Source organism: Lucilia sericata, unplaced genomic scaffold, assembly GCF_015586225.1.
Source record: "Lucilia sericata isolate MDLA Ls3-8-SP2 unplaced genomic scaffold, ASM1558622v1 Contig000398F_arrow, whole genome shotgun sequence".
Lineage (NCBI taxonomy): Eukaryota > Metazoa > Arthropoda > Insecta > Diptera > Calliphoridae > Lucilia > Lucilia sericata.
Window position 1 is genome coordinate 54,421 of NW_023994416.1, and position 72,089 is coordinate 126,509.

Below are 72,089 nucleotides of genomic sequence, written 5' to 3' on the forward strand. Positions count from 1 at the left end.
TATAGTCTAGTCTATAGTCTAGTCTATAGTCTAGTCTATAGTCTAGTCTATAGTCTAGTCTATAGTCTAGTCTATAGTCTAGCCTATAGTCTAGTCTATAGTCTAGTCTATAGTCTAGTCTATAGTCTAGTCTATAGTCTAGTCTATAGTCTAGTCTATAGTCTAGTCTATAGTCTAGTCTATAGTCTAGTCTATAGTCTAGTCTATAGTCTAGTCTATAGTCTAGTCTGTAGGCTAGTCTATAGTCTAGTCAATAGTGTAGTCTGTAGTGTAGTCTGTAGTGTAGTCTGTAGTCTAGTCTAGTCTATAGTGTAGTCTGTAGTGTAGTCTGTAGTCTAGTCTAGTCTATAGTGTAGTCTATAGTCTAGTCTATAGTCTAGTCTATTGTCTAGTCTATAGTCTAGTCTATAGTCTGGTGTATAGTCTGGTGTATAGTCTGGTGTATAGTCTAGTCTATAGTCTAGTCTATAGTCTAGTCTATAGTCTAGTCTATAGTCTAGTCTATAGTCTAGTCTATAGTCTAGTCTATAGTCTAGTCTATAGTCTAGTCTGTAGTCTAGTCTATAGTCTAGTCTATAGTCTAGTCTGTACTCTAGTCTATAGTCTAGTCTATAGTGTAGTCTATAGTGTAGTCTATAGTCTAGTCTATAGTCTAGTCTATAGTCTAGTCTATAGTCTAGGCTATAGTCTAGTCTATAGTCTAGGCTATAGTCTAGTCTATAGTCTAGTCTATAGTCTAGGCTATAGTCTAGTCTATAGTCTAGTCTATAGTCTAGTCTATTGTCTAGTCTATTGTCTAGTCTATAGTCTAGTCTATAGTCTAGTCTATTGTCTAGTCTATAGTCTAGTCTATAGTCTTGTCAATAGTCTAGTTTATAGTTAAAACTACAATCCAGTGTATGGTCCAGACAGTATAGACTAGTATATAGTCCAATTTATACATCAAACTACAGTCTGGTTTTTAGTTCAGATTTTTTACAGTACCACCCTACTACTACCGGTTCGTAGTACATGCCAATTTCAAAAAATACATTATGATGAGAACATGCATATTTAATTATAGATTTAAATATAAACAATACAAAAATTGTCATAACATTTTACACATTGTTTATTTAAACGATCATCGCCAATTTTATAATTTTTTACAAAACTGATCTTTTCTTAAAATTTATTTCTATTTAAATTAAATGTTTTTTTTTTCAAAACAGTTGTTGGTGATGAAAAGTGTGATGACATCATTACACTGAGTGAAAATACAAAAAGCGCCACTTGAATTAAATAAAAGATTATTTAACAATAGAATTATTTAAATAAACTAATATTTAATAGGTATAACTAGTAATGTTCTTCAAAATGACCTTTAATTAAGGTTTATTTTCTATATCAGAGTAGGAAGTAGAGATTTGTATGTATCGCAGTTTGAATCGGTGCAAGAAGAAAAATTTTACTTTTCAGTTACTAGTGTGAACGACTTTATTTTGAAATCCATTCTTATTCGAATAAATTGTTTTAAATTCATAATAAAATAAATTTATGCATGTAAATAATTTGCAAGTTTTTTCCCCTTTGTTTTGCTAATTGCCATAAATTATTGTGTTGAAATAATTGTAATTAATCAATCAAATCAATTAATAATTATTTATGAGGGTTTCGTTCATTAATCTTGGTAGTGGGTAGTATATTTAAACACTCATACATACATATTTAGGCGCCTTAAATTATTAAATATTAAATTATTTCTAAAACTTTTTGTTTTTATAAGTTTTGTGTTTGCAAACACAAAAAAGAAAGTAAAAGTTTTTTTCATATATTTCTCCTATTGTTTAATACGTTTTAACAAAAAAAAAATAATTGGCATGAAAAACTTTTGTTATATTTTTGATGGACATTAAATTTGTTTATAGTGTTCGTTGTTTGAATAATGATTAACAGTTTTGAAAATAAATTTGAAATTAATAATCCATCTGTGTATGGCATTTTAAGAGTATTGAAATAAAGCTTTTTACTCTTTGGTAAAAGGCAAGAAGAGCTTTCAATTGATGATCTTTTGAACAATGTTGACAAATGATACCTCAAGCTAAAAACGCTTAAATAGATTTTTTTCATAGAAATTTGTTATTGAACTATTATCTGGAGCTATAGAAAAGTTTACAGCCTGGACTATAGTAAAATCTATAGTCTTGTCAATAGACTAATCTATAGTCTAGTCTATAGACGAGTCTGCAGTCTAGTCTATAGACGAGCCTATAGTATATAGTTTAGACTATAGTCTAGTCTATAGTAAATTCTATAGTCCAGTCTATAGTCTTTTATATAGTCTAGTTTATAGTCTATTCTATAGTCTAGTCTATAGTCTTTTCTATAGTCTAGTCTCTAACCTAGTCTATAGTCTAATCTAGTCTATTCTACAGTCTAGTAAATAGTCTAGTCTATAGTCTGTCGTGTAATCTATAGTCTATTCTATAGTGTAGTCTATACTGCAGTTTATAGTCTAGTCTATAGCCTAGTCAATAGTCTAGTTAATAGTCTAGTCTATGGTCTGGTCTACGGTTTAGTCTATAGTCTACTGTCTAGTCTATGGTATAGTCTATGGTCTAGTCTATGGTCTAGTCTATGGTCTAGTCTATGGTCTAGTCTATAGCCTAGTTTAAAGTCTATTCTATAGTCTAGTCTATGGTCTTTTCTATAGTCTATTCTATAGTCTAGTAAATAGTCTAGTCTTTAGCCTAATCTATAGTCTAATCTAGTCCATTAAACAGTCTAGTCATAGTCTAGTCTATAGTCTAGTCTATAGTCTAGTCTATAGTCTAGTCTATAGTCTAGTCTATAGTCTAGTCTAGTCTATCTAGTCTAGTCTATAGTCTAGTCTATAGTCTAGTCTATAGTCTAGTCTATAGTCTAGTCTATAGTCTAGTCTATAGTCTAGTCTATAGTCTAGTCTATAGTCTAGTCTATAGTCTAGTCTATAGTCTAGTCTATAGTCTAGTCTATAGTCTAGTCTATAGTCTAGTCTATAGTCTAGTCTATAGTCTAGTCTATAGTCTAGTCTATAGTCTAGTCTATAGTCTAGTCTATAGTCTAGTCTATAGTCTAGTCTATAGTCTAGTCTATAGTCTAGTCTATAGTCTAGTCTATAGTCTAGTCTATAGTCTAGTCTATAGTCTAGTCTATAGTCTAGTCTATAGTCTAGTCTATAGTCTAGTCTATAGTCTAGTCTATAGTCTAGTCTATAGTCTAGTCTATAGTCTAGTCTATAGTCTAGTCTATAGTCTAGTCTATAGTCTAGTCTATAGTCTAGTCTATAGTCTAGTCTATAGTCTAGTCTATAGTCTAGTCTATAGTCTAGTCTATAGTCTAGTCCTATAGTCTAGTCTATAGTCTAGTCTATAGTCTAGTCTATAGTCTAGTCTATAGTCTAGTCTATAGTCTAGTCTATAGTCTAGTCTATAGTCTAGTCTATAGTCTAGTCTATAGTCTAGTCTATAGTCTAGTCTATAGTCTAGTCTATAGTCTAGTCTATAGTCTAGTCTATAGTCTAGTCTATAGTCTAGTCTATAGTCTAGTCTATAGTCTAGTCTATAGTCTAGTCTATAGTCTAGTCTATAGTCTAGTCTATAGTCTAGTCTATAGTCTAGTCTATAGTCTAGTCTATAGTCTAGTCTATAGTCTAGTCTATAGTCTAGTCTATAGTCCTAGTCTATAGTCTAGTCTATAGTCTAGTCTATAGTCTAGTCTATAGTCTAGTCTATAGTCTAGTCTATAGTCTAGTCTATAGTCTAGTCTATAGTCTAGTCTATAGTCTAGTCTATAGTCTAGTCTATAGTCTAGTCTATAGTCTAGTCTATAGTCTAGTCTATAGTCTAGTCTAGTCTATAGTCTAGTCTATAGTCTAGTCTATAGTCTAGTCTATAGTCTAGTCTATAGTCTAGTCTATAGTCTAGTCTATAGTCTAGTCTATATCTAGTCTATAGTCTAGTCTATAGTCTAGTCTATAGTCTAGTCTATAGCTAGTCTATAGTCTAGTCTATAGTCTAGTCTATAGTCTAGTCTATAGTCTAGTCTATAGTCTAGTCTATAGTCTGTCTATAGTCTAGTCTATAGTCTAGTCTATAGTCTAGTCTATAGTCTAGTCTATAGTCTAGTCTATAGTCTAGTCTATAGTCTAGTCTATAGTCTAGTCTATAGTCTAGTCTATAGTCTAGTCTATAGTCTAGTCTATAGTCTAGTCTATAGTCTAGTCTATAGTCTAGTCTATAGTCTAGTCTATAGTCTAGTCTATAGTCTAGTCTATAGTCTAGTCTATAGTCTAGTCTATAGTCTAGTCTATAGTCTAGTCTATAGTCTAGTCTATAGTCTAGTCTATAGTCTAGTCTATAGTCTAGTCTATAGTCTAGTCTATAGTCTAGTCTATAGTCTAGTCTATAGTCTAGTCTATAGTCTAGTCTATAGTCTAGTCTATAGTCTAGTCTATAGTCTAGTCTATAGTCTAGTCTATAGTCTAGTCTATAGTCTAGTCTATAGTCTAGTCTATAGTCTAGTCTATAGTCTAGTCTATAGTCTAGTCTATAGTCTAGTCTATAGTCTAGTCTATAGTCTAGTCTATAGACTAGTCTATAGTCTAGTCTATAGTCTAGTCTATAGTCTAGTCTATAGTCTAGTCTATAGTCTAGTCTATAGTCTAGTCTATAGTCTAGTCTATAGTCTAGTCTATAGTCTAGTCTATAGTCTAGTCTACAGTCTAGTCTATAGTCTAGTCTATAGTCTAGTCCATAGTCTAGTCTATAGTCTAGTCTATAGTCTAGTCTATAGTCTAGTCTATAGTCTAGTCTATAGTCTAGTCTATAGTCTAGTCTATAGTCTAGTCTATAGTCTAGTCTATAGTCTAGTCTATAGTCTAATCCATAGTCTAGTTTATAGTCTAGTCTATAGTCTTGTCTATAGTCTTGTCTATAGCCTAGTTTATAGTCTAATCTATAGTCTAGTGTATAGTTTAGTCTATTGTCTAGTCTATAGTCTAGTCTATTGTCCAGTCTATAGTCTAGTCTATAGTGTTGTCTATAGTCTAGTCTATAGTCAAGTCTATGGTCTAATCTATAGTCTAGTATATAGTTAATCTATAGTCTAGTCTATACTCTAGTCTACAGTATAGTTTTCAGTACAGTCTATAGTCTAGTCTATGGTCTGATCTACTGTCTAGTCTATAGTATAGTCTGTGTTATTGTATATAGTCTAGTTTATAGTCTTGACTTCGTCTCGTCTATAGTCTAGTCTATAGTCTTGACTATGGTCTCGTCTATAGTCTTGTCTGCAGTCTAGTGTATAGTCTAGTATATAGCCTAGTCTATATTTTAGTCTATAGTCCAGTCTATAGTCTAGTCTATAGTCTTGTCTAGTCTAGAGTCCAGTCTATAGTCTAGTCTATAGTCTTGTCTAGTCTATATATAATTTAGATAGACTGAATAATCTTCTATATAGTCTTGACAATAGTCTGGTAATCTCGTCTAGTCTATGGTCTAGTCTGTAGTCTAGTCTATGGTCTAGTCTATATTCTAGTCTATATTCTAGTCTATAGTCTAGTATATAGTATTGTCTTTTGTCTAGTCCATGGTCTTGTCTAGTCTAGTCTATAGTATAGGTCTCGTCTATATATAATTTGGATAGACTTTATAATATTCTATATAGTCTTGGCAATAGTCTGGTAATCTCTTCTATACTATGGGCTATAGTCTGATCTGAAGTTTTTTATTTTTACTTATGGTTCTGGATATTAGTCTTTTATATAATCGTCTGGTTTGTAGTTTCCTCGTTAGTTGAAGCTATAGTCGGAATGCCAGTCTGCACTACAGTCTCTTCTTTTGACTATCTATATTATATCTACCTACATATATAATTTGAATTCTTTAAAACTTTTAATTTAACATTACAAGGTTTTGTTGGTTCGATTATATAATTTTTTATTCACTTTTTTTGGCATTATTTTATATATATTTAAGATTTCTTTTAAAGAAATAGATTTGGCATTTTTAATTCAGGTTTATAATTAGATATTAATTCAACTTAATAATAAGAACCTAATAATATAATTAAAATAAAAAACAACAATAACTAAATAATTAAATGGCGTTAAATACTCGTCTTTTTGTTATAAATAACCCATATTATATACATAAATATGGGTGATCTGCCCTTTTAACCAGAAAACAATCGGTTATTTACAAATATCAACGAATTGTCTTTAAAAAAAGCTTAGAGCAGAACTAGATCATGTCGGTTTATCTTTTTAAGTTCTTTACACCGATCACTGTTAAAGGTGTTTTACCTTCAGCTGCCTTAATCGCTACAATGCCTACGACACAGCATACCAGGTGGTGCGATTATTGGTGGCCTCTTCCTGTTCCGGTTTGGGTACAACCCATATATTGCCTATACCACTATCACTACTAAAACGATTCGAATCACGAAACAATGATAAATTGGCAGGTTTACGATGCATATGATCGCCATTGAATTCATGCGAATGTAATTCTTTCATTTTTCTACGTTCCTCGGCAGCATAAGCACTTATCATGTCACGTATTAGTTCCAACCATAATTCGATTAAGGGCGGATCAGCTATAAAATCACATTCCTGTTGTTTGCGATGATCATAGTATAAAGTGAATTGTTTTGTTTTCGATGTTATGCCAATATGTTCACAAGGATAACGACCGTGGAATATCAGTTGTTTACCTTTGATTTCGGTATAGATAATGCATTTATCGAATATGAACACCTTAGAACGATAGCTACGCTTAAGGGTGTGATCGTAGACATGGAATTCACTAACTTTGCGGAATTTTCCCTGGTAGAGAACATTGAACTAAGGAAATAAAGAAATTTATTAGATTTTGGTTTAATTATAGATAAAAAACTTTGAACTCTAACCTCATTAGGTTCACTTGGACACACAATATCATTGATTATCTCCGATTCATTGGTGGTAGTCAAGAGATTTCTTAACTTTTTCTCCAAACGACAACAGGATTCAATAATGGGTTTCATAACATAATCTCGATTTTTAAATAGGGTCTGGAAAACATTCACAAAAGAATATTAGAAAAAAAATTATATTATATTTTCCTACACAAACTTACCGTTATAAACTGTTGCAACAGTAACGGATAACGGGCCATACGTTGTATAGGTTGCACCAAAAAGCTATTAATACCCAACTTATCATCGATTTCAGTTTGTAAAAGCTAAATTACAAAAATTAATTTTAATGTTAAAAATATATAAAAATTTTGTTCTAATTTCCCGAATCCCTAACCCACCTTAAAGTAATTTTTATACATATCACACAATTTCAATGATCTCTGTTTGTTCATGGTAAATAATACATAACCATAAAAGCAGTTACTCTGAAAATAGTAAAAGAAATAGTTAAAAAAAAATCCAAAAATATCTTTCATCTTCAAACTCACATCTATATACTGTTGAAACTCATCAAATATTCTCTTTAAATCATGTCTGTTGCGCTGCAACATGGGTAGAAATTCATCACGATGAAATTCCGCTATCTGTTCTACATTGCCGAATAGTACATGTTTTTTCCCTCTTAAACCTATGGGTAAATCGCTACGCTGGAATATATTGCCATAGTTGTTGATGCCAATCCAAAGGTTTTCCACATAGGACTCCTCCGTTTTGATTAGTTCTTCTAGAATGGGTCGTATGAAACTGTAGCCTTTGTCACGCAATTCAATTTGTTCCTCGTCGTCGGGTTCACTGGAAGATAAATAGATCGAGTAATAAGTTGTAGTTTTCTGCTTTCATTGGTTGATAACTTCATTTTTTACTATCTTTACTATAGTCCAGATAATAGACTAGACTATAGTCCAGATAATAGACTAGACTATAGTCCAAACTATAGACAAGACTTCACACGTGAATATAGATGATACTATAGTCCAGCTAATAGACAAAGCTATACTCCATACCATAGGAAAGACTATAGACCAGACCATAGGCCAGACTATAGTTCAGACTATAATCCAGACTAATGGCAAGACTATAGTCTACAGTCAAGGTTATAGACTAGACTACAGTCCAGATTATGGACAAGGCTGTAGTCCAGACTATAGACTAGACTATACTCCTGACTATAGACTAGACTATAGTCCAGACTATAGACTAGACTACAGTCCAGATTATAGACTAGACTATCGTCCAGACTATAGACAAGACTATAGTCCAGACTATAGACAAGACTACAGTCCAGACTATAGACTAGACTATAGTCCAGACTATAGACTAGACTATAGTCCAGACTATAGACTAGACTATAGTCCAGACTATAAACTAGACTATAGTCCAGACTATAGACTAGACTATAGTCCAGACTATAGACTAGACTATCGAAAAGATTAGAGTACAGTCTTTAATCTAGAATACAGCCCAGATTATGGACTAGGCTATAGTCCAGATTATGGACTAGGCTATAGTCCATACTATGGACTAGGCTATAGTACAGATTATGGACTAGGCTCTAGTCCAGACTATAGACTAGGCTACAGCCCAGATTATGGACTAGGCAATATGGACTATATACTAGGCTGTAGTCCAGACTATAGACTAGACTTTATTCCAGACTATAGACTAGACTAAAGTCCAGACTATAGACTAGACTATCGTCCAGACTATAGACTAGACTATCGTCCAGACTATAGACAAGACTATAGTCCAGACTATAGACCAGATTATAGACTATAGTCCAGACTGTAGACTAGATTATAGTCCAGACTATAGAATAGACTATAGACTAGACTATGGTCCAGACTATAGACTGGACTATAGTCCAGACTATAGACTAGACTATAGTCCAGACTATAGAATAGACTATAGTCCAAACTATAGACTGGACTATAGTCCAGACTATAGACTAGACTATAGTCCAGACTATAGACTAGACTATAGTCCAGACTATAGACTAGACTATAGTCCAGACTATAGACTAGACTATAGTCCAGACTATAGACTAGACTATAGTCCAGACTATAGACTAGACTATAGTCCAGACTATAGACTAGACTATAGTCCAGACTATAGACTAGACTATAGTTCAGACTATAGACTATACTATAGTCCAGACTATAGACTAGACTATAGTCCAGACTATAGACTAGACTATAGTCCAGACTATAGACTAGACTATAGTCCAGACTATAGACTAGACTATAGTCCAGACTATAGACTAGACTATAGTCCAGACTATAGACTAGACTATAGTCCAGACAAGGCTGTAGTCCAGTCTATAGAAAAGGCTATATATAGTCCAGACTATGGAAGAGACAACAGTGCAGACTATAATCTATTCAATATGCAATTGACTAGACTACAGACAAGATCAGACTATTGTTATCAGTATAGACTGTTTATAAAGCGGACTACAGTCCGAAAATAGTCCAGACTATAGACTAGACTATGGTCCAGACTATAGACTAGACTATAGTCCAGACTATAGACTAGACTATAGTCCAGACTATAGACAATACTATAGTCCAGACTATAGACTAGATTATAGTCCAGACTATAGACTATACTATAGTCCAGACTATAGACTATACTATAGTCCAGACTATAGACTAGACTATAGTCCAGACTATAGACTAGACTATAGTCCAGACTATAGACTATACTACAGTCCAGACTATAGACTAGACTATAATCCAGACTATAGACTAGACGATAGTCCAGACTATAGACTAGACTATAGTCCAGACTATAGACTAGACTATAGTCCAGACTATAGACTAGACTATAGTCCGGACTATAGACTAGACTATAGACTAGACTATAGTCCAGACTATAGACTAGACTATAGTCCGGACTATAGACTAGACTATAGTCCGGACTATAGACTAGACTATAGTCCAGACTATAGACAAGGCTGTAGTCCAGACTATAGACAAGGCTGTAATCCATTCTATAGAAAAGGCTATATATAGTCTAGAATATGGAAGAGACAGCAGTGCAGACTATAATCTATCCAATATGCAATTGACTAGTCTACAAACGAGATCAGACTATAGTTATCAGTATAGACTGTTTATAAAGGGGACTACAGTCCGAAATAAAGACTATAATCCACATTGCAGTAGAAGAACATTTGTTTAAATCTAAACTTACCTTTGTTTTGGTTTATGATGCAATGACATAAATCTTGTGGTATCAGGCGGCGGAAGGTCAGAGCCTGTAATTATTTCAGTCTTAGGACGAGAGCGATAATTTCTGAAAAGAAAATGAATTAGCAACAAGAAAACTGTAGCAAGAACTTCAATAGTTGTCAGGGCCTAGATAACTTAACAGTCTATAACACGGTTGAGGGAATTTGGAAGTCTACAAAAATGGTTAAAATGATCTTTAAAATAGACTAAAGAAATTATTTTAAACTTGATCTAGGATAAATGCAGTATTGAGACGTAGAGCTAAAAACTAGTATTGATGGCAAGGGAAGTCGTTTCAAACTGATCTTTATTATAAATATTGGGACCTAGGACAATTACAATCTTGGGACAATGTAGAGGACATAATATGCATATGCCACTCTTGCAAATATACTACACAAAACAATTTCCGGTATTGTCATACCAATACCGCAGTTATCATTTTCTAGTTAAATGTTAGTTTGCTATAAAATGTTTATAAACAATTTAAAGACGCTACCGCAATCTTTTCTATAAAAAAGTTTATTAACAATACATTGTTTGCTTATATAAAAAAAAACTGAATTGTTAATATAAAAAGCAACAGATAACAGAATTTATATATTTAAGTGCGAACAATATGAATTCTGAATCATGTAAGTTATATTTATGGCAATTAAGACAAGGAAATGATAAAACCAACAAAACCTATTTTTTTACTTTGCAAAAAAGTATGTAATCTTATCTGAAAGGTTTTGTTAAAAGAAAATATCAATAATGGGGATTTACTTTTTGGACATTCAAAACCGATATCAAATAAACAATTTAAAATATTTGAAGAGATTTGAAAATAAAATATTATTGGTCAAAAAGAGAGCGGTGAATGCTTTGTTTTCTCGGGACATTAATAAGAATGAAGATTTATTATTCTCTAAGTTTGGGGAGTATCTCATTTCAAAATTGTTTATAAAAAAAACATTGTAAAATAATATATAATATAATATAGAATCAGGGGTCTAAAGTTGATTTTTAAAACTCACCTTGGAAAATCTTTATTTCTCGTCTTTGCACTAGTGGCATCCGTTTTATCCGGTCCACTTTCTTCTGTTTCCTTTGAGCTCTTCTTAATCTCTTCAGGATGACTTTGGGAATGTTGAAAGACGGGTGTTAAAAATGATTTATTTATGGCTGCTACTGGTAGACTTTGCTCTCCGATTTGACCTTCATCTCCTGCCTCTGAAACACCAAATTCATCTTGTACACTATCACTACACTCTAGCTCTGCATCATCATTAATTTCATCCTTTATACTGTCCACTTCATCTTCAGAACGTCCTTCATCAATACTGTTGTGAAATACCGAATTACGTTTATCATCCATCTTGGAGTTATGGGTATTACCCATGGGATAAGCTTGCACTAAATATGAACCGGATGTTGAGGAGGGTGTTGTTAGCGAACTAGATGAATTAGCACGTTCACTCATTAAGAGCGATTGTGAAGATTTAGATTTGTATTTTGTTGTTTTACTAAGCACACGTTCTTCGATTTGTAGATTTTCGAATAATAATAATTTCTGTTTTACACCCAACAATGCGGGATCCGGTGATTGTGGTGTTGTGGGGGTTTGTCGTTGTAGTTTTTTTCCACTGCCATGATTAATATGACAAGAATATCTTGTATCAATTACATCATCATTAAGTTGATGATCTTCATTATCGTTCTCATTTATATCTATATCGATGGAACGCATTTTTAGTATCGACTTTTTATTAAAAGCATTTTCGGTATCGGAATTAACGGAATATGAAATGTTCATTGAACTGGAAGTGACGCTGGGCGTGGCAGATGTTGGTGTGCTAAGGGAAATTGAGGATGTGTCTATGTCTTCTGAGCGATCAGGTGTTGTTCTAGTTGATTTTGTCTCTTCCTGAGAGTTGGTAAAATTGTACACTTTGGAATCTGTTGAATTATGACTTTCGGTACTAAAACGTCTACGATTTGAGCCTCGTTTATTAAAATTACGATTGCTTAAGTTGCGTTCACGACGAAATGGTCGTGGACTGGCTTCTTCATCGGCCATAGTCTTGAGTTATTTGAGCAATATTTGGGAAAGTTAGAAAGGTATTGAGCTAACTGAAAGAAATTAGAGAGAATTTTTAATTAATTAAAAGATAACAGCTATCGGTTTATAAGTAAGGATTACTATATTATTATTCTATAACTCAGACTAATGTCCTAGTTCTCACTATATTTCTAGATTACGCAATAGTTTAGGCTATAAATAAGACTATAACCCATATAAATAAGACTATAATCCAGACTATGCACATCACTATAATTTAGACAAAAGATCGTAAGATCTTAAGTGATTTACATTTTACTGAATATTTCTAATATAACATTGGTTGGTTCTTTTCATGAAATTTATAACCACAATCAAATTACCAACTTATTTCAAATTGTATGTACTTTTTGCATTGTTCGCATAGCTATTTACAGACCGCTTTTATTCAAATACGATAACATTTGGCCTTAAGTTATATAGATAAGATACGATACTAATGGTGATTTTTTTTCGGGTCAAGATAATAAATCTCTTGGCGCACTAAATATCACATACATATTTATCTAGGGGAAGTACTTTGCACGAAGAACCATGTGCAAGTGCTTGGAATATAAACGTTTCTAAATAAATCTGTCATTTTGTGCACCGGTTTTTATGTCGCTATATATTCCTCATTTGAAAATATGTTAGAAAGAACTTGATCTAGAGAAAAACGACAATAGACCATAGACTAGTCTGTCGTCTAGTCTACAATATCGTCTATTCTATATTATAGTTTTTTCTATAGTCTAGTAAATAGTCTAATCCATAATTGAGTATATAGTCCAGTTTATAGTCAAGCCTATATTCAAATATATAATATAGCCAATAGTATAGTCTATAGTCTAGTTTATAGTCTAGTCTATAGTCATGAATATAGTCTAGCCTTTAGTCTAGTCTAAAGACTAGTATATATTCAGGTATTTAGTCAAGTACATAGTCATAGTCTATTGTCAAGTTATAGTCTAGTCTATAGTCTAGCCTATATTCTAGTATATACTCTAGTTTATAGCCAAGTCTATTGAGAAGTCTTTAGTCTAGTCTATAGTCAAGCATATAGTCTAGTATATCCTTTTGTTTATTGCCAAGTCTATTGACAAGTATTTACTCTAGACTAACCTATATTCTAGTCTTTAGTCTATTCTACAGAATAAAGTCTAGTCTATAGTCTAGTCTATTAGTTTATTGTCAAGTCTATTGACAAGTCTTTACTCTAGTCTATCCTATATTCTAGTCTATAGTCTTGTTTAAAGCCTAGTCCAAAGGGTAGTATATGGTATATTCTATATTCTAGACTTTAGTCCAGTCTATAATCTACTCTGTAGTCTAGTCTAAAGTCTAGTGTGTAGTCTACTTTATAGTCTAGTCTATTGTCAAGTCCATAGTCTAGTCTACAGTCAAGCCTATAGTCTAGCCTATATTCTAGTATACACTCTCGTTTATTAACAAGTTTTTACTCTAGACTAACTATATTCTAGTCTATAGAATAAAGTCTAGTCTATAAGTATATTGTCAAGTCTATTGACAAGTCTTTACTCTAGTCTAGCCTACATTGTAGTCTATAGGCTAGTCTAAAGCCTAGTCCAAAGCCTAGTCCAAAGCCTAGTATATGGTATATTCTATCTTTAGTCCAGTCTACAGTCTAGTCTATATTCTACTCTGTAGTCTAGTCTAAAGTCTAGTGTGTCTACTTTATAGTCTAGTCTATAGTCTAGTCTATAGTCTAGTCTATAGTCTAGTCTATAGCCTAGTCTATAGTCTAGTCTATAGTCTAGTCTATAGTCTAGTCTATAGTCTAGTCTATATTCTAGTCTATAGTCTAGTCTATAGTCTAGTCTATAGTCTAGTCTATAGTCTAGTCTATAGTCTAGTCTATAGTCTAGTCTATAGTCTAGTCTATAGTCTAGTCTATAGTCTAGTCTATAGTCTAGTCTATAGTCTAGTCTATAGTCTAGTCTATAGTCTAGTCTATAGTCTAGTCTAGTCTAGTCTATAGTCTAGTCTATAGTCTAGTCTATAGTCTAGTCTATAGTCTAGTCTATAGTCTAGTTATAGTCTAGTCTATAGTCTAGTCTATAGTCTAGTCTATAGTCTAGTCTATAGTCTAGTCTATAGTTAGTCTATAGTCTAGTCTATAGTCTAGTCTATAGTCTAGTCTATAGTCTAGTCTATAGTCTAGTCTATAGTCTAGTCTATAGTCTAGTCTATAGTCTAGTCTATAGTCTAGTCTATAGTCTAGTCTATAGTCTAGTCTATAGTCTAGTCTATAGTCTAGTCTATAGTCTAGTCTATAGTCTAGTCTATAGTCTAGTCTATAGTCTAGTCTATAGTCTAGTCTATAGTCTAGTCTATAGTCTAGTCTATAGTCTAGTCTATAGTCTAGTCTATAGTCTAGTCTATAGTCTAGTCTATAGTCTAGTCTATAGTCTAGTCTATAGTCTAGTCTATAGTCTAGTCTATAGTCTAGTCATAGTAGTCTATAGTCTAGTCTATAGTCTAGTCTATAGTCTAGTCTATAGTCTAGTCTATAGTCTAGTCTATAGTCTAGCTATAGTCTAGTCATAGTAGTCTAAGTCTAGTATAGTCTAGTCTATAGTCTAGTCTATAGTCTAGTCTATAGTCCTAGTCTAGTCTATAGTCTAGTCTATAGTCTAGTCTATAGTCTAGTCTATAGTCTAGTCTATAGTCTAGTCTAGTCTAGTCTATAGTCTAGTCTATAGTCTATTATAGTCTAGTCTATAGTCTAGTCTATAGTCTAGTCTATAGTCTAGTCTATAGTCTAGTCTAGTCTAGTCTAGTCTATAGTCTAGTCTATAGTCTAGTCTATAGTCTAGTCTATAGTCTAGTCTATAGTCTAGTCTATAGTCTAGTCTATAGTCTAGTCTATAGTCTAGTCTATAGTCTAGTCATATTCTATAGTCTAGTCTATAGTCTAGTCTATAGTCTAGTCTATAGTCTAGTCTATAGTCTAGTCTATAGTCTAGTCTATAGTCTAGTCTATAGTCTAGTCTATAGTCTAGTCTATAGTCTAGTCTATAGTCTAGTCTATAGTCTAGTCTATAGTCTAGTCTATAGTCTAGTCTATAGTCTAGTCTATAGTCTAGTCTAATAGTCTAGTCTATAGTCTAGTCTATAGTCTAGTCTATAGTAGTCTATAGTCTGTCTATAGTCTAGTCTATAGTCTATAGTCTAGTCTATAGTCTAGTCTATAGTCTAGTCTATAGTCTAGTCTATAGTCTAGTCTATAGTCTAGTCTATAGTCTAGTCTATAGTCTAGTCTATAGTCTAGTCTATAGTCTAGTCTATAGTCTAGTCTATAGTCTAGTCTATAGTCTAGTCTATAGTCTAGTCTATAGTCTAGTCTATAGTCTAGTCTATAGTCTAGTCTATAGTCTAGTCTATAGTCTAGTCTATAGTCTAGTCTATAGTCTAGTCTATAGTCTAGTCTATAGTCTAGTCTATAGTCTAGTCTATAGTCTAGTCTATAGTCTAGTCTATAGTCTAGTCTATAGTCTAGTCTATAGTCTAGTCTATAGTCTAGTCTATAGTCTAGTCTATAGTCTAGTCTATAGTCTAGTCTATAGTCTAGTCTATAGTCTAGTCTATAGTCTAGTCTATAGTCTAGTCTATAGTCTAGTCTATAGTCTAGTCTATAGTCTAGTCCTATAGTCTAGTCTATAGTCTAGTCTATAGTCTAGTCTATAGTCTAGTCTATAGTCTAGTCTATAGTCTAGTCTATAGTCTAGTCTATAGTCTAGTCTATAGTCTAGTCTATGTCTAGTCTATAGTCTAGTCTATAGTCTAGTCTATAGTCTAGTCTATAGTCTAGTCTATAGTCTAGTCTATAGTCTAGTCTATAGTCTAGTCTATAGTCTAGTCTATAGTCTAGTCTATAGTCTAGTCTATAGTCTAGTCTATAGTCTAGTCTATAGTCTAGTCTATAGTCTAGTCTATAGTCTAGTCTATAGTCTAGTCTATAGTCTAGTCTATAGTCTAGTCTATAGTCTAGTCTATAGTCTAGTCTATAGTCTAGTCTATAGTCTAGTCTATAGTCTAGTTCTATAGTATAGTCTATCTAGTCTATAGTCTAGTCTATAGTCTAGTCTATAGTCTAGTCTATAGTCTAGTCTATAGTCTAGTCTATAGTCTAGTCTATAGTCTAGTCTATAGTCTAGTCTATAGTCTAGTCTATAGTCTAGTCTATATCTAGTCTATAGTCTAGTCTATAGTCTAGTCTATAGTCTAGTCTATAGTCCAGTCTCTAGTCTAGTCTATAGTTTATAGCCTAGTCTATAATTAGATCTATTGTGAAGTCAATATTTTTTGGTCTATAAATTTCACCATATTTCACACAATTTTGATTTTGAAAATAACAGATCAGGACAAACAAATGTAACAACAATGACGTAATTTTCACAAATGATTTCGCTTTTACTTTTACACTTTTTTACAATATTAACATAAATTTTAATTTGAATTTTTATTTCCGTTATAAAAAACCTTCATAATAATGCAAAAATACTTTATGTAAGAAAATGTATTAAAACATTTACATAAAAATTGATTAAAACAAGCTAAGTTTTTCTAAAATTTTGTAATTATCATTATCAACACAATTTTCTTTTCAAAACTGAATTTATTGAATAATATTTAAGAAAATTCTTAAAGCCTTCAGAGGGTTAATTTTATACAACTCCATATTTGTAGAACAATAACTTATTAAACACTTCTAAGTATTTTTGTATGTTATTTATTGAAACACATTTTATTTATATATTTAAGGCAAGTTTTTTTTTTATATTTAATAACACACCCAAAAAAATGTTGAAATAATATTTTAGTACCTCATAAAAATTGATTTTATTTTTTTTTCTTAATTTATATATTTTTTCGTTGAAAAATATATTTTTTTTTAAACACAAAATATTAACACATGTTTTTAGTACATAAGTAAATATAAATATTTATAATTTGTGTTTACTTTTTTCTATTAAAATTTTATTTTATATATATATTTTATTTTTGTTGTCTTTGTTTATTTTTATTTTATTTAAAAATTGTCAATTGTTTATTTCAAAATTTAATTCACACTTTCGCGTCGTATTAGCACAAAACATGCCGAACTAATTAACAGTTGACCGTTTCAAGGAAATTTTAAAATACAACTAAAATATATTTTAGAATAAAATATTTTTTAATATTTTTTTGTTTTTATTTTATTGCTCATTCTCTCTCTCTGAATTATACTATTAAGATTGTTTTTGTTTCATAAATTATTTTATCTATTGTTTTACTTATTTACTTAAAGAATATTTAATTAAATTGCTTTAAGGTAGAACAAATATTAATTGTTAAATTAAAAACACTATGGAAAAGGCTCTTAATAATGTTTTATAAGAGAAAAAGAGACAAAGTGATAATTTACTTTCTCTTGAGAAACCAAATAACACTTTAATTATAAAAAATGTTGATGATTGCTTTATTAGAATTTTTTATGACATATTAATAAGCAGAAATAGTTTTTTATTTAAATTTAAATACAATAACGAACTATTAATTGTATATCTTATGTTTGTAAAGTATATCGGCTAAACATTATATATACAAAACTGAGAAATACATATGTATATATGTATTTCTTAATGTCACACAAATAACTTACTCTAAAACATTAATTGTACCTACTTAGATCAGTTAATATGGGTAGAGAATCTGAATAGTTAAAATATTAGATTGTTATCTGTCTTATTCATAAACATTTATCAAAGGTTTATAGAACAAATTTTGTATTAAAATTTGATTTAAGAACCGTTGATAAAAGTTCATGAATAAGACGGGATTACAGCTTTGTCTCTAGTCTTATCTTTAATCTTGACAATTCTTTAGTCTTCACTATAGTCTATAGAATGGACTATAGTGCAGTCCACAGTCTGGACTATAGGCTAGTCTTTAGTCTAGTCCATATTCTAGTCTATAGTCTGGACTATAGCCAAGTCTAAAGTATAGACTATATTCTGCACTATAGTCTAGTTCATAGGCTAGTCTATAGTCTAGTTTATAGTATATTCTATAGTCAGGTCTATAGTTCAGTCTATAGTCTATTCTATAGTCAAGTCTATAGTCTAGTCTAGTCTAGTCTGTAGTCTAGTCTATAGTCTAGTCTATAGTGTAGTCTATAGTCTAGTCTATAGTCTAGTCTATAGTCTAGTCTATAGTCTAGTCTATAGTCTAGTGTATAGTCTAGTCTATAGTCTAGTGACTAGACTAGTCTAGTCTATAGTCTAGTCTATAGTCTAATCTATAGTCTAGTCTATAGTCTAGTCTATAGTCTAGTCTATAGTCTAATCTAAAGTCTAGTCTATAGTCTAGGCTATAGTCTAGTCTAGTCTATAGTCTAGTCTAGTCTATAGTCTAGTCTATAGTCTAGTCTATAGTCTAGTCTATAGTCTAGTCTATAGTCTAGTCTATAGTCTAGTCTATAGTCTAGTCTATAGTCTAGTCTATAGTCTAGTCTATAGTCTAGTCTATAGTCTAGTCTATAGTCTAGTCTATAGTCTAGTCTATAGTCTAGTCTATAGTCTAGTCTATAGTCTAGTCTATAGTCTAGTCTATAGTCTAGTCTATAGTCTAGTCTATAGTCTAGTCTATAGTCTAGTCTATAGTCTAGTCTATAGTCTAGTCTATAGTCTAGTCTATAGTCTAGTCTATAGTCTAGTCTATAGTCTAGTCTATAGTCTAGTCTATAGTCTAGTCTATAGTCTAGTCTATAGTCTAGTCTATAGTCTAGTCTATAGTCTAGTCTATAGTCTAGTCTATAGTCTAGTCTATAGTCTAGTCTATAGTCTAGTCTATAGTCTAGTCTATAGTCTAGTCTATAGTCTAGTCTATAGTCTAGTCTATAGTCTAGTCTATAGTCTAGTCTATAGTCTAGTCTATAGTCTAGTCTATAGTCTAGTCTATAGTCTAGTCTATAGTCTAGTCTATAGTCTAGTCTATAGTCAAGTCTATAGTCTAGTCTATAGTCTAGTCTATAGTCTAGTCTATAGTCCAGTCTATAGTCTAGTCTATAGTCTAGTCTATAGTCTAGTCTATAGTCTAGTCTATAGTCTAGTCTATAGTCTAGTCTATAGTCTAGTCTATAGTCTAGTCTATAGTCTAGTCTATAGTCTAGTCTATAGTCTAGTCTATAGTCTAGTCTATAGTCTAGTCTATAGTCCAGTCTATAGTCTAGTCTATAGTCTAGTCTATAGTCTAGTCTATAGTCTAGTCTATATCTAGTCTATAGTCTAGTCTATAGTCTAGTCTATAGTCTAGTCTATAGTCTAGTCTATAGTCTAGTCTATAGTCTAGTCTATAGTCCAGTCTATAGTCTAGTCTATAGTCTAGTCTATAGTCTAGTCTATAGTCTAGTCTATAGTCTAGTCTAGTCTAGTCTATAGTCTAGTCTATAGTCTAGTCTATAGTCTAGTCTATAGTCTAGTCTATATTCTAGTCTCTAGTCTAGTCTACAGTCTAGTCTATAGTCTAGTCTATAGTCTAATCTATAGTCTAGTCTATAGTCTAGTCTATAGTCTAGTCTATAGTCTAGTCTATAGTCTAGTCTATAGTCTAGTCTATAGTCTAGTCTATAGTCCAGTCTATAGTCTAGTCTATAGTCTAGTCTATAGTCTAGTCTATAGTCTAGTCTATAGTCTAGTCTATAGTCTAGTCTATAGTCTAGTCTATAGTCTAGTCTATAGTCTAGTCTATAGTCTAGTCTATAGTCTAGTCTATAGTCTAGTCTATATTCTAGTCTCTAGTCTAGTCTACAGTCTAGTCTATAGTCTAGTCTATAGTCTAGTCTATAGTCTAATCTATAGTCTAGTCTATAGTCTAGTCTATAGTCTAGTCTATAGTCTAGTCTATAGTCTAGTCTATAGTCTAGTCTATAGTCTAGTCTATAGTCTAGTCTCTAGTCTAGTCTATAGTCTAGTCTATAGTCTAGTCTATAGTCTAGTCTATAGTCTAGTCTATAGTCTAGTCTATAGTCTATAGTCTAGTCTATAGTCTAGTCTATAGTCTAATCTAAAGTCTAGTCTATAGTCTAGTCTATAGTCTAGTCTATAGTCTAGTCTATAGTCTAGTCTAGTCTAGTCTATAGTCTAGTCTATAGTCTAGTCTATAGTCTAGTCTATAGTCTAGTCTATAGTCTAGTCTATAGTCTAGTCTATAGTCTAGTTCATATAGTCTAGTCCTATAGTCTAGTCTATAGTCTATTCTATAGTCTAGTCTATAGTCTAGTCTATGTCTAGTCTATAGTCTAGTCTATAGTCTAGTCTATAGTTAGCTATAGTCTAGTCTATAGTCTAGTCTCTAGTCCAGTCTATAGTCTAGTCTATAGTCTAGTCTATAGTCTAGTCTATAGTCTAGTCTAGTAGTCTAGTCTATAGTCTAGTCTATAGTCTAGTCTATAGTCTAATCTAAAGTCTAGTCTATAGTCTAGTCTATAGTCTAGTCTATAGTCTAGTCTATAGTCTAGTCTATAGTCTAGTCTATAGTCTAGTCTATAGTCTAGTCTATAGTCTAGTCTATAGTCTAGTCTATAGTCTAGTCTATAGTCTAGTCTATAGTCTAGTCTATAGTCTAGTCTATAGTCTAGTCTATAGTCTAGTCTATAGTCCAGTCTATAGTCTAGTCTATAGTCTAGTCTATAGTCTAGTCTATAGTCTAGTCTATAGTCTAGTCTATAGTCTAGTCTATAGTCTAGTCTATAGTCTAGTCATAGTCTAGTCTATAGTCTAGTCTATCTAGTCTATAGTCTAGTCTATAGTCTAGTCTATAGTCTAGTCTATAGTCTAGTCTATAGTCTAGTCTATAGTCTAGTCTATAGTCTAGTCTATAGTCTAGTCTATAGTCTAGTCTATAGTCTAGTCTATAGTCTAGTCTATAGTCTAGTCTATCTCTAGTCTATAGTCTAGTCTATAGTCTAGTCTATAGTCTAGTCTATAGTCTAGTCTATAGTCTAGTCTATAGTCTAGTCTATAGTCTAGTCTATAGTCTAGTCTATAGTCTAGTCTATAGTCTAGTCTATAGTCTAGTCTATAGTCTAGTCTATAGTCTAGTCTATAGTCTAGTCTATAGTCTAGTCTATAGTCTAGTCTATAGTCTAGTCTATAGTCTAGTCTATAGTCTAGTCTATAGTCTAGTCTATAGTCTAGTCTATAGTCTAGTCTATAGTCTAGTCTATAGTCTAGTCTATAGTCTAGTCTATAGTCTAGTCTATAGTCTAGTCTATAGTCTAGTCTATAGTCTAGTCTATAGTCTAGTCTATAGTCTAGTCTATAGTCTAGTCTATAGTCTAGTCTATAGTCTAGTCTATAGTCTAGTCTATAGTCTAGTCTATAGTCTAGTCTATAGTCTAGTCTATAGTCTAGTCTATAGTCTAGTCTATAGTCTAGTCTATAGTCTAGTCTATAGTCTAGTCTATAGTCTAGTCTATAGTCTAGTCTATAGTCTAGTCTATAGTCTAGTCTATAGTCTAGTCTATAGTCTAGTCTATAGTCTAGTCTATAGTCTAGTCTATAGTCTAGTCTATAGTCTAGTCTATATCTAGTCATTCTAGTCTATAGTCTAGTCTATAGTCTAGTCTATAGTCTAGTCTATAGTCTAGTCTATAGTCTAGTCTATAGTCTAGTCTATAGTCTAGTCTATAGTTAGTCCTAGTAGTCTATAGTCTAGTCTATAGTCTAGTCTATAGTCTAGTCTATGCTAGTCTATAGTCTAGTCTATAGTCTAGTCTATAGTCTAGTCTATAGTCTAGTCTATAGTCTAGTCTAAGTCTAGTCATAGTCTAGTCTATATAAAAGTTTGTAGTCTGCCTATAGTTTATAGTCTGGCGGCCGTTAGTTTGGTCTATATTCTCTACTAAAGTTTAAACTATAGTCAGGTCTATAGTCTTGTCATTAGTCTAATCTATAGTCTGGACTATAGTCTAGTCTATAGTTCGGACTATAGTGTAGTATATATTCTGGACTATAGTCTAGTCAATAGTCTGGACTATATGTAATTAGCCCATCGTCTGGACGAAGTCTAATCTATAGTCTTGACTAGAGCTAAAACCATATTTAAAATATATCTTAAGCATTCCAATTACCTCATATTTCCCTAACTACCTATACTATATTATTTAAATTAAATCAATCAATGGATTTCTCTTCGATCAAAAAACTCTTTCTCTTAAATATTTTACCTTAAAGCTCTTAAACCAATATATATTTTATGACAATTTAACACACAAATGAAAATATAAACATATAGTAGGTATCATTTTATAATTTTAATTATCTTTTAAACAATTTTTATTGTTTTTTTGGTTTTGTTTTTAATTTACTTTTTTCGTACGTTTCCGAAAGAATAACGTCAGAATACTGATATGAATATAGAAAAATGACTCATTAAGATGCATTTCATTCAGATTTTTTATTTATAAAATTTTTTTAAAACAATATCATTATAAATGAACTGTTAAATACTGCAAAAAATTAAGTAACAATTAATTATTTTTACACACAATAAAATTTACAAAACAAGCATAAAAATTTAAACCAAATAAGGGAAGTATGCCCATATTGCAAAACAAAAGTTTAAACAAAGGGTATAAACTGTCAAAAAAGTAAATTACAACCTTGTTCTCTAGATGTCAAGAGAGTTTATACAATATTAAACTTTCTTACAAATAAAATTTTCAGACAGTTCTCAATTAGTCAACCTGTATCAGCTATAATTTTTGAAATTGTATACGGTTTGTTAAAAATTCTACTAATTTTGCTTAATTAGCACTTTAATTATTTTTTTTTTTTATTTTTTGCACAAAGTTAGCAACAAATAACTAAATACTATAACAATTGGACTTGAAAAATAAAATATTTATTTGTATTTTTATTTTGTAAAAATTTTTGTGTAAATAAATTTGTTCTACTTTTGAGTTTTGTCATTATCGTTGCTCGTGAAAGAGTATTTACCTACCTACTTACTCTCACGCTCAAGTATTGAGATAAGAGAATTTTGAAAAATTTATGGCGATAGATTTCTTAGTTGCATTTTGAAGTCATATTATATACGAATATATAAACGTGTTAGGCAATATTTCGTAAATGTCTACAAGGGGACTAACCTGCCTCCGACTTCGTGATGACGCTATAGAATCTACAAATCTTATATACACCAAATTTCACTTCCATTAAATTCTATTTATGATTTCTCATGCTGACGTATTATGTCATTTAAAGAAATTCTATATAAATTTATCCACTAATCCCATATCATACTTTTCACTGTCATAAAAACTAAATAAATATTTCAAAATTTGGTATCAAGGTTAACACAGCTAATGCCCCCTTTTATCTAAACTATACCATATTTAAGAGTCAACAGCATAAACGGTCCTCCCCCTATATATTACGGTAAAAATATAAACACAATTGTGACGTAGCTTTGCTTTATGTCGCACATAATCGAAGAAGATAAAGAAAGAGTAAACTCTTTTCTTAAAAGAGAAATAAATCTGTTTAATTACTTCTGTAAAAATTTACATTATTTGATTTCCAAAAATACTCTATGAATGATTTTTACTAATCGAAATTGCTTGAATCAAAGTGTTCTACCTGCTATATTACAAATCGAAAATTCTGCGTATGAGATTAATCAGCATCATTAAAAATAAGAAATGTAAAAAATTTTCCGTGATCACTTAGATACAAAAGACCGAAATATTTTTCTTTTAATTTGTAAAATTTTAGTGAAATACTAGTCTAAAGTTTGGATGATAGTCTAGTCTGTAACGTGGACTATAGTCTTACATATAGCCTAGCCTATGTTTGACCTATAGTCTGAACTATAGTTTAGTCTATAGTCCGAACTATAGTTTAGTCTATAGTCTGAACTATAGCTTAGTCTATAGTCTTAACTATAGTTTAGAATATAGTCTGGACTATAGTCAATACTATAATCTATAATCTGGACAATGATCTAGTCTATACTATATATATTTTAGTCTATATTCTGGACTATGCTCTAGTCTATACTATGGACCCTAGTCTATTCTGTATTCTAGATTATAAATAGTATACTCTATAGTCTGGACTATAGTCTAGTCAGTACTCTGGACTATAGTCTATTCTATATGCTGATAATAGTCTAGACTTGACTATAATCTAGGCTATATTATAGTCAATAATCTGCACTATACTTTACTTTATAGTCGGGAGTCTATAGTCTGGACTATTGTCTAATCTGTAGTCTGGAATATAGACCGGCCTAAAGTATTGTCCTTACTCTGGACTTTAGTCTAGTCTATATTCTGGGTTACAGTATATTCTATAATCTGGATAATAATATAGTCTATAGTATGGAATACAGACTGGACTACTGTCTAGTTTATATATTGGATTATAGTATGGACTATAGTCCAGTATACATATGTATAGCCTAGTAAATAGCCTGGACTATAATAGGTTTGTCTTTAGTCTGGACTATATTCTAGTCTATAGTCCAGTCTATAGTCTAGTCCATAGTCTAGTCTATAGTCTAGTTTATAGTAGACTCTATAGTGTAGTCTATAGTCTAGTCTATAGCCTAGTTTAGTCTATAGTCTAGTCAAGTCTATAGTCTAGTCTATAATCTAGTCTATAGTTTAGTCTATAGTCTAGTCTATAATATAGTCTATATTCTAGATTATAGTCTAGTCTATAGTCTAGTCTATAGTCAAGTCTATAGTCTAGTCTACAGTCTAGTCTATAGTGTAGTCTATAGTATAGTCTGTAGTCTAGTCCATAGTATAGTCTATAGTCTAGTCTATTATATAGTCTAGTTAGTCTATAGTTTAGTCTATTATCTAGTCTATAGTCTATAGTATGTACTATAGTCTAGTCTATCGCCATGACTATAGTCTAGTATATAGTCTAGCCTATATTCTGGACTATATTCTAGTCTAAAGTCTGGTCTGTAGTAAGGACTTTAGTCCAGACTAAAAACTATAGTCTAGTCTATAATCTGGATTATAGTTTAGTCTATAGTCTAGACTATGGTCTAGTCTATAGTCTGGACTATAGTTTAGTCTATAGTCTGGACTATGGTCTAGTCCATAGTCTGGACTATAGTCTAGTCTATATCCTGGACTATTGTCTAGTCTATAGCCTGGAATATAGTCTAGTCTATAGCCTGGGCTATAGTCTAGTCTATAATCTGGTCTATAGTCTGTCTATAGTCTGTCTATAGACTGGACTATAGTCGGTCTATATAGTTGGGGCAATAATCTAATATATAGTCTGCACGATATAATTTAATTTGTAGTGTTGACTATACGCTAGTCTTTAGTCTGGACCATATTCTAAATTATGGTCTAGTCTACACAAAAATATTGACTATAGTACAATCAGTAGTATGGGCTATAGTGAAGTCTATTCAACAAAACACACATACAACTTAGTATCAAAACAAACAAACAAAATTTACTTTTATCAGTCACTTGATTAATGTACGTGATAAATTTATTTTCTTCACATATGGATGGAACGTAAAATGTAAGCTTATCTAAATAACCGATGTAGGGTATCACAGACGACAAATTAAGATTTGTTGTATTGAGTAAAAAGAATATAAATTATAATTTGTATTAAGCTGTTTATAGTGGGCGATTTAACACTGACATGATCACACTCATAGAAATATAAATATTATGATTGCAGTATTATTTTATTATTATTTTTATTAATTTTGACATAATTTTCTAAAGATGTTTTTATTATTATTTTCATTAATAATTTTTATTATAATTTGTTGCACAATTCTAAAGGGCAGTAGCATTATTTGTCCAATTTATTATCTTTTCTATTTACATTTCTATTAAATAAAATAAATAATTTAGACGACGACAGCTGATTAAATGGCTCTAACCTTTAAATAACTGTATTTTTTTATAAATTTTCGATAAAAAAATTAAACGCGTTTTTGTGTATTCTACCGCATACGAGTACCGCCGAACCAACACCAATCCACCAGTATAAAAAACGTACTGACAATTTTGCAAAATCAGAAAAAAAATATTTTTTTATTGTTTAGTAGAAGTTAGCAGATAACATTTATTCATAAATGTTGTTGTTAATGTTGACGTTTTGTTTTTGACGTTTTTTATTTATTTTATTTTTTTCCTATTTTTTGCATTTAATACACCTGTATTTACCATATTTGCTTTTGAACTTGTTGCTTTTGTGTAAAATACAAAACTTAGATAATATTTTTCATAAGAAAATCGAAACAAAAAGCTTCATGCTAAATTATTTAATAATATAACGACAATTAAAATTGATTGCAAATAAGAATTGTTAATGCAAAAGTTATTATTTTAATCAAAAAGCGAATAATAAATAATTGTAAATTGTTTCATTATGAAATCTTCCACAAGAAATTGACTTCGAAAATTCAAAGAGTTAATAGTCTGGTCTACAATCTAGCCAATAGGCTGGTTTATAGCCTATTTTTATAGTCTAGTCTATAGTCTAGTCTATAGTCTAGGTCTATTAGTCTATAGTCTATTAGTCTAGTCTATAGTCTAGTCTTTCTAGTCTATAGTCTAGTCTATAGTCTAGTCTATAGTCTAGTCTATAGTCTAGTCTATAGTCTAGTCTATAGTCTAGTCTATAGTCTAGTCTATAGTCTAGTCTATAGTCTAGTCTATAGTCTAGTCTATAGTCTAGTCTATAGTCTAGTCTATAGTCTAGTCTAGTCTAGTCTAGTCTATAGTCTAGTCTATAGTCTAGTCTATAGTCTAGTCTATAGTCTAGTCTATAGTCTAGTCATAGTCTAGCTATAGTCTAGTCTATAGTCTAGTCTATAGTCTAGTCTATAGTCTAGTCTATAGTCTAGTCTATAGTCTAGTCTATAGTCTAGTCTATAGTCTAGTCTTAGTCTAGTCTATAGTCTAGTCTATAGTCTAGTCTATAGTCTAGTCTATAGTCTAGTCTATAGTCTAGTCTATAGTCTAGTCTATAGTCTAGTCTATAGTCTATTCTATAGTCTAGTCTATAGTCTAGTCTATGAGTCTAGTCTATAGTCTAGTCTATAGTCTAGTCTATAGTCTAGTCTATAGTCTAGTCTAAGATCTAGTCTATAGTCTAGTCTATAGTCTAGTCTATAGTCTAGTCTATAGTCTAGTCTAGAGTCAGTCTATAGTCTAGTCTATAGTCTATCAGTCTAGTCCTATAGTCTAGTCTATAGTCTAGTCTATAGTCTAGTCTATAGTCTAGTCTATAGTCTAGTCTATAGTCTAGTCTATAGTCGAGTCTATAGTCTAGTCTATAGTCTAGTCTATATCTAGTCTAGTCTATAGTCTAGTCTATAGTCTAGTCTATAGTCTAGTCTATAGTCTAGTCTATAGTCTAGTCTATAGTCTAGTCTATAGTCTAGTCTATAGTCTAGTCTATAGTCTAGTCTATAGTCTAGTCTATAGTCTAGTCTATAGTCTAGTCTATAGTCTAGTCTATAGTCTAGTCTATAGTCTAGTCTATAGTCTAGTCTATAGTCTAGTCTAGTCTATAGTCTAGTCTATAGTCTAGTCTAGTCTATAGTCTAGTCTATAGTAGTCTATAGTCTAGTCTATAGTCTAGTCTATAGTCTAGTCTATAGTCTAGTCTATAGTCTAGTCTATAGTCTAGTCTATAGTCTAGTCTATAGTCTAGTCTATCTAGTCTATAGTCTAGTCTATAGTCTAGTCTATAGTCTAGTCTATAGTCTAGTCTATAGTCTAGTCTATAGTCTAGTCTATAGTCTAGTCTATAGTCTAGTATAGTCTAGTCTATAGTCTAGTCTATAGTCTAGTCTATAGTCTAGTCTATAGTCTAGTCTATAGTCTAGTCTATAGTCTAGTCTATAGTCTAGTCTATAGTCTAGTCTATAGTCTAGTCTATAGTCTAGTCTATAGTCTAGTCTATAGTCTAGTCTATAGTCTAGTCTATAGTCTAGTCTATAGTCTAGTCTATAGTCTAGTCTATAGTCTAGTCTATAGTCTAGTCTATAGTCTAGTCTATAGTCTAGTCTATAGTCTAGTCTATAGTCTAGTCTAGTATAGTCTAGTCTATAGTCTAGTCTATAGTCTAGTCTATAGTCTAGTCTATAGTCTAGTCTATAGTCTAGTCTATAGTCTAGTCTATAGTCTAGTCTATAGTCTAGTCTATTAGTCTAGTCTATAGTCTAGTCTATAGTCTAGTCTATATAGTCTATAGTCTAGTCTATAGTCTAGTCTATAGGTCTAGTCTATAGTCTAGTCTATAGTCTAGTCTATAGTCTAGTCTATAGTCTAGTCTATAGTCTAGTCTATAGTCTAGTCTATAGTCTAGTCTAGTCTAGTCTATAGTCTAGTCTATAGTCTAGTCTATAGTCTAGTCTATAGTCTAGTCTATAGTCTAGTCTATAGTCTAGTCTATAGTCTAGTCTATAGTCTAGTCTATAGTCTAGTCTATAGTCTAGTCTATAGTCTAGTCTATAGTCTAGTCTATAGTCTAGTCTATAGTCTAGTCTATAGTCTAGTCTATAGTCTAGTCTATAGTCTAGTCTATAGTCTAGTCTATATCTAGTCTATAGTCTAGTCTATAGTCTAGTCTATAGTCTAGTCTATAGTCTAGTCATAGTCTAGTCTATAGTCTAGTCTATAGTCTAGTCTATAGTCTAGTCTATAGTCTAGTCTATAGTCTAGTCTATAGTCTAGTCTATAGTCTAGTCTATAGTCTAGTCTATAGTCTAGTCTATAGTCTAGTCTATAGTCTAGTCTATAGTCTAGTCTATAGTCTAGTCTATAGTATAATCTATAGTCTAGTCTTTAGTCTATAGTCTAGTCTATAGTCTAGTCTATAGTCTAGTCTATAGTCTAGTCTATAGTCTAGGCTATAGTCTAGTCTATAGTCTAGTCTATAGTCTAGTCTATAGTCTAGTCTATAGTCTAGTCTATAGTCTAGTCTATAGTCTAGTCTATAGTCTAGTCTATAGCCTAGTCTATAGTCTAGTCTACAGTGTGGTCTATAGTCTGGTCTTCCGTGTGGTTTACAATTTTTTATTATCTAGTCAATAGTCTGGTCTATTAACTAGTCTGGTCTATTGTCCGACCTATAGTATGATCTACAGTGTGATGTATATATTCTATTATCTGGTCTACAGTCTAGCCTATAGTCTTCTCTATTATTTGGTCTTTAGTCTAGTGTATAGGCGCGTTTAAAGGCTGTTCAATAGTCTAGTTTAGAGTCTGGTCTGGTTCATAGACATGACTATCTATAATCTCATCCATAGTCTAGTTTACTGTCTGCTGTAAGAAGAGTTTCTTCTATAGGCTGATCCATTGTCATTGCGGTCCATAGTCTGGTCTATAATCTCGTTGTCTGGTATATAATCTGTTATATATTCTGGTCTATACTTACTGTAGTAAAGTCTATAGTCTGGAATATAGTCTAGTCAACAGTCTGGACTTTAGTCTAGATTATAATCAGGGCTATAGTCTAGTTTTAGTTTATATACTGGACTATCGATTAATTTGTAGTCTATAGTCTGCACTATAGTCTAATTTATAGTCTGGGCTATAGTTTAGTCTATAGTCAGGACTATAGTTTAGTCTATAGCATGGGCTACAGTCTGGACTATAATCTAGTTTATAGTCTGATCTATATTCTAGTTTATAGTCTGGACTACAGTCTTGTTTATAATCTGAACTATCGTCTAGCCCATTTTGAAACAATTAAAATCTATTTACATAACTATAGATTCAATTTAAATGCATTAAACGCCCCCATTGTAGGGTATCACATGATCAATTGTAAAACTACTACGATTTTAATTTTCGTTCTTTTTGCATTTGTAGCAGTTTTTTTATTACAATTGTAAAAAAGCAATTCTAAATAAAGACAATCAAATATAACATATAAGTATATTTAAGTCAAACACGTACAGCTTAATTAGTTTGTATAGTTTTTGTTTAATTCATTATAACAATGACAATTTCGTTGTAAGCTGAGCTCAGACAAAATTACATGTGGCGATCAAAAACGAATTTGTTGAACACTACTTCCACAACTTAAAAAGAAATAAATATTAACTGCTTTAGATATAAATTCAAGTTCGAGAAGAAAATGAACCTGATATGTTGAAATCAAAACATAAATGATTGCAGTAGTCAATTACGATATGAAACTTTTGTAAATATATACAAATTTTACATATCGACTAACTTAACTACATATACGAACCCTGGTGGTAGTTTTTACAGTTGCTAGTAGTAATTCATATCTAAAATTAACGTATACATATACCTTATACCGCCATCTAGCGGTTTGTAGTGTAGTTTTTTATAGTTCAACAAAAGCTTCTAATAGCAGAAAAAGCTTTCAACAAAATGTTTATACACAATTTTAAACTTTAAAACACAAAGAAAATTTTAGTACCTTTATATAAAAGAAAAACTTAAGTCACAACAATTTCGAAACAAATAGTTCTTTTTAGCATTGTTTAACTATATAAAGAATAAAAATGCCAATTTTATAGTAATAATAGACTATATATAAAATAAACTATAGACTAGATTATTGACTAGACAATAGACTAGACTATAGACTAGACTATAGACTAGACTATAGACTAGACTATAGACTAGACTATAGACTAGACTATAGACTAGACTAGACTATAGACTAGACTATAGACTAGACTATAGACTAGACTAGACTATAGACTAGACTATAGACTAGACTATAGACTAGACTATAGACTAGACTATAGACTAGACTATAGACTAGACTATAGACTAGACAATAGACTAGACTATAGACTAGACTATAGACTAGACTATAGACTAGACAATAGACTAAACTATAGACTAGACTATAGACTAGACTATAGACTAGACTATAGACTAGACTATAGACTAGACTATAGACTAGACTATAGACTAGACTATAGACTAGACTATAGACTAGACTATAGACTAGACTATAGACTAGACTATAGACTAGACTATAGACTAGACTATAGACTAGACTATAGACTAGACTATAGACTAGACTATAGACTAGACTATAGACTAGACTATAGACTAGACTATAGACTAGACTATAGACTAGACTATAGACTAGACTATAGACTAGACTATAGACTAGACTAAAGACTAGACTATAGACTAGACTATAGACTAGACTATAGACTAGACTATAGACTAGACTATAGACTAGACTATAGACTAGACAATAGACTAGACTATAGACTAGACTATAGACTAGACTATAGACTAGACTATAGACTAGACTATAGACTAGACTATAGACTAGACTATAGACTAGACTATAGACTAGACTATAGACTAGACTATAGACTAGACTATAGACTAGACTATAGACTAGACTATAGACTAGACTATAGACTAGACTATAGACTAGACTATAGACTAGACTATAGACTAGACTATAGACTAGACTATAGACTAGACTATAGACTAGACTATAGACTAGACTATAGACTAGACTATAGACTAGACTATAGACTAGACTATAGACTAGACTATAGACTAGACTATAGACTAGACTATAGACTAGACTATAGACTAGACTATAGACTAGACTATAGACTAGACTATAGACTAGACTATAGACTAGACTATAGACTAGACTATAGACTAGACTATAGACTAGACTATAGACTAGACTATAGACTAGACTATAGACTAGACTATAGACTAGACTATAGACTAGACTATAGACTAGACTATAGACTAGACTATAGACTAGACATAGACTAGACTATAGACTAGACTATAGACTAGACTATAGACTAGACTATATACTAGACTATAGACTAGACTATAGACTAGACTATGGACTAGACTATAGACTAGACTATAGACTAGACTATAGACTAGACTGTAGACTAGACTATAGACTAGACTATAGACTAGACTATAGACTAGACTATAGACTAGACTATAGACTAGACTATAGACTAGACTATAGACTAGACTATAGACTAGACTATAGACTAGACTATAGACTAGACTATAGACTAGACTATAGACTAGACTATAGACTAGACTATAGACTAGACTATAGACTAGACTATAGACTAGACTATAGACTAGACTATAGACTAGACTATAGACTAGACTATAGACTAGACTATAGACTAGACTATAGACTAGACTATAGACTAGACTATAGACTAGACTATAGACTAGACTATAGACTAGACTATAGACTAGACTATAGACTAGACTATAGACTAGACTATAGACTAGACTATAGACTAGACTATAGACTAGACTATAGACTATAGACTAGACTATAGACTAGACTATAGACTAGACTATAGACTAGACTATAGACTAGACTATAGACTAGACTATAGACTAGACTATAGACTAGACTATAGACTAGACTATAGACTAGACTATAGACTAGACTAGACTATAGACTAGACTATAGACTAGACTATAGACTAGACTATAGACTAGACTATAGACTAAACTATAGACTAAACTATAGACTAAACTATAGACTAGACTATAGACTAAACTATAGACTAAACTATAGACTAAACTATAGACTAGACTATAGACTAGACTATAGACTAGACTATAGACTAGACTATAGACTAGACTAGACTATAGACTAGACTATAGACTAGGCTATACACTAGACTATAGACTAGACAATAGACTAGACTATAGACTAGACTATAGACTAGACTATAGACTAGACTATAGACTAGACTATAGACTAGATTATAGGCTAGATTATTGACTAGTTTATATATTATACTATAGACTATAGATAAGACTATAGACTATACTATATACTAAACTATAGACTTGACTATAGACTAGACTATAGACTAGACTATAGACTAGACTATAGACTAGACTATAGACTAGACTATAGACTAGACTATAGACTAGACTATAGACTAGACTATAGACTAGACTATAGACTAGACTATAGACTAGACTATAGACTAGACTATAGACTAGACTATAGACTAGACTATAGACTAGACTATAGACTAGACTATAGACTAGACTATAGACTAGACTATAGACTAGACTATAGACTAGACTATAGACTAGACTATAGACTAGACTATAGACTAGACTATAGACTAGACTATAGACTAGACTATAGACTAGACTATAGACTAGACTATAGACTAGACTATAGACTAGACTATAGACTAGACTATAGACTAGACTATAGACTAGACTATAGACTAGACTATAGACTAGACTATAGACTAGACTATAGACTAGACTATAGACTAGACTATAGAGTAGACTATAGACTAGACTATAGACTAGACTATAGACTAGACTATAGACTAGACTATAGATTAGACTATAGACTAGACTATAGACTAGACTATAGACTAGACTATAGACTAGACTATAGACTAGACTATAGACTAGACTATAGACTAGACTATAGACTAGACTATAGACTAGACTATAGACTAGACTATAGACTAGACTATAGACTAGACTATAGACTAGACTAGACTAGACTATAGACTAGACTATAGACTAGACTATAGACTAGACTATAGACTAGACTATAGACTAAACTATAGACTAGACTATAGACTAGACTATAGACTAGACTATAGACTAGACTATAGACTAGACTATAGACTAGACTATAGACTAGACTATAGACTAGACTATAGACTAGACTATAGACTAGACTATAGACTAGACTATAGACTAGACTATAGACTAGACTATAGACTAGACTATAGACTAGACTATAGACTAGACTATAGACTAGACTATAGACTAGACTATAGACTAGACTATAGACTAGACTATAGACTAGACTATAGACTAGACTATAGACTAGACTATAGACTAGACTATAGACTAGACTATAGACTAGACTATAGACTAGACTACTATACTAGACTATAGACTAGACTATAGACTAGACTATAGACTAGGACTATAGGACTAGACTATAGACTAGGACTATAGACTAGACTATAGACAGACTATAGACTAACTATAGACTGACTATAGACTAGACTATAGACTAGACTATAGAGCTAGACTATAGACTAGACTCTAGACTAGACTATAGACTAGACTTAGACTAGACTATAGGACTCGACTATAGGACTAGACGATAGACTAGACTATAGACTAGACTATAGACTAGACTATAGACTAGACTATAGGACTAGACTATAGACTAGACTATAGACTAGACTATAGACTAGACTATAGACTAGACTATAGACTAGACTATAGACTAGACTATAGACTAGACTATAGACTAGACTATAGGACTAGACTATAGACTAGACTATAGACATAGACTATAGACTGACTATAATGACTAGCTATAGACTAGACTATAGACTAGACTATAGACTAGACTATAGACTAGACTATAGACTAGACTATAGACTAGACTATAGACTAGACTATAGACTAGACTATAGACTAGACTATAGACTAGACTATAGACTAGACTATAGACTAGACTATAGACTAGACTATAGACTAGACTATAGACTAGACTATAGACTAGACTATAGACTAAACTATAGACTAAACTATAGACTAGACTATAGACTAGACTAGACTATAGACTAGACTAGACTATAGACTAGACTATAGACTAGACTATAGACTAGACTAGACTATAGACTAGACTATAGACTAGACTATAGACTAGACTATAGACTAGACTATAGACTAGGCTATAGACTAGACTATAGACTAGACTATAGACTAGACTATAGACTAGACTATAGACTAGACTATAGACTAGACTATAGACTAGACTATAGACTAGACTATAGACTAGACTATAGACTAGACTATAGACTAGATTATAGGCTAGATTATTGACTAGTTTATATATTATACTATAGACTATAGATAAGACTATAGACTATACTATATACTAAACTATAGACTTGACTATAGACTAGACTATAGATAGACTATAGACTAGACTATAGACTAAACTATATAATAGACTACAGACTGTAGACTATAGACAATACTATAGACTAATCTAGTCTATAGACTATAGACTAGTTCCAATATTATTGCGCGAATTATAACAAATTGTGCAACTTTGTTTTATTATAGTTAGCGGTATTTAAATAAAATACTATGTATATATTAGGGTGATCGCCTCGGTTTTTCAACCGGTTTTAAAACCGGTTTTTTTCTGCTTTACCAGTGTCGGTTTTTTCTAAATGTTGATTTTTCGAATATCGAATAACCCGGTTTTTTTACTTTTTAAGAACCGGTTTCGAATACTTTTATTTGCTTTGTATTCAAAGATTACTTAAATTAATTTTTAAAGTAAATAATAATACAGCCCGTCTAAATTTTAAAAATATTGGAGTACAGGAACTAGAGTATATTTTTCTAAAGCACCTTTGGTTAAACTTTTTTGATTTTATTAATTAACAAATTTTATTTGTAAAATTGATTGGAATAACTGCTTGATAAAATTTTACCAATCTTAAGATTATATTCCTATAACAATAATTAATTTTCGGCTGAAATATTATGGAAGTGTTGGAATTTTAGAATAAGCTAGGATTACAAAGTTCCTTATGTTTAACAGAAGTGTCTCATTTTTTTCCTAATTTTTTTATATTAAAGAAATAATGTAAATCAGACGACTAGATCTAAAGTTATAATCTTTTAAACTGTTAAAAATCAGTTCGGGCCATGTTTAATTTATCAAATTTAAACATAAACGTTAATTTTTTCAAATTAAAATAGATTTTTTATTTATAATGAAAAACCGGTTAATCGGTTTTTTCTGAATTTGAAAAATATCAACCGGTTTTTTTCAAATGTCAACTATTCGAACTATTCGAAAACCGGTTTTTGGAAAATGTCGAATAATCGATCACCCTAGTATATATTAAAATTTAACTCTTACTTATATTAATTAACATAATTTTCAAGAAAATCTAAATTTGTTTTTTTTGTAATAGTAAACTGTTCTTAAGATTTTTCTATTTAAATCTGTTTTGCTATATTTAGTTGTTTTTCTTGCCACATTAACAAACCACAATTAACGCCTTAATAAGTTTTTCGGGGTCTGGATATCAAATAACCAAATAATAATAAACAATTAACCGCATTCAGTAAATGGAAAATCATTTCAAATAAATGTGCGAAAAAAATGCCATAAACAATAAATTAACAGTCAATAAATAAATGACAATTAGACACTGTTAAAATTTAAGAAAATCAAATTACATTCATATTTCCTTGGAATGACAACGAATGATACAATTATGATTTTGAGATTATAAGTTGAACTTAAATGGAATTGAATTGATTATAATAAATTTAGTGTTGAATATACAATAAACGATATTTTCAATCGACTTTTACATGAAGAACCTAAAATCAACTGGAATTGCTTAAATCGTAGGCCCATTATGAAAAGAAGCTTAATCTGTGATCAACATTTAAATCGAAAACTTTGTTGACTCGGATTTTGTTTTATATTAATTGCAACAACATAGGTCTGGAATCTAGAGTATGAGTATAACGGCGGGGCCTTGCTTGGTTACTCATAGGTGTTTAACTGTTTTAGTTAAAATTTTCCGCACCTTATTAAAAAGGGTGTTACAAAAAATATTTGTTTATTTTTCGAGGAAAACAACATGACCTCATTTAAAAATTGCCATAAACTAATATTTGCCAATTATTGAAATAGAAAAATTAAACTGATAAGTCATTTTATATTTATTTATACAAAATTAAATATCAGCCCGAAAATGATGTCACGACCGTTTGAACTGCACCAAACGGTGAATGTCCCTGAATATAATGGAATCTGTAGGGTCAATATGTTGCAAAATTTTGTTAATTAGGTTTGGTTGAGGTCTTAAAACACCCTTTAAAAGGTAATGTAGAATTAAGAGAGAAGAACTTCATACAGAAATAGTCAATCTCTGACAATCGAGGCAAAACTCGGTTTTATTTCTAAAATTTTTTCATATCCAAGTATACCGAATGTATTCTAGAGACAGACTATAAATCTTAACATTTCGCCAATATGCATGTAATTACTTCTCTATACTGCAAATCTGTAAAATAAATTTACAAACAAATGTTAATTAACAATGACCGACTGAAGTGCAAGAACACAAAAACAAGACAGAATCAAAGAATATTTACTAGTTATTAAGTTTCCAGAAAAAACATCATGATTATTGAAACACAGTTAGAAACAACACTGGGTTAATTGCAAGGAAATGAAAGAATAATTTTTGTGAACATTAAATGCAAATTAGCATGTCATAACGATTAACCCTAAGAAGAATAATCAGAGTTAGAGGAAGACATTTTGAAAATGAAATCTAATCTTTGGTTTAGTCTATAATATTCAGTCTAATCAAGAGTGTATTTCATAATCTAGTCTATAATGTAGTCTATAGTCTAGTCCATAGTCTTGTCTATAGTCTAGTCTATAGTCTAGTCCGTAGTCTTGTCTATAGACTAGACTATAGACCAGTGATGCCAAGTGTAGGGATTTTTCACTTTTTGTAGGGATTTTTTTCAAAAATTTCACGTGTAGGGAAAAAGGGAAAGATTTCTAACTCTTGTCAAATTGTAGGGATTTTTCAATTTCATAGTTTTTAACAACTAAAAATACACTCTTTCATGTATTAAACTTTTAAATTAAAAATGAAATCAGTTTTAAGTGTATCGTTAGTAAAATTCTGCTTGTAATTTCTACAATATATGTACCTACATATCGCTACAAGACTGGAATAATCCAAAATTCGGCTTTCTTGAACTAAGGTCTTCAAAACATGCGACATACTAAAATCTTTCATATAGATTTATGAAATTTCAAATATGTCTATTATTTTCGATGTGAAATCGATAAAAACTAAAACCCACGTTTTTGTGAATATTAGACAACTAAAAATTTAATTTCAATTTAGATGAGAAACATATTAACCTCAACTATCTGAATCTGGATTTTTAAAACCCCTTGAATTGTTTAAAAGTTATTAAAAAAATAGTTAAATGTCATTAAATATTCATATCCATTTTTCTTGAAACGATTTTTTGGATTATGCCAATCCTGTAGGGCGATATATTCTGACTCCTTATAGATAGAGTAGTCGGGGGCTTAATGCAGTAACTCAGGATTGAAAAAATGAATTTAATGTTCTGAAAATTTATAAAAGTAAACCGCAAAAAGTAAACGCAAAAGTAAACCTTATTTCAAATAATTATTTTATGAAAATTTTTTTTGTTGTTTGTTTTTATCACGATTCGATATACTGCCATAAATCTTTCAATTGTTTTTTTTTTTTAATCTTAACTGAAGAGTCAGGGTTGGAAGATTTGTATGATGTAAAATTGAAAGAAAAAAAATTTTAAATTTAAATTCTAGAAATTTCATTCCTAAAAATTAAAAGAAATACATACATATATGTATATTATAAAACGGAGCTAATATTTTAGTTTTTGATGTTATTTTTGTATTTTTTTAAGATAAACTTTGAAAAAAATGGAAAAAAGTAGTGTAGGGAAAATAAAAAGTGGGTGTAGGGAAAAAGGGATTTTTTCTTGTCTATAGACTAGACTATAGACTAGTCTAGTCTATAGACTAGACTATAGTCTAGTCTATAGTCTAGTCTATAGTCTAGTCTAGAGTCTAGTCTATAGTCTAGTCTATAGTCTAGTCTATAGTCTAGTCTATAGTCTAGTCTATAGTCTAGTCTAGTCTAGTCTATAGTCTAGTCTATAGTCTAGTCTATAGTCTATAGTCTAGTCTATAGTCTAGTCTATAGTCTAGTCTATAGTCTATAGTCTAGTCTATAGTCTAGTCTATAGTCTATAGTCTATAGTCTAGTCTATAGTCTAGTCTATAGTCTAGTCTATAGTCTAGTCTAGTCTATAGTCTAGTCTATAGTCTAGTCTAGTCTAGTCTATAGTCTAGTCTATAGTCTAGTCTATAGTCTAGTCTATAGTCTAGTCTATAGTCTAGTCTATAGTCTAGTCTATAGTCTAGTCTATAGTCTAGTCTATAGTCTAGTCTATAGTCTAGTCTATAGTCTAGTATAGTCTAGTCTAAGTCTAGTCTATAGTCTAGTCTATAGTCTAGTCTATAGTCTAGTCTATAGTCTAGTCTATAGTCTAGTCTATAGTCTAGTCTATAGTCTAGTCTATAGTCTAGTCTATAGTCTAGTCTATAGTCTAGTCATAGTCAGTCTATAGTTAGTCTATAGTCTAGTCTATAGTCTAGTCTATAGTCTAGTCTATAGTCTAGTCTATAGTCTAGTCTATAGTCTAGTCTATAGTCTAGTCTATAGTCTAGTCATAGTCTAGTCTATAGTCTAGTCTATAGTCTAGTCTATAGTCTAGTCTATAGTCTAGTCTATAGTCTAGTATAGTCTAGTCTATAGTCTAGTCTATAGTCTAGTCTATAGTCTAGTCTATAGTCTAGTCTATAGTCTAGTCTATAGTCTAGTCTATAGTCTAGTCTATAGTCTAGTCTATAGTCTAGTCTATAGTCTAGTCTATAGTCTAGTCTATAGTCTAGTCTATAGTCTAGTCTATAGTCTAGTCTATAGTCTAGTCTATAGTCTAGTCTATAGTCTAGTCTATAGTCTAGTCTATAGTCTAGTCTATAGTCTAGTCTATAGTCTAGTTCTATAGTCTAGTCTATAGTCTAGTCTATAGTCTAGTCTATAGTCTAGTCTATAGTCTAGTCTATAGTCTAGTCTATAGTCTAGTCTATAGTCTAGTCTATAGTCTAGTCTATAGTCTAGTCTATAGTCTAGTCTATAGTCTAGTCTATAGTCTAGTCTATAGTCTAGTCTATAGTCTAGTCTATAGTCTAGTCTATAGTCTAGTCTATAGTCTAGTCTAGGCTAGTCTATAGTCTAGTCTATAGTCTAGTCTATAGTCTAGTCTATAGTCTAGTCTATAGTCTAGTCTATAGTCTAGTCTATAGTCTAGTCTAGTCTAGTCTATAGTCTAGTCTATAGTCTAGTCTATAGTCTAGTCTATAGTCTAGTCTATAGTCTAGTCTATAGTCTAGTCTATAGTCTAGTCTATAGTCTAGTCTATAGTCTAGTCTATAGTCTAGTCTATAGTCTAGTCTATAGTCTAGTCTATAGTCTAGTCTATAGTCTAGTCTATAGTCTAGTCTATAGTCTAGTCTATAGTCTAGTCTATAGTCTAGTCTATAGTCTAGTCTATAGTCTAGTCTATAGTCTAGTCTATAGTCTAGTCTATAGTCTAGTCTATAGTCTAGTCTATAGTCTAGTATAGTCTAGTCTATAGTCTAGTCTATAGTCTAGTCTATAGTCTAGTCTATAGTCTAGTCTAGTCTAGTCTAGTCTAGTCTAGTCTAGTCTATAGTCTAGTCTAGTCTAGTCTAGTCTAGTCTAGTCTATAGTCTAGTCTAGTCTAGTCTAGTCTAGTCTAGTCTAGTCTAGTCTATAGTCTAGTCTAGTCTAGTCTATAGTCTAGTCTAGTCTAGTCTAGTCTAGTCTAGTCTATAGTCTATAGTCTATAGTCTATAGTCTATAGTCTATAGTCTATAGTCTATAGTCTATAGTCTATAGTCTATAGTCTAGTCTAGTCTAGTCTAGTCTATAGTCTAGTCTAGTCTAGTCTAGTCTAGTCTAGTCTATAGTCTAGTCTAGTCTAGTCTATAGTCTAGTCTAGTCTAGTCTAGTCTAGTCTAGTCTAGTCTGTCTAGTCTATAGTCTAGTCTAGTCTAGTCTAGTCTAGTCTAGTCTAGTCTAGTCTAGTCTAGTCTAGTCTAGTCTAGTCTAGTCTAGTCTAGTCTAGTCTAGTCTATAGTCAAGTCTAGTCTATAGTCTAGTCTATAGTCTAGTCTATAGTCTAGTCTATAGTCTAGTCTATAGTCTAGTCTATAGTCTAGTCTATAGTCTAGTCTATAGTCTAGTCTATAGTCTAGTCTATAGTCTAGTCTATAGTCTAGTCTATAGTCTAGTCTATAGTCTAGTCTATAGTCTAGTCTATAGTCTAGTCTATAGTCTAGTCTATAGTCTAGTCTAGTCTATAGTCTAGTCTATAGTCTAGTCTATAGTCTAGTCTATAGTCTAGTCTATAGTCTAGTCTATAGTCTAGTCTATAGTCTAGTCTAGTCTATAGTCTAGTCTATAGTCTAGTCTATAGTCTAGTCTATAGTCTAGTCTATAGTCTAGTCTATAGTCTAGTCTATAGTCTAGTCTATAGTCTAGTCTATAGTCTAGTCTATAGTCTAGTCTATAGTCTAGTCTATAGTCTAGTCTATAGTCTAGTCTATAGTCTAGTCTATAGTCTAGTCTATAGTCTAGTCTATAGTCTAGTCTATAGTCTAGTCTATAGTCTAGTCTATAGTCTAGTCTATAGTCTAGTCTATAGTCTAGTCTATAGTCTAGTCTATAGTCTAGTCTATAGTCTAGTCTATAGTCTAGTCTATAGTCTAGTCTATAGTCTAGTCTATAGTCTAGTCTATAGTCTAGTCTATAGTCTAGTCTATAGTCTAGTCTATAGTCTAGTCTATAGTCTAGTCTATAGTCTAGTCTATCATATATAATGTACAGTCTAGTCTGAAGTCTAGTCTATAGTCTAGTCTATAGTCTAGTATATAGTCTAGTCTATAGTCTAGTCTATAGTCTAGTCTATAGTCTAGTCTATAGTCTAGTCTATAGTCTAGTCTATAGTCTAGTCTATAGTCTAGTCTATAGTCTAGTCTATAGTCTAGTCTATAGTCTAGTCTATAGTCTAGTCTATAGTCTAGTCTATAGTCTAGTCTATAGTCTAGTCTATAGTCTAGTCTATAGTCTAGTCTATAGTCTAGTCTATAGTCTAGTCTATAGTCTAGTCTATAGTCTAGTCTATAGTCTAGTCTATAGTCTAGTCTATAGTCTAGTCTATAGTCCATATATAATGTACAGTCTAGTCTGAAGTCTAGCCTACAGTCTAGTCTGAAGTCTAGCCTACAGTCTAGTCTGCAGTCTGGTCTATGATATGGACTCTAATGTAGTCTACTGTTTGAATTATTGTATAGTCTGTAGTCTTGTATTCCTTCTCATAATTTAAAAAATATTTGTTTTTTAAACAAATAACTTAAATCTATTATTTCTTTACTTCTGTATCATTTTAAAAGCCATTACTTAAGTAATCAATAATTTAAATAAATATTAATTAAAACAACTATAACAAAATCAGTTTCTGTTAAGGAAAACAATTGATTATTTTTGGTAAATATTTAATTTTAAAAGAAAAAGAAGTAGACACACAAAAAATGAATTTAAATTTAGTTGGACTTGTGCTAGTTAAAAAAAGCAACAAGAAAAATAAAAAATTAACACAAAAGTAAAACAATAAAATTAAAAAAAAATGTATTTCTAATTTAAAACAGAAAAATAACCCGAAAAAACAACAAATTTTGAAATTACGATTTTCTGAATTTAACGAAATTTAAAATAAATTCACCTTAGTGGTGAGAAGAACAATAAAAGAAATATATAGCTAAATGTGTACAAATATGAGCGCGATAGATAACTTGAAAAATATATTCCATTAGAAAAGAATTTTATTACTATTTTTAATAAATTTATTAAAAATATATTTCCTTGAATCATTTTTGTTAATACTAGTTAGTTTTATTTAAAGTTTTTATATGTTTCCAGTATTTTTTCAAGATTTTGTACTTTTCTTTTATTTGTTTGGGCTTTTAATTGAGCCAAGAATTTAAATAAGAAATTATTATTGTAATTATTTAAATGCCATACTTAAACATTTTATTCATACTAATTTCCTTTTTAATTAAGTTTAATTCCAATACTAACATTTAGTATAATGAAATTCTCCTCCACATGCGTTTCAAGAAAATTTGGAGAGAATTTGTTTAATGCTACTCAAAACAGAACTGGGAATTTTAGTTTAATATAGAAATATTAATATGATCAACATTTTTTTACACCTGTAGGGAAATATAGGCTAGCCTTGGAACGAGTATGACCTATAGCGGAATCATTACTCTTGACTATATTCAGTACCATGGTTAAGTCTTGTCTATAGTCTAGTCTATTGTCTAGTCTATAGTCAGTCTATAGTCTAGTCTATAGTCTAGTCTATAGCATAGTCTATAGTCTAGTCTATAGTCTAGTCTATAGTCTAGTTTATAGTCTAGTCTATAGTCTAGTCTATAGTCTAGTCTAGTCTAGTCTATAGTCTAGTCTAGTCTAGTCTATAGTCTAGTCTATAGTCTAGTCTAGTCTATAGTCTAGTCTATAGTCTAGTCTATAGCCTAGTCTATAGTCTAGTCTATAGTCTAGTCTATAGTCTAGTCTATAGTCTAGTCTATAGTCTAGTCTATAGTCTAGTCTATAGTCTAGTCTATAGTCTAGTCTATAGTCTAGTCTATAGTCTAGTCTATAGTCTAGTCTATAGTCTAGTCTATAGTCTAGTCTAGTCTAGTCTATAGTCTAGTCTAGCCTAGTCTAGTCTAGTCTATAGTCTAGTAGTCTAGTCTAGTCTATAGTCTAGTCTATAGTCTAGTCTATAGTCTAGTCTATAGTCTAGTCTATAGTCTAGTCTATAGTCTAGTCTATAGTCTAGTCTATAGTCTAGTCTATCGTCTAGTCTATAGTCTAGTCTTCTATAGTCTAGTCTATAGTCTAGTCTATAGTCTAGTCTATAGTCTAGTCTATAGTCTAGTCTATAGTCTAGTCTATAGTCTAGTCTATAGTCTAGTCTATAGTCTAGTCTATAGTCTAGTCTATAGTCTAGTCTATAGTCTAGTCTATAGTCTAGTCTATAGTCTAGTCTATAGTCTAGTCTATAGTCTAGTCTATAGTCTAGTCTATAGTCTAGTCTATAGTCTAGTCTATAGTCTAGTCTATAGTCTAGTCTATAGTCTAGTCTATAGTCTAGTCTATAGTCTAGTCTATAGTCTAGTCTATAGTCTAGTCTATAGTCTAGTCTATAGTCTAGTCTATAGTCTAGTCTATAGTCTAGTCTATAGTCTAGTCTATAGTCTAGTCTATAGTCTAGTCTATAGTCTAGTCTATAGTCTAGTCTACATCTATAGTCTAGTCTATAGTCTAGTCTATAGTCTAGTCTATAGTCTAGTCTATAGTCTAGTCTATAGTCTAGTCTATAGTCTAGTCTATAGTCTAGTCTATAGTCTAGTCTATAGTCTAGTCTATAGTCTAGTCTATAGTCTAGTCTATAGTCTAGTCTACAGTCTAGTCTATAGTCTAGTCTATAGTCTAGTCTATAGTATAGTCTATAGTCTAGTCCATAGTCTAGTCTATAGTATAGTCTATAGTATAGTCTATAGTCTAGTCTATAGTCTAGTCTATAGTCTAGTCTATAGTCTAGTCTATAGTCTAGTCTTTAGTCTAGTCTATAGTCTAGTCTATAGTCTAGTCTAGTCTATAGTCTAGTCTATAGTCTAGTCTAGTCTATAGTCTAATCTCTAGTCTAGTCTATAGTCTAGTCTATATAGTCCAGTCTATAGTCTAGCCTATATAGTCTAGTCTATAGTCTATATAGTCTAGTCTATATAGTCTAGTCTACAGTCTAGTCTATAGGTATAGTCTATAGTCTAGTCTATATTGTCTAGTTTATAGTCTAGTCTATATAGTCTAGTCTATAGTCTAGTCTAGTCTAGTCTATAGTCTAGTTTATATAGTCTAGTCTATAGTGTAGTCTATATCTCCTAGTCTATATAGTATTGTCTATATAATCTAGTCTATATAGTCTAGTCTATATAGTCTGGTCTATATAGTCTAGTCTATATAGTCTAGTCTATATAGTCTGGTCTATATAGTCTAGTCTATATAGTCTAGGTTATAGTCTAGTCCATATAGTCTAGTCTATAGTCTAGTCTATATAGTCTAGTCTATAGTCTAGTCTATTGCCTAGTCTATAGTCTAGTCTATAGCCTAGTCTATAGTCTAGTCTATAGTCTGGTCTATAGTCCAGTCTATAGTCCAGTCTATAGTCTAGTTTATAGTCTGGTCTATAGTCTAGTCGAGTGCAATCAATAATCTAGTCTATAGTCTAGTCTATATTGTCTAGTTTATAGTCTAGTCTATATAGTCTAGTCTATAGTCTAGTCTAGTCTATAGTCTAGTCTAGTCTAGTCTAGTCTAGTCTAGTCTAGTCTAGTCTATAGTCTAGTTTATATAGTCTAGTCTATAGTGTAGTCTATATAGTCTAGTCTATATAGTATTGTCTATATAATCTAGTCTATATAGTCTAGTCTATATAGTCTAGTCTATATAGTCTAGTCTATATAGTCCAGTCTATATAGTCTAGTCTATATAGTCTAGTCTATATAGTGTAGTCTATATAGTCTAGTCTATATAGTCTGGTCTATATAGTCTAGTCTATATAGTCTAGTCTATATAGTCTAGTCTATATAGTCTGGTCTATATAGTCTAGTCTATATAGTCTAGGTTATAGTCTAGTCCATATAGTCTAGTCTATAGTCTAGTCTATATAGTCTAGTCTATAGTCTAGTCTATTGCCTAGTCTATAGTCTAGTCTATAGCCTAGTCTATAGTCTAGTCTATAGTCTGGTCTATAGCCCAGTCTATAGTCCAGTCTATAGTCTAGTTTATAGTCTGGTCTATAGTCTAGTCTAGGGCAATCAATAATCTAGTCTGTCATTTATTCTATAGTCTGGATTATAGAGTATACTTTAGTTTGGAGTGTGTACTACAGTCTAGCCTATAGAAATCTATAGTTTAGATCTTTTGTCTATAATTTGTGGACTATAGTCTAGACTATACTCTAATATGTAGTCTGTGGTGAAGTGTATAAAGATCAGACAACTATAAAAACTTCTCCCAAAAAACCAACACACATTTCCATCTCTGAGAGAAACAGTTCATACAATCTCATTCTCACTAACTACTATCACTACACTCACAGAGTTTCCTACTGAATTTCACCACATTCAACGAAGTGCAAATATTAGTAAAAGAAGCAGCATTGGGTGAAGCATTCGGCTCATATATAAACCTTAACTTGACCATGGATAGATTGTAGTCTGTTCAGTTACACTCGAAGGTTCAGCTGTGTAACAAGCTTCTAGGCATTAAGAAAAAAAAATCGGTGAAACAGAAAACAGAAAAAAACGGTTTAAATCAAAGAAAATTCAAATTTTAGAAATTTTTTAATATTTTTTTTTTAATTTAAAAGGTAAGATGTTTTTTAAAGGAAAAAAACTCAACAAGAAAAGTAATAAAAATTATTTAAAAACTCATAAAATAAAGTGAAGTGTTGTGCGGAAATAGTATAAATCAATTATAAACTGAATGAGAATTATTAAATTATGTGTATATTTTAATATTTCTTAAAAAAAACTAATTATGTAATAAGGCACATGCAATAATTGAATTAATTTAAAATTGAAATTATTTGAAGGACATTATTTGAAAAAAAAAACGAGAAAATACAAATAAAAGAATTAAAGTAGAGAAAAATATTTTTTAAATAAAACTATAAAATTGCGAAAGTGTTGATTTGTTGTAGTATTTAGTTGTTGTTGTTGGGGTTTTTTACACGCAGCGAAAGTTTTTTTTTTATTTTTTGAAAAGACCTTTTTCGATTTTTTTTTTTTTTTTTTTTTTCATTCTATAATCGAGTGCAATTGAAAAAAACAATTAATTAAAATAAAAAGCAACAACAACAACAACCATTATAAGAAGAAGAAAATCTTCAAAAATAGAAATTTCGAAAATCATTGTTCGTTGATATGCTTTTTTTGTTTTCGTGGTTCGTAAATAGGTTCGATCGATCGATTGATTATCTTATTACAAATTTCGTAATGAAACAGACGTGTTAATTTTCGTCTATAAAATTTGATTTGCTCTTATAAACGTTTATCGACTACTCAGTGCAGGTTGTTATAAATTTATAATAATAAAATATTAATTTCTTAATAATATTATTTTTATTTATTACTTGCTAAAATATTAAAGGTGTAAAAAAAGTGTTTCAAAAAAAAGTTTAATACTGATAAGATTTTACAAATTATATATTGAGTGTTAAATTTATAAAAAATAAAATTAATGAAAAAACTGTTTCAAATTTCCGCCCCATTTTTTAAGAAAACAGATGGCCAGGTTTGATCAATTTATAAAAAAAAACATGTAATAGTTTTAAATTATATACGATCAGGTGTTGTATAATGAAATTTAGATCAATGAAAAGTAAATATAAATTATATCGTAAAAAGGTGCTGAATATTTGAGAAAGTTCTCGATTATTTCTGAAATCAAGTTCGAAAGGTGGTGAAGCTGATCTCCTGATCTCATGTTCATGATATTTCAATTAAAATAGTTATTGAAAGAAATATCCGAAATTAGTTTAAAAAATTATTCAAAGGAATTGAACTTTTTTATAAACTTTTTTCAATATTATTTTTTTCGATATCGCTATTTAAATTCCCAAAAGTTCTAATAATTTTTGTGGTGAATACAAATCTTATGAAATATTCAGAAATAACGAAATCATTTTATTCAAACATAAATCAAAATGTTTAATGTAATAAATTTCCATTAAATAATGTGCTAATAGGATCGCTTCCTATTCCCAAAGATCACATAACCAAAAACCGAACAAATCCATCCAAGCTAATTATCACAAGCAGTTATCACAGAACGACCTAAACGATCTCAAGATCAATTGGCAGGATATCGTCATTTTACTGAAACAGATTCCCTTCATAGTATATGTAAGATATTAGAACTAGTTCCGGTTCTCAATTTTGATCAATATCCTTTGATCTCGTGTAGTAATTCTCGATCATTTACTTTTGCAAATTATTTCGGGCTATTCTTGATAAACAGCGGCTAGAACTAGAGCTAAACTAGAACTGAACTAGAACCGAACTAGAACTGAACTATAACTGAACTAGAACCGAACTAGAACTGAACTAGAACTGAACTAGAACTGAGCTAGAACTGAACTAGAACTGAACTAGAACTGAACTAGAACTGAACTAGAACTGAACTAGAACTGAACTAGAACTGAACTAGAACTGAACTAGAACTGAACTAGAACTGAATAGAACTAGAACTGAACTAGAACTGAACTAGAACTGAACTAGAACTGAACTAGAACTGAACTAGAACTGAACTAGAACTGAACTAGAACTGAACTAGAACTGAACTTGAACTGAACTTGAACTGAACTAGAACTGAACTCGAACTGAACTAGAACTGAACTAGAACTGAACTAGAACTGAACTAGAACTGAACTAGAACTGAACTAGAACTGAACTAGAACTGAACTAGAACTGAACTAGAACTGAACTAGAACTGAACTAGAACTGAACTAGAACTAGAACTGAACGATAACTGAACTAGAATTGAACTAGAACTGAACTGACAACACTTTAGACTGATCTATAGTCAAGACTATAGACTGATCTATAGACAAAACTATAGAATGATATATAGTCTAGACTATAGACTGACTGACTTTCAAGACTTAACTGACCATAAAAGTCAAAAAGTGAGTGCAATATGATAGATCGCTTAGCATTTAACATGGAAGTTTTGAGAATGAGAATTATATCTGAATATGTTTAATCCATGCATTTCCAATTCGAAATTCTCTGCAGCATTTCGGATTAAAACTTTAGGATGCATAATGATACGAAGTTACGTGAGTAAGATCTCAAGTATATTGGTTATGATCTGCAAATTTCCAAATTTCTTTTTGATTTTAAATTTTCTGTAGCATTTCGGACTAAAACCAAACTAAAATCAAGTACCAGTGTTTAGGATCTGCAGGCCCTTTAATGTTATCGACTTAAAAATTCTTCTGAAAATTTCAATCCTTTCGATAGGACCGTAGGGATGAAACATTTCCAAAATATTGTCAGTTATAATTGAAAAATTTCATGTTGAGGCAAATTGATCCTTTCATCCACTCTTAAGAAAGAAGAACAAATACAGTAGGGCCTAATTAAATGGACCAATAGAGCAGAAAGTCGGAGGGATTAAATAAGATCCGAATAAGCTCAACCAGTTAAAAGCTTCAAATCAAAATATATGCAAATGATTATTACGAAACATCACTTAGAATTATTTAGTACAATAGAACCCAGAGGAGAAGACCAATATCTCTAAAAGGAGGAAACTGGAAAAGCAAATTTCGCGAGAATATTTTAAAATAGAGTTAAGGCCCGTTATCTCAACCTGCGGTTATCGATCTATTGTTTCGATAAAATATAACCAAACAATGAAAAAATTGTGGTCAAGAACAAACTATGAGAAAGCTCTTTTGAACTTGCGATCGCAAAACAAAAACATCTGCACAATATAAGATTTTAATTAGTAAATCAAATAATAACTGCAATTTTCGATAAATTTTTATTAGCGCTAAAAAAATCCCACTACAATTTTTAGTATATAATAATACTTGTTGACACTCCCTTTTTCATTTCCTGCCCATAAAAAACCACTGCATTCCATATGCAAAAATATTACTATATGTTCCCATCATTACAATACATTTCTATTTTTCTTTTATACATCAATTCTCCATTTTAACCTTGATTAGATTTAATTGAAAATGTCTCAATTTATTTAAAGAATTCACATTTAACTACAAATTGCAAAAAAAATTAAATTAATTTAAATAATTAAATTAAATAAATTCAGCAACAACAATTACCTGCATTTTGTTAGTGCAAATAATGTTTATAGAAATTTATTTTTGTTAGAACCAACAGAAAAAAAGATTTCTCAGATTTCGTCAAAAGTAAATTGATCAGCAAGTATTAAAGGAAAATAAACAATTGTATTTGACAATAAATAAATAAATTATCGGAACAATTAGATTTGACTGAGTGGGCAAAGAGCCAAATACTTGTTGCTGGTCTAATAAATCTAATTTAGTTTAGACGTTTAACACTTAGACACAACAGGAACACTAATAGATTAGAAACAATGGCCCCATTTTAATTGGATAACAAAAGTTCCAGGGGGGGGGGAGAATAGAAGAAAATAAAATTTAAATATAGACTACACTATAGACAAGACAATATACTAGACTATATGCTAGAATATATAGACTAGCCAACATACTAGACTATAAGCTAGACTATAGACTAGATTATAGATTATAGACTAGACTATAAGCTAGACTATAAACTAGACTATAGACTAGACTATAGACTAGACTATAGACTAGACTAAGGACTAGACTATAGACTAGACTATAGACTAGACTATAGACTAGACTATAGACTAGACTATAGACTAGACTATAGACTAGACTATAGACTAGACTATAGACTAGACTATAGACTAGACTATAGACTAGACTATAGACTAGACTATAGACTAGACTATAGACTAGACTATAGACTAGACTATAGACTAGACTATAGACTAGACTATAGACTAGACTATAGACTAGACTATAGACTAGACTATAGACTAGACTATAGACTAGACTATAGACTAGACTATAGACTAGACTATAGACTAGACTATAGACTAGACTATAGACTAGACTATAGACTAGACTATAGACTATATAGACTATAGACTAGACTATAGACTAGACTATAGACTAGACTATAGACTAGACTAGACTATAGACTAGACTATAGACTAGACTATAGACTAGACTATAGACTAGACTATAGACTAGACTATAGACTAGACTATAGACTGGACTATAGACTAGACTATAGACTAGAATATAGACTAGACTATAGACTAGACTATAGACTAGACTATAGACTAGACTATAGACTAGACTATAGACTAGACTATAGACTAGACTATAGACTAGACTATAGACTAGACTATAGACTAGACTATAGACTAGACTATAGACTAGACTATAGACTAGACTATAGACTAGACTATAGACTAGACTATAGACTAGACTATAGACTAGACTATAGACTAGACTATAGACTAGACTATAGACTAGACTATAGACTAGACTATAGACTAGACTATAGACTAGACTATAGACTAGACTATAGACTAGACTATAGACTAGACTATAGACTAGACTATAGACTAGACTATAGACTAGACTATAGACTAGACTATAGACTAGACTATAGACTAGACTATAGACTAGACTATAGACTAGACTTAGACTAGACTATAGACTAGACTATAGACTAGACTATAGACTGAGACTATAGACTAGACTATAGACTAGACTATAGACTATACTATAGACTAGACTATAGACTAGACTATAGACTAGAACTATAGACTAGACTATAGACTAGACTATAGACTAGACTATAGACTAGACTAGAGACTAGACTATAGACTAGACTATAGACTAGACTATAGACTAGACTATAGACTAGACTATAGACTAGACTATAGACTAGACTATCGACTAAGACTATCGACTAGACTATAGACTAGACTATAGACTAGACTATAGGCTATACTATAGACTAGACTATATACTAGACTATATACTATACTATAGACTAGACTATAGACTAGACTATAGACTAGACTATAGACTAGACTATAGACTAGACTATAGACTAGACTATAGACTAGACTATAGACTAGACTATAGACTAGACTAAGACTAGACCTATAGACTAGACTATAGACTAGACTAGAGGACTAGACTATAGACTAGACTATATACTAGACTATAGACTAGACTATAGACTAGACTATAGACTAGACTATACACTAGACTATAGACTAGACTATAGACTAGACTATACACTAGACTATAGACTAGACTATAGACTAGACTATAGACTAGACTATAGACTAGACTATAGACTAGACTATACACTAGACTATAGACTAGACTATAGACTAGACTATAGACTAGACTATAGACTAGACTATAGACTAGACTATAGACTAGACTATAGACTAGACTATAGACTAGACTATAGACTAGACTATAGACTAGACTATAGACTAGATTATATACTAGACTATAGACTAGACTATAGACTAGACTATAGGCTATACTATAGACTAGACTATAGACTAGACTATATACTAGACTATAGACTAGACTATAGACTAGACTATAGACTAGACTATAGACTAGACTATAGACTAGACTATAGACTAGACTAGACTAGACTATAGACTAGACTATAGACTAGACTATAGACTACTAGACTACTATAGACTAGGCTATAGACTAGACTATTGGCTAAAACTTTCATTATAAATCGAATTTTGTAATTTAAAAAAGAAATTCAAATAAACGATTAAAAGTTCTTCATACTCCAACAGTCACATTAAACAGTTTCCAACTGTACCTACATATGGAAATGAAACTGAATACAATCCCACACATATTTTTTCTCAGTGTATTTTTTGAATTGTATTTCAAAAAAAAAAGTACATGCATGCATGTCTTATAACTGGCTTTTAAATTGATTTTCTGTTGTTATTTTGCATTGTATCTATATTTAAAACTTGTTGCCGGCCGGCCGGCTTACCATTCAACCGGTTATCAGCCCACAAATTCCACATTCTTTACTTATATTTTTCTCTGGTACGAATTTCATCTTTTCGTGTTTTTTTTTTTTTCTGCCTTCTTCCTCTTAATGATTATTATCTTTAAATTTGCAAACATTAATTGGCTTCATGTTGGCTGACTAGCTGGCGGTAGCAACTAACTGACTCACTAGCTGGCTGTCATTGGATGTTGCTGGTTGTGGCATGATGCACAAACAGCAACTGGAGAAACTGTTGCTTGCATTCAAATCTGAGTAACTGTCTTCAAACGAACGGGGTACAGTTTAATGCCAACGCCCTATAAATTCTTCTTTATATGGTTTGACTTCTTTTCTACTCTTCCATGCCATTGGATATTGTTATTGACACGACAATAGCTTGTCTTGGTTTAGATTACATGCCTGGCATATAAATAAATTCTTTTTACTTCTGCGGAAAATCGACGTGGGTGCAGTTTAAGACAATAGCCAAAGAATAGAAAACAATTATTGTAATGAAAGTAGGAGTTGATTTCTTATAATGAATTTACTATTTCCGTTTTTATTTTATGATTCGTATTCTTTTTTTTGGTTTCTTTTCTATATTGGTTAATGAATAATAATTATTCAGTGGAATTTTAATCTAAACGGGAAATCTAAACAGTATTTAAAAAAATAGAACTAAACTAGAACTGAACTAGAACTGAACTAGAACTGAACTAGAACTGAACTAGAACTGAACTAGAACTGAACTAGAACTGAACTAGAACTGAACTAGAACTGAACTAGAACTGAACTAGAACTGAACAAGAACTGAACTAGAACTGAACTAGAACTGAACTAGAACTAAACTGGAACTGAACTAGAACTGAACTAGAACTGAACTAGAACTGAACTAGAACTGAACTAGAACTGAACTAGAACTGAACTAGAACTGAACTAGAACTGACTAGATCTGAACTAGAACTGAACTAGAACTGAACTAGAACTGAACTAGAACTGAACTAGAACTGAACTAGAACTGAACTAGAACTGAACTAGAACTGAAACTAGATCTGAACTAGAACTGAACTAGAACTGAACTAGAACTGAACTAGAACGAACTAGAACTGAACTAGAACTGAACTAGAACTGAACTAGAACTGAACTAGAACTAGAACTGAACTAGAACTGAACTAGAACTGAACTAGAACTGAACTAGAACTGAACTAGAACTGAACTAGAACTGAACTAGAACTGAACTAGAACTGAACTAGAACTGAACTAGAACTGAACTAGAACTGAACTAGAACTGAACTAGAACTGAACTAGAACTGAACTAGAACTGAACTAGAACTGAACTAGAACTGAACTAGAACTGAACTAGAACTGAACTAGAACTGAACTAGAACTGAACTAGAACTGAACTAGAACTGAACTAGAACTGAACTAGAACTGAACTAGAACTGAACTAGAACTGAACTAGAACTGAACTAGAACTGAACTAGAACTGAACTGAACTAGAACTGAACTAGAACTGAACTAGAACTGAACTAGAACTGAACTAGAACTGAACTAGAACTGAACTAGAACTGAACTAGAACTGAACTAGAACTGGACTAACTAAACTAGACTATAGACTTCAATTTTAAGGAAAGTTTTTCTGTAGTCAAATTTAACTGCATACAATTTTTCGACTATAATTATAAAGCCACCACATAAAAATATCAAAAATGCTTAGTCATTTTAACACAATTATTGGGGGTATTTGGACAACAAGTATTCTTTATCTTATCGCTTTAAAAATTGTATAAAAAATATGTTCAGATGCGTACTAGACACTAATCTGATAAGAACAAAATAAATAAGAACAAATAAATAAAATTATTTAACACAACAAATTAAAAGAGCTGCAGTTACAAAAACACAATAACGACAACAAACGTCAAAACAGTTTTTAAAAAACTACATATTTCAATACGCAGCATTTCCTCAATTTCGATTGAATTTGTTTTGAAAGAATTTTTAATTTTAAAATTAAAAATTTTAAAACAGTGATAGCTTTTCTAATATTTCAATACAAATCTAATATCTATTTTAGCTTTAAATAATGGCCGACGAAGCACAAGCACCACCCGCCGAAGCTGCACCAGCACCAGCTGAGGGTGAGGCAGCTGCCGCAGGTGATGCACCACCAGCTGAACCCACTGAGCCCATTAAGCACACCTATACCCTATTCTATTTCAATGTTAAGGCATTGGCTGAGCCGTTACGTTATCTTTTCGCATATGGCGGCATTGAGTATGAGGATGTGCGCGTAACCCGTGATGAATGGCCAGCATTGAAGCCGAGTAAGTTTAACTGAATACAAATCAAGTCCCATTTATAGTTTTATCTTAATTCCATTTAATACAAATTAATAGCTATGCCTATGGGTCAAATGCCTGTTTTGGAAGTCGATGGCAAACGTGTTCATCAGAGCATATCAATGGCACGTTTTCTAGCTAAAACTGTTGGTTTGTGCGGTGCCACACCCTGGGAAGATCTACAAATTGATATTGTTGTTGATACCATCAACGATTTTCGTCTAAGTAGCGAACAATGTGTGAAGTTGCATGTTTTATGTTGTTTGATTAATCTTTGCATTTTAATATATAGAAATTGCAGTCGTCTCCTACGAACCAGAGGATGAAATCAAGGAAAAGAAATTGGTCACATTGAACAATGAAGTCATTCCATTCTATTTGGAGAAATTGGAACAAACCGTTAAAGATAACGATGGTCATTGGCATTGAACAAGGTAAGACATTTATCGAAAAGATTTTAAAATTGAGTTTTCTTAGAACTGAACTAGAACTGAACTAGAACTGAACTAGAACTGAACTAAACTGAACTAGAACTGAACTAGAACTGAACTAGAACTGAACTAGAACTGAACTAGAACTGAACTAGAACTGAACTAAACTGAACTAGAACTGAACTAGAACTGAACTAGAACTGAACTAGAACTGAACTAGAACTGAACTAGAACTGAACTAGAACTGAACTAGAACTGAAATAGAACTGAACTAGAACTGAACTAGAACTGAACTAGAACTGAAATAGAACTGAACTAGAACTGAACTAGAAAAAAACTGAACTAGAACTGAACTAGAACTGAACTAGAACTAAACTAGAACTGAACTAGAACTGAACTAGAACTGAACTAGAACTGAACTAGAACTGAACTAGAACTGAACTAGAACTGAACTAGAACTGAACTAGAACTGAACTAGAAACTGAACTAGAACTGAACTAGAACTGAACTAGAACTGAACTAGAACGAACTAAACTGAACTAGAACTGAACTAGAACTGAACTAGAACTGAACTAGAACTGACTAGAACTGAACTAGAACTGAACTAGAACTGACTAGAAATGAACTAGAACTGAACTAGAACTGAACAAAAAACTAGAACTGAACTAAACTGAACTAGACTGAACTAGAACTGAACTAGAACTGAACTAGAACAGAACTAGAACTGAACTAGAACGAACTAGAACTGAACTAGAACTGAACTAGAACTGAACTAGAACTGAACTAGAACTGAACTAGAACTGAACTAGAACTGAACTGAACGAAAACTGAACTAGAACTGAACTAGAACTGAACTAGAACTGAACTAGAACTGAACTAGAACTGAACTAGAACTGAACTAAACGAACTAGAACTGACTAGAACTGAACTAGAACTGAACTAGAACTGAACTAGAACTGAACTAGAACTGAACTAGAACTGAACTAGAACTGACTAGAACTGAACTAGAACTGAACTAGAACTGAACTAGAACTGAACTAGAACTGAACTAAAACTGAACTAGAACTGACTAGAACTGAACTAGAACTGAACTAGAATGAACTAGAACTGAACTAGAACTGAACTAGAACTGAACTAGAACTGAACGAACTGAACTAGAACTGAACTAGAACTGAACTAGAACTGAACTAGAACTGAACTAGAACTGAACTAGAACTGAACTAGAACTGAACTAGAACTGAACTAGAACTGAACTAGAACTGAACTAGAACTGAACTAGAACTGAACTAGAACTGAACTAGAACTGAACTAGAACTGAACTAGAACTGAACTAGAACTGAACTAGAACTGAACTAGAACTGAACTAGAACTGAACTAGAACTGAACTAGAACTGAACTAGAACTGAACTAGAACTGAACTAGAACTGAACTAGAACTGAACTAGAACTGAACTAGAACTGAACTCGAACTGAACTAGAACTGAACTAGAACTGAACTAGAACTGAACTAGAACTGAACTAGAACTGAACTAGAACAGAACTTGAACTAAACTGAAGTTTTTGACAGATTCTGAGCCAGTTTTAATTTTGAACATTTGCTATAGCTTTTCTCTAGAAAATGCCTCCAAATAATAAATCATTTTGTTTTTTTATATCTTACAATTACTTTAGCTTACCTGGGCTGACATTTACTTCGCTGGTATTTTGGATTACATGAATTACATGGTTAAACGCGACATTTTGGAACAATATCCAGCTTTGCGCGGTGTTGTCGATACTGTTAACGCCATGGAACCCATTAAGGCATGGATCGAGAAGAGACCACAAACTGAAGTTTAAGTTTTTTTAATTACTAAAACAAGCATAACCATTTGAAGAAATGAAAACTCCTAAATGATGAAAAAGAAGAAAAAAAGCAATTAACAATTTTTTCATTTATTATACATAAAAACACAAAAACAACAACAACAACAATATTATAATAACAACTAAAAATATACTATATATTGATTAAAACATCACATTTTGTTCCTTTTTTTAATTGTTTATGTATTAATAATAAATAATATGCATACTACTTTTAAAATAATAATAATAATAATTAATAAAAACAATTAACAAATCATTTTAAATTTTATGTTTTTGTTTTCTTTATGTTTTACTTACATGTTTTATGTGGCATAAAATATATTACATACACACATGCACACACTTACACCAAACCGATAACTGGTCCTTCGGTACTAGACTTGACTCTTTGTTTTATTTTGAAAAGAGAGTATAAAGTTTTCTTTTGAATTTTAAAGCTAATGAATCTCTACTAATATATGGACTTAACCAGGCATGATAAATGACGTTTCTCTAATCAAACTTATTTAAAAAATAACTTGTTAATAATTAGTTTAGTTTTGTAGAATAGTTGAAGCAAATAATTTTTGTTTAATATTTAATCTATAATACAATGAGTTTCCAGATCATAATACAAAATACATATTTAACATAAGTTTTACTATTTAAGCACTTAAAAACTTATTTACTATTAAATCACTTACTTAGTTTTAAATTGTTCTAATAAATACTCTTTCTTAAACACAACAAAAATATGAAAAGAGAACACTATAAAAAAAAGTTATATTACATTTAAAAAAAAAAAAAACGTTTATAAAAAAGCGTTTTATACAATTTTCACTCTTAATGCTCTCATTTGTAATCGTTGATCACATCATTGCATCTTAATAACAACTTCATGATCTTTTTCATTAAACTTCATAAATTGCAACAAGATAACAACAACAACAAAAAACTAAATAAATAATTACAATTCGAACAACAAACGTACAACAGCAGCAACATCAACTACTGTTATTAAACATCCGAAGAGTATTGAGTATAAAAAAGACTCAAAAAACTACTTTGGAGAATTTATTTAAAAACAAAAAAATTTAAATCGTTTCATTAAATCTTTTTAAATTTACAAAAAATCGTTAAAACATTATAATTCGCTTAAAATTCGGCCCATTTTTTGCCAAATGCCTTAACACCACAGCAATAACAACACCAACAACATCACACTTTAAAACCGAAAGGTTTTATCGCAAAATTACAAATTATTTCGTTAATAATGTAAAAACGTTAAATAATGAAATTTGTAATTTGAATATTGTATTTTTATATAAAAGAAATTTGTAATTAACCTTAAGTAAACGAGGAAAATTCATCAAAATAAAAATACAAAAAAATTTAAGAGCAGTTGTCTTTGTCTGAATTTTATTAAATTAGAATAAGGGGTTTGAATTTTGCCTGATATACATTCCATATACAACATTTGCCAGAAACTCCAACAAAGTATTCTATAGAAATTAAAATAGATTAAGACCAGACTATAGACTAGACTACAGATTAGACTATAGACTGGACTATAGACTAGACTATAGACTAGACTATAGACTGGACTATAGACTAGACTATAGACTAGACTATAGACTAGACTATAGACTAGACTATAGACTAGACTATAGACTAGACTATAAACTAGACTATAGACTAGACTATAGACGAGACTATAGACTAGACTATAGACTAGACTATAGACTAGACTATAGACTAGACTATAGACTAGACTATAGACTAGACTATAGACTAGACTATAGACTAGACTCTAGACTAGACTCTAGACTAGACTATAGACTTTACTATAGACTAGACTAGACTATAGACTAGACTATTGACCAGACTATAGACTAGACTATAGACTAGACTATAGACTAGACTATAGACTAGACTATAGACTAGACTATAGACTAGACTATATACTAGACTATAGACTAGACTATAGACTAGACTATAGACTAGACTATAGACTAGACTATAGACTAGACTATAGACTAGAACTGAACTAGAACTGAACTAGAACTGACTAGAACTGAACTAGAACTGAACTAGAACTGAACTAGAACTGAACTAGACACTGAACTAGAACTGAACTAGAACTGAACTAGAACTGAACTAGAACGAACTAGAACTGAACTAGAACTGAACTAGAACTGAACTAGAACTGAACTAGAACTGAACTAGAACTGAACTAGAACTGAACTAGAACTGAACTAGAACTGAACTAGAACTGAACTAGAACTGAACTAGAACTGAACTAGAACTGAACTAGAACTGAACTAGAACTGAACTAGAACTGAACTAGACTGAACTAGAACTGAACTAGAACTGAACTAGAACTGAACTAGAACTGAACTAGAACTGAACTAGAACTGAACTAGAACTGAACTAGAACTGAACTAGAACTGAACTAGAACTGAACTAGAACTGAACTAGAACTGAACTAGAACTGAACTAGAACTGAACTAGAACTGACTAGACTGACTAGAACTGAACTAGAACTGAACTAGAACTGAACTAGAACTGAACTAGAACTGAACTAGACTGAACTAGAACTGAACTAGAACTGAACTAGAACTGACTAAACTGAACTAGAACTGAACTAGAACTGAACTAGAACTGAACTAGAACTGAACTAGAACTGAACTAGAACTGAACTAGAACTGAACTAGAACTGAACTAGAACTGAACTAGAACTGAACTAGAACTGAACTAGAACTGAACTAGAACTGAACTAGAACTGAACTAGAACGAACTACAACCGAACTAGAACTGAACTAGAACTGAACTAGAACTGAACTAGAACTCAACTAGAACTCAACTAGAACTGAACTAGAACTGAACTAGAACTGAACTAGAACTGAACTAGAACTGATCTAGAACTGAACTAGAACTAGAACTGATATGAACTAGAACTGGACTAACTGAACTAGACTATAGACTTGAATTTTAAGGAAAGTTTTTCTGTAGTCAAATTTACTGCATACAATTTTTCGACTATAATTATAAAGCCACCACATAAAAATATCAAAAATGCTTAGTCATTTTAACACAATTATTGGGGGTATTTGGACAACAAGTATTCTTTATCTTATCGCTTTAAAAATTGTATAAAAAATATGTTCAGATGCGTGCTAGACACTAATCTGATAAGAACAAAATAAATAAAATTATAAAAAAATATTTAACACAACAAATTAAAAGAGCTGCAGTTACAAAAACACAATAACGACAACAAACGTCAAAGCAGATTTTTAAAAACTACATATTTCAATACGCAGCATTTCCTCAATTTCGATTGAATTTGTTTTGAAAAAAATGTTAATTTTAAAATTAAAAATTTTAAAACAGTGATAGCTTTTCTAATATTTCAATACAAATCTAATATCTATTTTAGCTTTAAATAATGGCCGACGAAGCACAAGCACCACCCGCCGAAGCTGCACCAGCACCAGCTGAGGGTGAGGCAGCTGCCGCAGGTGATGCACCACCAGCTGAACCCACTGAGCCCATTAAGCACACCTATACCCTATTCTATTTCAATGTTAAGGCATTGGCTGAGCCGTTACGTTATCTTTTCGCATATGGCGGCATTGAGTATGAGGATGTGCGCGTAACCCGTGATGAATGGCCAGCATTGAAGCCGAGTAAGTTTAACTGAATACAAATCAAGTCCCATTTATAGTTTTATCTTAATTCCATTTAATACAAATTAATAGCTATGCCTATGGGTCAAATGCCTGTTTTGGAAGTCGATGGCAAACGTGTTCATCAGAGCATATCAATGGCACGTTTTCTAGCTAAAACTGTTGGTTTGTGCGGTGCCACACCCTGGGAAGATCTACAAATTGATATTGTTGTTGATACCATCAACGATTTTCGTCTAAGTAGCGAACAATGTGTGAAGTTGCATGTTTTATGTTGTTTGATTAATCTTTGCATTTTAATATATAGAAATTGCAGTCGTCTCCTACGAACCAGAGGATGAAATCAAGGAAAAGAAATTGGTCACATTGAACAATGAAGTCATTCCATTCTATTTGGAGAAATTGGAACAAACCGTTAAAGATAACGATGGTCATTTGGCATTGAACAAGGTAAGACATTTATCGAAAAGATTTTAAAATTGAGTTTTCTTAGAACTGAACTAGAACTGAACTAGAACTGAACTAGAACTGAACTAGAACTGAACTAGAACTGAACTAGAACTGAACTAAAACTGAACTAGAACTGAACTAGAACTGAACTAGAACTGAACTAGAACTGAACTAGAACTGAACTAGAACTGAACTAGAACTGAACTAGAACTGAACTAGAACTGAACTAGAACTGAACTAGAACTGAACTAGAACTGAACTAGAACTGAAATAGAACTGAACTAGAACTGAACTAGAACTGAACTAGAACTGAAATAGAACTGAACTAGAACTGAACTAGAACTGAACTAGAACTGAACTAGAACTAAACGAACTGAACTAGAACTGAACTAGAACTGAACTAGAACTGAACTAGAACTGAACTAGAACTGAACTAGAACTGAACTAGAACTGAACTAGAACTGAACTAGAACTGAACTAGAACTGAACTAGAACTGAACTAGAACTGAACTAGAACTGAACTAGAAATGAACTAGAACTGAACTAGAACTGAACTAGAACTGAACTAGAACTGAACTAGAACTGAACTAGAACTGAACTAGAACTGAACTAGAACTGAACTAGAACTGAACTAGAACAGAACTAGAACTGAACTAGAACTGAACTAGAACTGAACTAGAACTGAACTAGAACTGAACTAGAACTGAACTAGAACTGAACTAGAACTGAACTAGAACTGAACTAGAACTGAACTAGAACTGAACTAGAACTGAACTAGAACTGAACTAGAACTGAACTAGAACTGAACTAGAACTGAACTAGAACTGAACTAGAACTGAACTAGAACTGAACTAGAACTGAACTAGAACTGAACTAGAACTGAACTAGAACTGAACTAGAACTGAACTAGAACTGAACTAGAACTGAACTAGAACTGAACTAGAACTGAACTAGAACTGAACTAGAACTGAATATAACTGAACTAGAACTGAACTAGAACTGAACTAGAACTGAACTAGAACTGACTAGAACTGAACTAGAACTGAACTAGAACTGAACTAGAACTGAACTAGACTGACTAGAACTGAACTAGAACTGAACTAGAACTGAACTAGAACTAGAACTGAACTAGAACTGAACTAGAACGAACAGAACTGAACTAGAAACTGAACTAGAACTGAACTAGAACTGAACTAGAAATGAACTAGAACTGAACTAGAACTGAACTCGAACTGAACTGAACTCGAACTGAACTGAACTCGAACTGAACTGAACTCGAACTAAGAACTAACTAGAACTGAACTAGAACTGAACTAGAACTGAACTAGAACTGAACTAGAACTGAACTAGAACTGAACTAGAACTGAACTAGAACTGACTAGAACTGAACTAGAACGAACTAGAACTGAACTAGAACTGAACTAGAACTGAACTAGAACTGAACTAGAACTGAACTAGAACTGAACTAGAACTGAACTAGAACTGAACTAGAACTGAACTAGAACTGAACTAGAACTGAACTAGAACTGAACTAGAACTGAACTAGAACTGAACTAGAACTGAACTAGAACTGAACTAGAACGGAACTAGAACTGAACTAGAACTGAACTAGAACTGGACTAGAACCGAACTAGAACCGAACTAGAATTGAACTAGAACTGAACTAGAACTGAACTAGAACTGAACTAGAACTGAACTAGAACTGAACTAGAACTAGAACTGAACTAGAACTGAACTAGAACTGAACTAGAACTGAACTAGAACTGAACTAGAACTGAACTAGAACTGAACTAGAACTGAACTAGAACTGAACTAGAACTAGAACTGAACTGAACTAGAACTGAACTAGAACTGAACTAGAACTGAACTAGAAACTGAACTAGAACTGAACTAGAACTGAACTAGAACTGAACTAGAACTGAACTAGAACTGAACTAGAACTGAACTAGAACTGAACTAGAACTGAACTAGAACTGAACTAGAACTGAACTAGAACTGAACTAGAACTGAACTAGAACTGAACTAGAACTGAACTAGAACTGAACTAGAACTGAACTAGAACTGAACTAGAACTGAACTAGAACTGAACTAGAACTGAACTAGAACTGAACTAGAACTGAACTAGAACTGAACTAGAACTGAACTAGAACTGAACTAGAACTGAACTAGAACTGAACTAGAACTGAACTAGAACTGAACTAGAACTGAACTAGAACTGAAGTAGAACTGAACTAGAACTGAACTAGAACTGAACTAGAACTGAACTAGAACTAGAACTAGAACTGAACTAGAACTAGAACTGAACTAGAACTGAACTTAAACTAGAACTAGAACTGAACTAGAACTAGAACTGAACTAGAACTGAACTAGAACTGAACTAGAACTGAACTAGAACTGAACTAGAACTGAACTAGAACTGAACTAGAACTGAACTAGAACTGAACTAGAACTGAACTAGAACTGAACTAGAACTGAACTAGAACTGAACTAGAACTGAACTAGAACTGAACTAGAACTGAACTAGAACTGAACTAGAACTGAACTAGAACTGAACTAGAACTGAACTAGAACTGAACTAGAACTGAACTAGAACTGAACTAGAACTGAACTAGAACTGAACTAGAACTGACTAGAACTGAACTAGAACTGAACTAGAACTGAACTAGAACTGAACTAGAACTGAACTAGAACTGAACTAGAACTGAACTAGAACTGAACTAGAACTGAACTAGAACTGAACTAGAACTGAACTAGAACTGAACTAGAACTGAACTAGAACTGAACTAGAACTGAACTAGAACTGAACTAGAACTGAACTAGAACTGAACTAGAACTGAACTAGAACTGAACTAGAACTGAACTAGAACTGAACTAGAACTGAACTAGAACTGAACTAGAACTGAACTAGAACTGAACTAGAACTGAACTAGAACTGAACTAGAACTGAACTAGAACTGAAACTAGAACTGAACTAGAAACTGAACGTAGAACTGAACTAGAACTGAACTAGACGAACTAGAACTAGAACTGAACTAGAACTAGAACTGAACTAGAACTGAACTTAAACTAGAACTAGAACTGAACTAGAACTGAACTAGAACTGAGTTAGAACTGAACTAGAACTGAACTAGAACTGAACTTAAACTGAACTAAACTAGAACTAACTAAATGTGAACCAAAACTGAACTAGAACTAGAACTAAACTAATACTAAAATAGAACTGAACTAAAACTAATTCAGAACTGAACTAAAAGTAACTAGAACTGAACTAAAAGTGAACTAGAACTGAAAAATAACTGAACCAGAATCGAACTAAAATCGAACTAGAACTGAATTGAAACAGAATCGGTCTAGAATCGAACTAGAACTAAACAATTTTGTTTCAGATAAAGTACTTAACAAAAACAAAAAGCTAAAAAACTTGGTAGTAACGACTTCAGAGCAATTATGTAGAAAATAATAGCAGTCTTTGAGCATGACAATAAATCCTGGCCAATTCGTAATTACTCTCAGAAGTATTCACTACATTATTATTCATTCTAGGAATTTTTTTTTTATTTCAAACATAAATCTACAGAAAAATATATAAAGTCATACTTTGGTAACACAAATGCATAAAAGAAACGTAAGCAAAAATACATAAATTAATACACTAAATATAAATAAGGTATATGGGAATACATAGTTAATACAGTTAAATACGAAATAAATTAATAACCTAAAGACTTAAATAGGACAAATATATGGATGAAAATTGAACATAAAGTAAAAAATAAATGTATTAAATATATATATATCCTGTAGGTGAAATATGCTTAGCTGAAACAAAAAAATATATAAAGTACGAATAGTAAAATGATTATAAAGCCAACAAATTTTTATTTGTGGTGGCAGCGTTTGTTGTTTTAGTTAAAGTTAAAGATGAAAGATTTAACAAAGAGACAGATTTTCGTGGTAAATTAGTTTTAGGTTACGAGTTTTCTTTTTACGCAAAAATGTGCCATGTTTTTTACATTCATCCATGATAAAAGCAAAATCAGCATGACGTCTTAAGGTCAAAGGATTTCCCATTAAAATAAGTAAGGATTTGGGACGGGATAATATAACATTTAAACGCTTAATGGGGGAAGGGAAATAAAAGCACTATGTTGTAGACTTAAACTAAATAAAAAAAAATTTGAATATAAATACCTTGGGGTTACGCACAAATCCCAGACCTGCAAATGATCTCACCAGAGATACAATTATAATTTGTTTTTCTCTACCTTGAAATGTTTCCACGGAACCACTTTCTACACCACACCAACCACGTTCACTTAGACGATTTTGTATACGTTTATTTTGTAATCGATAGGGTGTTATAATGCCAATATCGGATTGTTGGACTTTTTGACCATTTATGCCATCGACAAGGAGACGTTGTAGGAACCACATTAACACTGTATTTCTAAATTATTACATGAACTGGGTGTTAGAGTATCTTTTTCTGTGACACCATGTACCGCTTGGAATATAATGGGAAAATTGGGATTTGGTAACTTACACCATTTGGCGGCATGATTGACATCCTCTACAAAAGAAAAGAAAATCCAGGAGTTCAATTAGAATTGAAACAAAGTGGGCGATATTGAATTAATCTGAAAATTGAGAAAGATTCTGACCATAAGGAAATTCTGTTAGTTTGAACTAGAAAGGAACTAGAACTGTACTAGAACGGAACTAGAACTTAATTAGAACTAATCTAGAACTAAACTAGAACCAAATTAGAACTGAACTAGAACTAAACTAGAACTAAGATTCTTACAAGTAGTCTTTAACTTACCGAGTTTAGCTTCAGCAATTAACTCATCGTTATAATACAAATGATTATAAAGTCTTACGATTTCAGGATGAGAACGATAATTACGCTTCAAACGAGCCTGCAATGAACGATCATAATTACAGTTATCATCCAGACCATAACAATCTCTAGACAACAAACGTTCCATTAAAGAACGCTCCAGACCCAGCTGGGCAGCACGTTCTGATCTTAAAATCGGTCCCAATTGTTTGTGATCACCTGATAGAATGACACGGCAATTCGAATGAGATTTAATACCCATTATACCAACTAATGCCTCGGGTTCTGTGGAAGCACCAGCTTCATCCATAAAGATATGAGTGAAAAAAATCATTTCACCCACATCACCTGTAACCAATTTGCCAACCGTACATAGAGTGGCTACAATAATGCCATACTGACGAATTTCCTTAACCGAGGGATAATGATGAAGGCCATTTTTACAATTTGAATTTTCCAGCAATTCAGAATCGAGTAATTGTATGCCTTTTTCAATAATACTTTTTGAATAAATTCTTATGAGGGATTTTTGATTTTCAGGATCTCTCATTTCCAACTGTTGTAGACGAGGATTGCTCTTAAAATATTTGCATATTCGTAAGGCAATTGTATCACAAGCTGAATTTGAACCGGCCGTAACAAGTATGCGACTTCGGGGATGATGAAGTCGCAATTGTAATATGGATTCAACGGTAGTGGTTGTTTTACCGGTGCCTGTTGGAAAAACAAACAAAAATTAAGAAAATGGTAGGAGTTTCTATTAAGAAGCTAATACCTGGTGGACCAAAAATCACAAATGGAGCATGAGAATTAGGTCCCTCGGTTATATAGTGTACGGCCTCTAATTGTTCGGGATTTGTAGCTATAGTGGGATTGAATAAGTCAAATCTAAAATAAAACAAACAAATGAAATATTTTCCATTATTATGGGAACAAATCTAAAGGGACTTACTTTAATTGAGGTTGAAATTGTAAATCTTTATAAGGATTCTCTTTGGGAAATAAATAATGACGTATCTCATCACTTGTTTCTAACAATTCTAAAGCACGATGTTGATAACGTAAAGGATAACGACGCGGTCGGAATATTATATCGTATTTAGTGGTTACTAAAGAAGCCACCTGACGTGCTGTCAAATGCTCCTCCCTGCTAAAACGGAAAGAGGCACGCTCTTTTGTAATGTCCCTTACAGTGGCAATACGACGACGATACAGATCGTCATATGTATCACTTTCATGTTCATGCTTTAGTAAAAGATCAGTCTTGTGTTTTAAAGGTACAACTTCAGCAAGGGCACTACTGGCTTTAGGCACTAAAACCACTTCATCCATAAAGGGTGCCACCACATCATCTATGTTAGGACAATCTTTTAGCTATAAAATGACATAAAGTTGCTTAAAATTGTATAAAAACTTACTAAAGCAAAAACCTACACTTATCCAATATTCTCTGGCCATGCCAGTGCAGTTTAAAACCACATCTTTCTGCGCTAATGGTGGATATTCTGACATGGAGGTTATATCTTCGATTTCCAGCATCATTTTATAAACAGAGTGTATATTGTCTTTGTGCAATTTGGAGTCTTTGATAAATGTCTTAATAACTTCGGGATGATTTTCTTGTAAAGATTTTGCCGTAAATTAAGATCTTTAGCAAGTTTTATTTCTTCACTGGGTGGATACCAGGGTAGAGTTTTCAGAATTTTAAAAAATCTAAAAGAAAATTGATATTTTAAAGGAAATTAAAAAATCACATTTTAACAAAAACTATAGAACTGAATTAGAAGTGAACTAGAGAAAAGAAAGAATGTACTTACGTCAACTTTTGTTTATTTTGCAGGCAAGAACTGCAAGGCTCTTCATCACTATAAGCTTCATCGTCCGAGGATTCAGAATCTATTTCCCAAATTTCATTATAATCTTCATCGTCCGATATTACTAAAATGTCTTCATCATCTTCATTAAGCGATATATGACGTGTAGTCTCTGTCACCTCCTCCTGTTCATCATCATTAAATTCTTCGTCATCATAACCACTGCTTGTCTTGGAGGCATTGTCTATGCACTCTACACTATTATCAAGCTTAAATCAGATTGTAAGCGTTAGAATTTCAAGTTTATTATGTAACTTATTAGCTCACATACTATTTGTTAGAATACTAACCTCTTTATTTAATAAATCCTTGAATTTCTTAAAGGATTCTTCCAATTTTTCTAAAAAATCTTTGGTCATACAGGATGGTTTATCCATATTGTTTATTAATTGTAAAAACCACAATAGAAACGCATACGCAAAAGAATATTTAACAAAATACTTTAACATAAACACACAAAAATAAATACGGAATTTGCTTTAAACGAAGTTTTATAAAAAGTTAAATAAATTTCGTTGTAGAAAAAATGATCATTTTGATAGAAAAAAAACTACCGTTACACAGCGTTGATAAATAATTGAGTTTTTGGCGTTGTAATATATTTTAACCACAAAAAGTGCTGCCAAGTTTTTCTGTTGTTTTCATATTAAAGGTGAGTTAAGCATTTGACAGTATAGATAGCAAGTGCGCTTTCTTTTATATGTAGTTTGACAGCAATAAACTGATGACACCTGGCTTGTATTTGCCTTATTTTGCTCTATTGTGAATTACTGTTTATTTATTTATTGTTTTCGTTTTACTTATTTTGCACTTTTACTTGCCAAAATTTGTTTATATATTTTCAAATTATTTATTTAATCAATTTTATTTACAAAATATAAAAATAAACAAATCTTGCACCTATGCATCATACCACCTCACAAAATCTACCACATCATTTATGGGTGCGTGAATCAAATCTAAATCCCGGACGTCGTCATCCCATACCGCATCGTTTTCTCTTCCACGAAAGAAATTTCTACAAAAGCATAACACCTCGTCTAACCGTACAGAATGTAGACAAACCTCATGGTTTTTTGCGCAAATTTAGTCCCGATGGACAATATTTGTTGGCTTTCACTAACGATCAAAAATCATTGGATGTTTATCACTATCAGGGTATTGCCAGTGTGGCGGAACTTTTAAGTCAACAGCCGGCAGAATGCATAACGGCCGCAGACCATTCTCTACAGTCGCTGCACATACGACAAGAACTGTTTAATAGTTTATTTAAGAAAAAAGTACAATTTGCCCATAATAATAAGGTCAACGGGTGCGGCACGACATTACTTAAATCGTGAATTTAGCATATTTCTAGATGATGGCCGCTATGTGCTTTTGGCCTCCCTTTCAGGCGGCTCTATATTTCCAAATTATTTAGCCTATCATCAATATCCCGATCTGTTTGACGATACAGAACTATATGATTATACATTTTATTTGGTGGATTTACGTACCGGCCGCATTTGTGATACTTACAAATTGGAACATGATTTTATAGTACTATCCCATAATCATAGTGTTTCGATATATGATCGCACTCTAGCCATATTATCCACCTATCGCCAGTGTATCGAATTAGTTGAAGTGGATATAGTTGGGGCTAAACTTAAACGTTTGTATACCGTGGGTCCTTTTGGTAGTGATTTGGATCGTGATCGTATTTTTGCTCATATTCAAGCAACAGATATCAGTCTCAATCCCTGTCATAATTTACCATTTTCTCACTTAAAACAAAAAATATTAGCCTTTATGTATCGTGAGATAATGGAGCTAAAGTCGCCACATGAAAGACAACTACAATTAAGGGAATTCTATAAGAATTTGCACAGGTAAGCGATATAACGAATAAAAATGTATATGTTTCAAAATCGGCTAAACTATAGTTAGTCTGCACTATAAAAACTATGTTAGTCTGCACTATAAAATGGTTTATAGTGTGTTCTACAGAGTAGTAGTCTTATCTATAAAATAGTCTGAGCCTTCAGTCTAGAATATAGAATAGTTAATGGAGTTCATTGAATGAACTTGACAATAAAGAAGTTTTTTCCTTTTCATTTTTTTCAGGTTGAACGTATGATTATTTTAAAAATGCAATTGATCGACAGTGATAACTTACTCTTGCGCTATGAGAAGCGACAAACTCAAATGCCACTGGAAATGTTTGTGGGAAGTAATGTCGATAGTAATATTAATAAAAGTTTCAAAATTTATGTCTTTTATAATATATCACAACAAGAAGTTTTAAAAATTTACTCCAAAGACTCGGTAGAACTATTGCAAATGTTGCGCAACTATTGCGATGATTTTCGTAATGTGCATTCGCTGCAAATACCATGGCATGCATCTTCGCCCAGTAATAATGATTTCTTTAGAGCTGCATTTGATCAGTAAGTAAATTTTCCCTAAAGTTTTTGTTTTTTTTAATATTTAATTTATATTATTTCGTTTTAAAGAGCTCTCAACTCCTTCTCTGGTGGCATTGCTGAAGCGGCAGCTCGTTTTAATCCCACTTTACCCATTAGCGCACAAAGTTTCTCTACTAGTCCTTATTTGGATTATTCTCTCTTCAACTATGATGATCGTTATATCTCCACACTTGAGAGACCTAGACTTAATAGTTTAGAGCCTATACGTTTTTGGGATCGCACGACGGGCCTTTTGAAGTTTCGTGTGTTTTTGGAACAACCTACAGAAGCCAGGCCCGTTGATTTCGAATTAATTGCTAATCCCCGTGATTTAGTTACATTTATTTTCCATCCATATGAACCGTTCTTTATAAGTATTCAAAAGTTTATATCGCGTTATGTTATTAATTTTCATATGTATAATTCGAGTACGATAACAAAAACTTAAATTTTGTGATATTGTGTTTTTTTAATTTATAGAATTATTGACAATAGTGGAAAATCGCATTAATTTTATATAATAAAAGAGATGATGGTTAAAAGATATTTATAAAATTAAAATTTGCTGTATTATTTACTGTTTAATATCAGGATGTTCTAAGTAGATCCTGGAATTTATCTTTAAAAGTCTACTTCCGCCGTTAGAACGTTGGTAACTGTTAGATTGTAAAAACTTTTTCCTTTTCTAACGGTAAAATGCCAACAAAACAAACTTCAATAGTCGTAAAAAGCAAAAAACAATAAACAGCTGTTAATTAAATTCGCCTTAGGCACTATTGTGAATGTTTATATGAAAAACCCTCTAACTTGGCAGCACCACAGTACGGCATTTGTTTATTTACATTTTTCCCCACAAAATTTGCAATTTTTATGAAAAAAAAACAACTACCTTTTTATGAAATACAATGGATATTTCTAATTCAAGTGATATAATTATAGAAGAAATAGATAGCAATGATATATCCGAATCAGAGTTATCGGAGTTCCAAGAAGCAAATCCTTTAAAAGTAGTATCCATACTACATAACAATGAGGAAGAGCCGGATCAAGAAATGCTAAGTCAACCTTCAGAAGAGGAAGAAGGACAATTAATTAAACAATTTTGGGTGGAGTAGGTGATTTTCCTGATATTTACACAAAATTAGAACCACACGAAGAAGATGAAGACGAGCAAATGGAAGAGGATGAAGGCGATGATGATAATGCTGAAGAAGAAGCGACAAACACAAATGATGAAGGTGGTGGCGGTGACTCTGGTGGTGTGGTTAGTAAAAATGTTAATACCTGTTTGGAATTAGAATATGGAGAGAATGCTAAAGCACGAGGTTTAAAAAAACGCAAAATGCCGACTGGCGAACAAGCGG

At 31.8% G+C, this 72,089-nt stretch overlaps 7 protein-coding genes across 9 annotated transcripts in view; 4 read left to right on the forward strand and 3 right to left on the reverse strand.

Annotated features, from left to right (window-relative positions):
• Positions 1-6,310: 6,310 nt before the first annotated feature.
• On the reverse strand, positions 6,311-26,339 carry LOC119604478 (triple functional domain protein). 3 transcript variants are annotated; one of them, XM_037957120.1, is made up of 8 exons: positions 26,227-26,339; positions 11,228-12,323; positions 10,171-10,272; positions 7,467-7,770; positions 7,317-7,403; positions 7,137-7,241; positions 6,928-7,071; positions 6,311-6,862 (listed from the first exon to the last, which is right to left on the reverse strand). In XM_037957120.1, the coding sequence occupies exons 2-8, from the start codon at positions 12,268-12,270 to the stop codon at positions 6,350-6,352; spliced, it is 2,298 nt and encodes a 765-aa protein (XP_037813048.1). In that variant the 5' UTR covers positions 12,271-12,323; positions 26,227-26,339; the 3' UTR covers positions 6,311-6,349. The 3 variants fall into 3 exon arrangements, with proteins under 3 accessions (XP_037813048.1, XP_037813051.1, XP_037813049.1); XM_037957123.1 differs by lacking the exon at positions 26,227-26,339 and adding an exon at positions 17,276-17,441; XM_037957121.1 differs by lacking the exon at positions 26,227-26,339 and adding an exon at positions 17,139-17,441.
• A 20,637-nt stretch (positions 26,340-46,976) lies between these two features.
• On the forward strand, positions 46,977-58,821 carry LOC119604473 (glutathione S-transferase). The gene is given in 6 exon segments (XM_037957116.1): positions 46,977-47,231; positions 54,883-55,132; positions 55,205-55,372; positions 55,440-55,565; positions 55,568-55,581; positions 57,249-58,821. Coding segments are annotated over 5 exon segments (717 nt in total). The 5' UTR covers positions 46,977-47,231; positions 54,883-54,891; the 3' UTR covers positions 57,417-58,821.
• Positions 58,822-60,835: 2,014 nt separating this feature from the next.
• On the forward strand, positions 60,836-61,606 carry LOC119604482 (glutathione S-transferase S1-like). Its single transcript, XM_037957129.1, has 3 exons — positions 60,836-61,114; positions 61,187-61,354; positions 61,422-61,606. Exons 1-3 carry the CDS (start codon positions 60,874-60,876, stop codon positions 61,589-61,591), a joined length of 579 nt encoding a protein of 192 aa, XP_037813057.1. The 5' UTR covers positions 60,836-60,873; the 3' UTR covers positions 61,592-61,606.
• A 3,498-nt stretch (positions 61,607-65,104) lies between these two features.
• LOC119604471 (helicase MOV-10) lies at positions 65,105-68,854 on the reverse strand. The gene is given in 9 exon segments (XM_037957114.1): positions 65,105-65,680; positions 65,756-66,009; positions 66,012-66,134; positions 66,387-67,118; positions 67,180-67,292; positions 67,357-67,778; positions 67,839-68,117; positions 68,222-68,487; positions 68,569-68,854. Coding segments are annotated over 7 exon segments (1,938 nt in total). The 5' UTR covers positions 67,947-68,117; positions 68,222-68,487; positions 68,569-68,854; the 3' UTR covers positions 65,105-65,494.
• Positions 68,218-68,655, reverse strand: LOC119604474 (probable DNA-directed RNA polymerase subunit delta). The gene is made up of 2 exons (XM_037957117.1): positions 68,569-68,655; positions 68,218-68,487 (listed from the first exon to the last, which is right to left on the reverse strand). The coding sequence occupies exons 1-2, from the start codon at positions 68,653-68,655 to the stop codon at positions 68,218-68,220; spliced, it is 357 nt and encodes a 118-aa protein (XP_037813045.1).
• A 178-nt stretch (positions 68,855-69,032) lies between the features above and the next one.
• LOC119604472 (DET1 homolog) lies at positions 69,033-71,286 on the forward strand. Its single transcript, XM_037957115.1, is given in 4 exon segments — positions 69,033-69,552; positions 69,554-70,139; positions 70,374-70,707; positions 70,774-71,286. Coding segments are annotated over 4 exon segments (1,692 nt in total). The 5' UTR covers positions 69,033-69,180; the 3' UTR covers positions 71,174-71,286.
• A 234-nt stretch (positions 71,287-71,520) lies between these two features.
• Positions 71,521-72,089, forward strand: part of LOC119604483 (general transcription factor 3C polypeptide 3) — a 4,857-nt gene continuing 4,288 nt past the window's right edge. Inside the window, 2 exon segments of the mRNA XM_037957131.1 lie at positions 71,521-71,826; positions 71,829-72,089. The exon segment at positions 71,829-72,089 is cut by the window's right edge and continues 653 nt beyond it. Coding sequence (XP_037813059.1) covers positions 71,631-71,826; positions 71,829-72,089 — 457 coding nt within the window. The 5' untranslated portion in view covers positions 71,521-71,630.

Coding starts and splice junctions, on each gene's coding strand:
- LOC119604478 (XM_037957120.1), bottom strand. CDS start 12,270: ATGGCCGATGAAGAAGCCAGTCCACGACCATTTCGTCGTGAACGCAAC. Junction 10,273..11,227: donor AGAAATAAAGATTTTCCAAG/GTGAGTTTTAAA, acceptor TTTTCTTTTCAG/AAATTATCGCTCTCGTCCTA. Junction 7,404..7,466: donor AGTTTCAACAGTATATAGAT/GTGAGTTTGAAG, acceptor TACTATTTTCAG/AGTAACTGCTTTTATGGTTA.
- LOC119604482 (XM_037957129.1), top strand. CDS start 60,874: ATGGCCGACGAAGCACAAGCACCACCCGCCGAAGCTGCACCAGCACCA. Junction 61,115..61,186: donor ATGGCCAGCATTGAAGCCGA/GTAAGTTTAACT, acceptor ACAAATTAATAG/CTATGCCTATGGGTCAAATG. Junction 61,355..61,421: donor CATCAACGATTTTCGTCTAA/GTAGCGAACAAT, acceptor TTTAATATATAG/AAATTGCAGTCGTCTCCTAC.
- LOC119604474 (XM_037957117.1), bottom strand. CDS start 68,655: ATGGATAAACCATCCTGTATGACCAAAGATTTTTTAGAAAAATTGGAA. Junction 68,488..68,568: donor AGGATTTATTAAATAAAGAG/GTTAGTATTCTA, acceptor ATCTGATTTAAG/CTTGATAATAGTGTAGAGTG.